At 38.0% G+C, this 71774-nt stretch overlaps 5 protein-coding genes and 1 long non-coding RNA gene across 9 annotated transcripts in view; 3 read left to right on the top strand and 3 right to left on the bottom strand.

The window, feature by feature from the left end:
• Positions 1-29840: 29840 nt before the first annotated feature.
• LOC134316268 (monocarboxylate transporter 1-like) lies at positions 29841-35253 on the top strand. Its single transcript, XM_062996602.1, has 4 exons — positions 29841-30057; positions 32248-32391; positions 32524-33312; positions 34994-35253. The coding sequence occupies exons 1-4, from the start codon at positions 29841-29843 to the stop codon at positions 35251-35253; spliced, it is 1410 nt and encodes a 469-aa protein (XP_062852672.1).
• LOC134316269 (uncharacterized) lies at positions 34363-43240 on the bottom strand. The gene is made up of 3 exons (XR_010013069.1): positions 43126-43240; positions 35035-35167; positions 34363-34894 (listed from the first exon to the last, which is right to left on the bottom strand). It is a non-coding gene; the product is annotated as an uncharacterized LOC134316269 (long non-coding RNA).
• Positions 43241-43418: 178 nt separating this feature from the next.
• On the top strand, positions 43419-53795 carry LOC134316890 (monocarboxylate transporter 1-like). Its single transcript, XM_062997419.1, has 5 exons — positions 43419-43591; positions 44953-45189; positions 49657-49800; positions 51892-52677; positions 52976-53795. Exons 2-5 carry the CDS (start codon positions 44973-44975, stop codon positions 53242-53244), a joined length of 1416 nt encoding a protein of 471 aa, XP_062853489.1. The 5' UTR covers positions 43419-43591; positions 44953-44972; the 3' UTR covers positions 53245-53795.
• Positions 53796-54208: 413 nt separating this feature from the next.
• sycp1 (synaptonemal complex protein 1) lies at positions 54209-67634 on the top strand. Of its 4 annotated transcripts, none has more exons than XM_062997417.1 (36): positions 54209-54446; positions 54525-54571; positions 55547-55673; positions 55777-55861; positions 55974-56017; positions 56105-56269; positions 56358-56425; positions 56499-56572; positions 57113-57171; positions 58525-58591; positions 58694-58767; positions 58931-59039; positions 59123-59217; positions 59307-59491; positions 59628-59695; positions 59773-59834; positions 59919-60035; positions 60190-60294; positions 60370-60473; positions 60864-60963; positions 61077-61147; positions 61277-61358; positions 61533-61595; positions 62085-62147; positions 62239-62301; positions 62380-62496; positions 62654-62764; positions 62931-63023; positions 63185-63259; positions 65095-65169; positions 65278-65349; positions 65438-65566; positions 65654-65728; positions 65810-65917; positions 66068-66145; positions 66235-67634. In XM_062997417.1, the coding sequence occupies exons 3-36, from the start codon at positions 55548-55550 to the stop codon at positions 66373-66375; spliced, it is 3123 nt and encodes a 1040-aa protein (XP_062853487.1). In that variant the 5' UTR covers positions 54209-54446; positions 54525-54571; position 55547; the 3' UTR covers positions 66376-67634. The 4 variants fall into 4 exon arrangements, with proteins under 4 accessions (XP_062853487.1, XP_062853484.1, XP_062853486.1 ...); XM_062997414.1 differs by having other exon boundaries at positions 58685-58767; XM_062997416.1 differs by lacking the exon at positions 54525-54571 and having other exon boundaries at positions 58685-58767.
• si:ch211-105j21.9 (sialomucin core protein 24-like) lies at positions 66171-68855 on the bottom strand. Its single transcript, XM_062997150.1, has 3 exons — positions 68720-68855; positions 67603-67764; positions 66171-67490 (listed from the first exon to the last, which is right to left on the bottom strand). Exons 1-3 carry the CDS (start codon positions 68853-68855, stop codon positions 67261-67263), a joined length of 528 nt encoding a protein of 175 aa, XP_062853220.1. The 3' UTR covers positions 66171-67260.
• Positions 68856-71753: 2898 nt separating this feature from the next.
• The window catches only part of slc5a8l (solute carrier family 5 member 8, like), a 13805-nt gene continuing 13784 nt past the window's right edge, over positions 71754-71774 (bottom strand). Inside the window, exon 15 of the mRNA XM_062996601.1 lies at positions 71754-71774. This exon is cut by the window's right edge and continues 286 nt beyond it. The gene's annotated coding sequence lies outside the window, so the exon portion shown is untranslated.

Raw genomic sequence — 71774 nt, 5'->3', positions numbered from 1 at the left:
TCCTTGGATTAATGCAGACACACACCAAAGCAGTGTCATTACAGCTGTTACTTTTATGCTAAGACATGTAACCCTACACGTAGGTGTGAATGTGGAACGAGTGATAATGGATGAATTCTCCTCACAAATCTTCTTTATGAATGCCACATAAAAATAATGACAGGATTATCAGTCAGTAAACAAGGGTTACCCTACAGGTCTTCTGTCTTTTGGTTCTGGGGACATTTACTGGAGTAGAAATCTCCTTAGGTGATCATTTAGAAGAAGCTACAGTTACCTTATACGTTACAGAAGATGTTCATAACTTGTTTAAGGTTTCCTTAAAATTGTTTTAAGAATTCTGATATTAAAACCTTACTTTTTAACTTATCATCCAGGTTAGAGTTTTTTTTTTTTTTTCATTTAATAACATACTGGGTGGCGCAGTGGTAAAAACACGCTAGCCAGGTTACTCACGTGGTGCAGCGGTAAAACACATGCTGAACACCAGAGCTAGGATCTCGAATATTGAAACTCGTATCGAATCTCAGCCCTGCCTGCCAGCTGGGCTGAGCGGTCACATGAACAACGATTGGCCTGTTGTTCAGATAGGGGTGGGATAATAAAGCCGGATAGGGACTCTCTCATAACTAATGCAATTACAACCTCTGCTGGCTGATTGATGGCGCCTGCACAGAGACGGGAAAAGAGTGCTGTCAGGGTGTGTCTCTCAGTGCTGATTCGCATGCACTTGTCAAAGTGTAGGTGACAAAATGCATACGGCTGCTGCCCACGTGTCGGAGGGGGCGTGGGTTAGCTTTGTTCTCCTCAATCAGAGCGGGGATCGGCATTGGTGGAGAGGAAGCATGACGAAAATGCATTAACAAATAAATATATATATACTGTACATGGGTTTGAATCTCAGCTCTGCTATGTGTTATGCTTTGCATGTTTACCAATATGCATTTCGTGGCATTTCTACCAAAGAGTGAAAAATATGCACTAGAGACAATGCAATGCATTTGGCTGCATTAGTGAGGCTTATCTTAAAATGAATTAAAATTAACCCTGGTAAGATTACTCTGTCATTTTCTATATATTGCCTGTACATGGACTTATAGTTTGTATATTTTTGTGTTTAATGTTTGATGTACACATTGCTTGTATACTGTATTTATACTACAGATATACCATCAGCTGGAACCAAATTTCTTGTGTGTATCCACATACTTGGCCAATAAATCTGATTCTGATTCTGATTCCTTTCGAACGCGCGGCGAGAGAACAGAGCTCATTAAAGCTATTTTTTACTTACTTTTATTTGAATGTTAATTTGTGAGGTTAAGCAAACCAGGGCTAAAATGTAACAGTATATAATAGTTCTGTTTGGTCAGGACCAAGGGAATTACCAAACTACAAATATAAACACACCCTAAGTCTATGTGATGTGGTATTTGTCCTTGTACTGTACACAAGCACAGACAGAATAAATGTCAGTCCCATTGTGCACTGGTTGGTTTTAAAAGAACAGGCTTAACATTTTCAGGAGTTCTTCACAGTTTTTATGGCTCTGCACTTGCTGTGTAACTACTTGCTCTTTTTTTTTCATTTGAACCTGCTAATTGATCTGATTAAGAGCAATTAGCCAGTGCTGTGTTCATTTTGACTAAGAGTATTTTACACTCCTGGGTAAAAAATGGGCTGAACCTAAAATAGCACTAAGCAAAAACAATGAAAGGCCAGATGTGTTAAAGTTTTATAAAATAATTAAAAAAGAAAGAAAAGACATGAAATGATGAGCTAAGGGTGGCAGAGGTCTCAGAAGTGCATTTTTTTTACCTCCTGCTCACTATCTGACCAATGATTTCTTCTTAGGACCATTTAAAGGAATATGGGGTTTGGCAAAGTACATTTGCACAGTACAAAGTACAGTATGTAAAGTACATTTACATTTTTGGCATTTAGCAGACGCTTTCATCCAAAGCGACTTACAGTACAGTGACAGTATCCTGTCTAAGCAATTGAGGGTTGAGGGCCTTGCTCAAGGGCCCAACAGTGGCAACCTGGCAGTGGTGGGGCTTGCACCAACGACCTTTTAATTACTAGTCCAGTTCTTTAACCACTAGGCTACAACTGCAACATAAGGCTAATGTAAGACTGTAAATGTCTCTGTCTGTCCACCTGGCTGTGATGCATTAAAATTTGAAACAGAATAAACAGCAAACATTGTGACAGACTGCCAACTGGACAGCATAGATGCACTTTCTCCAACTGACTGATTGAATGACTGACCTTCATTGTTAAAACTCATTAGACATCTTTTCACTAGATGACTGGTGCCACATTTTATGTAAACCTGCCATCCACTGATTAACCCAGAAGGAGAAAAGCAGACTATAATTTTACATAATTATATCACTTGTGTTAGGATTGACTTAAGTAGTAGTTCATACTGACAAGTAGTCTGGCAACTGAAGCTCTAAAGCCTTCCAAAAAGTTAGATCAGCAACTGGACATGTACACATGTAGACTAATACCAAAATAAAAGAGATTTGCTGGAATTTAGTTTAAAAATTCTTTGATGCTTTATGCATTTTACTATTTTCTCTAATGTCATATTAATGGATTATAGTCTGCAGTGTTTCACAAGAGTAGTTTAGGTTATGTGCTATGTTTGAATTATTATACACCGGCCAGCCATAACATTAAAACCACCTCCTTGTTTCTACACTCACTGTCCATTTTATCAGCTTCACTTACCATATAGAAGCACTTTGTAGTTCTACAATTAATGACTGTAGTCCATCTGTTTCTCTTCATGCTTTGTTAGCTCCCTTTCATGCTGTTCTTCAATGGTCAGGACCCCCACAGGACCACTACAGAGCAGGTACGTATTATTTAGATGGTGGATCATTCTCAGCACTGCAGTGACACTGACATGGTGGTGGTGTGTTAATGTGTGTTGTGCTGATATGAGTGGATCAGACACAGCAGCGCTTCTGGAGTTTTTAAATACCGTGTCCACTCTATTAGACACTCCTACCCAGTTGGTCCACCTTGTAGATCTTCTAGACCTTCATCAGTGATCACAGGACGCTGCCCATGGAGCGCTGTTGGCTGGATATTTTTGTTTGGTGGACTATTCTCAAGCCAGCAATGACAGTGAGGTGTTTAAAAACTCAATCAATGTTGCTGTGTCTTATCCACTCATATCAGCACAACACACACTAACACACCACCAGTGTGTCAGTGTCACTGCAGTGCTGAGAATGATCCACCACCTAAATAATACCTGCTCTGTGGTGGTCCTGGGGGGTCCTGACCATTGACGAACAGGGTGGAAGCAGGCCAAAAAAGTATGCAGAGAAATAGATGGACTACAGTCAGTAATTGTAGAACTACAAAGTGCTTTTATATGGTGGAGCTGATAAAATGGTTTTAATGTTATGGCTGATCAGTGTATAGTATACATTATTAATTTGACATTTATTCATTAATTAAATTTGGGTACTTTGTACAATAAAGATCAAGACCCTTTTGTGCTTTCGTTTAAAAAAAAACAAATCATGCTTTCAAACTTTTTAAATTTTCATACATTAAGCTTTTATTAAAAATCCATCTTCATGCCATTCAACTTAGGAAGCACTTTATCTGCATTATGTTGCTGGCAGATGCTGTCTCTTGATTCTAAATGTGCAGCAAATGCAATATTCTTCTCAGTGACTCTGTTTCCCCTAGCTTTATCATCGAATGCAAAAGAATTGGTTACCACAGACCCGAGGCCACTCCGAAATGCTCTGATTGGGATCTAATGAAGCCATCAATTAGTTTGACAAAATTTCTGGACATCTCCTACCCAAAGGCTAGAGCTGGCTTGTGTTTTATTTCACCTTTGCATGAATTGCCCTCTTAAATCAGAGAAAGGAATTACTGCAGAGGCAATAAAAGACCCGGTGACTGGAGAGCACTGATTTAGTTGCTTTGTATCTTAGCAGTGCATCCATAAAGATCTGTAGTTTTTTAATAAAGTAGAAGTTTTAAATCAACTATGTAAATTAACAATGCTGTACTACAGCCATTATAATAACAAGAAGAAGAACATTCATCATTCATTCACCTTAAGTAGGGATGTAACGATACACTCTACCCACGATGTGATACGATTCACGATACTGGGTTCACGATATGATTTTTTCCCAATTCTTTTAAACAAAATGAAATTGAAGACAAATTATGACAAAGTTTTATTTTATTATTTCTCTTTAAAAAATTAAATAAAATACTGTATTTGTGCTTATCTTTAATTCATCCAAATAATGAATGCCCTTTATTTCTGAGGTAGGTACAAACTATGCCAAATAATGCTTATTATTTAGAAAAACTGAAATAAAATTTTAAAACAAATCCAACATTAAATAAATAAATGAATAATAAATAAATAATACAAATAAAGAAAGTATCCTCACATAAATAAATTAGGCTGGAAAATCCCCTACCTGGCAACTTTGTGAAGTGCAGTCAACCAGGCGAGGTGAATAGCGCCAGTGCCCTCTGCTGTTTAAAGTGAATAACTGATTTGAATCGTGGCACATGTGCACCGATTTTTAACTATTTTGTGGTGCATCGTTACATCCCTAATCTTAAGTACACAATCTTGATCAGAGCCACAGTACAGTAGCGTCCCAGAATACACAACAGCATGCCAGTCCATCTCAGGAAAACATGCACTACCAGTTCAACTACTGGCTTTTGAAAGATAGGAATAAACTAAGTAACCAAAAGAGACCCACATAGACAGTGGGTACATGTGCAAACAGCACACCATGATTATCCAAAGGTAAGAATCAAACCCAGATCTCCAGTACCCTGCAGTTTACCAAGCTTGTGAAAAATCATAAGCCAGCAAAATAGGAAACTCCCTCACAGCAGCAAAACAGAAATCAAGTGCCTGTCAGCACAGCCCATAGACCTGTGAGTAGATTCAAGAGCTGAACTATAAGCCACTGCATGGAAAGTTGTACCAGATCCTTGTCAGACATTTTGTAGATAAAAGAAGCACTGGGTTTAAGGCAGAGACTGAAAGCCTAATTATAACAGAACAAGCCACTCAACACCAGGTTCCACCAGTAAAACATCTTGAAGCCTCAGGTCAACAGCCAGTGCAGTATGTGAAACAATGTTGAGGAGATGAACAGCCATGTCATCGATGATTGCTTGGTATTGGCTTCTACTGAGTATATGAACCAAAACATGAAGGTAGCCATCTATTTGCATTTACTGCATTTAGCAGACGTCTTTATTCAAAGTGACTTACAATTAAAGTCAATTATAGTGCAACTGAGAGTTAAGGCTCTTGCTCAGGGGCCCAACACTAATAACAGAGCAAGCCACTCAACACCAGGTTCCACCAGTAAAACATCTTGAAGCCTCAGGTCAACAGTGCAGAATGTGAAACAAGGTTGAGGAGATGAACAGCCATGTCATGGATGGTTGCTTGACATTGGCGACACATAAAGTAGCCAGCTATTTGCACTGGTCAATCCATAAGCCGTTAATCAGTAAATAAAAATTACATTTATGTTACATTTGCATTTACTGTATATATTCAAAGTGACTTACAATTAAAGTCAATTATAGTGCAATTGAGAGTTAAGGGTCTTGCTCAGGGGTCCCAACACTGATAATAGAACAAGCTACTTAACACCAGGTATCACCAGAAAAGCATCTTTAAGCCTCAGGTCAACAGCCAGTGCAGAATGTGAAACAAGGTTGAGGAGACAAACAGCCATGTCATGAATGGTTGCTCGACATTGGCTTCTACTAAGCTATTGGCACTGGTCAATCTTTGAGGCTTTAACTGCATTAAGCAGAAGTCTTTATCAAAACTGACTTACAGTTGTAGCAAATTAAAGTGTGAGCAATTGAGGGTTGGGGGTCTTGCTCAGGGGTCCAACACTGGTAACAGAACAAGTCACTCAACACCAGGTACCACCAGGAAAGCATCTTAAATCCTTCGGTCAACAGCTAGTGCAGAATGTGATTAAGGAGACAAACAGTTTTGTCATTGATTGTTGCTTGATGTTGGCTACACATAAAGTAGCCATCTATTTCCACTTGTCAATCTATAAGATGCTAATCACATAACATTTGCATTTACCAGATGTCTTTATCCAAAGCGACTCACAATTGTAGCCAATTAACAGGGAACGCAGTTGAGGATTAAATGCTTGACCCCTGGCAACTTGGACAAAAAGTAAAATAGTTGCCCGCTCAGGTGGCGCAGTGGTAAAAACACATGCTGGAGCACCAGAGCTGGAATCTCGAATACATCGTATCGAATGTGCTCTGCATGCAGGCTGGGCTGAGCAGCCACATGAACAACGATTGGCCTGTTGTTCAGATGGGGTGGGATAATAAATTTTAAAAAAGTCCGATAGGGACTCTCTCATAACACATCTGCACAGAGACAGGGAAAAGAGTGCTGTCAGGGTGTGTCTCTCCGTACACAGTGCTGATCTGCACTGTAATACAGTACAATAATTAAACAAAAAAAGTAAAAGCAATAAAAGTAAAGTTTTTAAATCAGCCCCAAGGAACTGAGGCACATTTTTGCACCTCACATTTGCACATTCACTGTTGCACCTTACAGCTGTGGCTGCTGTTATTGACTATGTTTTGCGTAGTCTGTGTTGTCGTGTGTTGCTTCTTGTTATCTGGGTCATGTTGAGAAGTACCATATAGAATTTTGTTGTACTATGTGCAATGAGAATAAAATATATCTGCTTTTCTATTCTATTTCATTTTACTCTATTCTGTTCTATTCTGTTATATTTTATTTTATTGTAAGTAATGAGATGTGTGCATGAATCAAAGGTTAAAGATTTTAAAGAGGGTAAAAACACTGATCTACTTCAGCTTACTTAATCTGCAACTGTTTAATTGTCAATAAAACCTGAAAACCACCTGAATTCATTCATTTTAGGAACTTTTTATTAGGAATCATATGACTGTTAAACAATATCTGTTAAACAATTCAAGTGGAAGTTACAGTCTAGAGTCTTTAGGCTCCAAACTCAAACTCCAAATTATTGTTTCCAAATTAAAGACCCTTGCAGCTCATTCAAAATGCAGCTGCTCGCCTGGTTTGTAACCAACCTAAACACTGCCACATCACCCCACTGCTGCGTTCTCTTCACTGGCTTCCTGTAGCTGCACGCATTCAGTTTAAAACACTGATGCTCACCTACAAAGCCAAAAATGGACCAGTCCCAAGCTACCTTTGAGGTCTAATCAAACCCCGCTCTGTACCACGCAACCTCTGATCCACTAGTCTCGCTCGACTTGATCCTCCACCCAGGACTCGAGGAAGACGAGCATCAAGGCTCTTCTCTGTACTTGCACCAAAGAACTTAAGCTGACTTGTACTTACTTACTAACGCTCTTATTCATCTGTTGAAGAAAAAAAACCCACTAACTTTGGTTCTAACAGAGTTTTAGCAGATTTGTGTTCTTGGACTGTTGTTTACTTAAACTAGAGTAAGGTAATGTTTATGGAAGCACTTCCATAAGTCGCTCTGGATAAGAGCGTCTGCTAAATGCCAAAAATGTAAATGTAAAGACCCCTTTATTTATGTTTGGGGGTTTTGTTTAACTTTAGGGGCAAATTATGATGACTAAGTAGTTTTAATTTCATGTGCAATATTTACACCCCAAAACACCACCCCCACCCGCTCCACCCCTTTAATATAACAACTCATGTCTCCAATGTTCCTTGGACTTGTTTCTCACTCTGACCTTTCCATCTGCCAGCTGAGATGTGGATCCTGTCAGTTGCTTCACAACCTAATCCAACACACTGACCCATGGGAAGCTTTGAACATCTGCAGCATCTGACTTTCCACTTGAGAACATTGCTGGACCATGACATTTAAACATAGAGAAAATGCTGGGTTTTACGCAAACAATACCAATCAGATGACATGCTAGCTTCATTGAAGTGGCATCCCAACAACACCGTGCACCCTGCAAATTGTAAGTTGTTAAGGAGTAAGATAGCAGCTGAATATGAATAGCTTATCTTACTGCAGTCCATCTAACTACACTGATCTAACTGTGTGGCACTGTTTTAAAATCTTGTGTTACTATAGTAGCAGAAGTCTGAGCAGGACAAGCTGAAATGATGTCAGTTGAAACTCCCTCCTGGCTTGTGGCACCTCTATCAGTTTGAAATGGTGACCACTGTTGGGTCTGCTCTTTGCTGAAAGAGAGTATTTTATGAATATTTCATTCTGGTGTCTTTTCCTGCCTTCCTATCCATCAAACCTGCATACAAATTTGTACCCTGTAAGGAAAATTGAGACATATTTCATTGTGGAATTGTGGAAAACTGAACCATTTTTAAATTGCTTGTGGTTTCAAAATAGCAATGTTACTATTACTACCTATAAATTGAATACATACAAATCATAATTGCTTGCCATATTTTAAGAACATTCCTAGTTTTTGGGTTGGGCAGTACTCTTTCACTTACTTTCTTTTTATATTGTGGTTAGAAACTGTGAGGACGGGAGGAGTAGTAATTGGTCACGCCTGAGAGACTGAGGGAGCTTATAGTCCGGATTTTGCGCCATCTGTTTTTCCACCTGGGCGTGCCTTTCTGGTGGCTCGGTGGGTAGCACTGTCGCCTCACAGCAAGAAGGTCCTGGGGTCAATCCCCAGGCGGGTCGAGCCGGGTCCTTTCTGTGCGGAGTTTGCATGTTCTCCCTGTGTCTGCGTGGGTTTCCTCCGGGAGCTCCGGTTTCCTCCCACAGTCCAAAAACATGCAGTCAGGTTAATTGGAGACACTGAATTGCCCTATAGATGAATGTGTGTGTATGGGTGTGTGTATCTGTCCTGCGATTGACTGGCGCCCCATCCAGGGTGTTACTGTGTGCCTTGCGCCCACTGAAAAGCTGGGATAGGTTGTTTTAAATGATATATACACACACACACACACACACACACACACACACACACATACAGTATATATACTGTATATATATATTATATATATATATATATATATATATATATATATATATATATATATATATATATACATATATATATATACAATCAGGCATGACATTACAACCACCTTCCGACTATGCAACCCCATACGCAACAACCTTTCTATCAGAACCAGCATAAACTTCGTCAGCAATTTGAGCTACAGTAGCTCGTCTGTTGGATCAGACTACACGGGCCAGCCTTCGCTCTTCCAGTGTTGCCAACTCCTCAGTAAGGAAAGTAGCTATTGGCTGTCCTAAAAGTCGCTAGAAATCGCTAAATGACGTCATCGCCTAATTTGCATAAGAGTTAGTGCATATTGATAGGTCTATCTCTTATTATAAGTAGTGGTAGCACATCTCCATAGATCTATATATTTTATAAACTATAGGTAGCACAACTAAATAGATCCATTGATCTGTATCTCAGACATATATCTCACATTTATTTATTAGGATTTAATTAAATTAAAATGTACTACAAAACATTTTGAGGACAGTAACTGCAGAACGATATGTGCTTTCACGTCCGAGTCTCCAAAAGTCTCCAATAACACCAGAAAAAGTCGCTAGATTTGTCACTAGTCGCTTTTTAGAAAAAAAGTTGCTCTATATGTATATATATATATATATATATATATATATATATATATATATATAAAAGGGCCTTTCCTAAACTGTTGCTGCAGGAACAGTTAAAGGAAGTTCTCCTTTAAATAACTGAGTTATTATTATTACACCTGTTAGCAATTAGCTATTGTGGCTAAAACATAAATTCAAAAATATGAAAGGTATCTTAATACTTTTGTCTATGTGTATGTAAGTATAGTGTATATACGTAAGGACAGTGGCCAGAAGGTTCCCAGCAGCCTGGAGATATGTGGCACCCAGACTACCTGCCTTTATTGTTCTTTCTCAGTCAAATACGTTTAAATCTTAGTTTCTCTGCAGGTATTTAACCTACCTGAAGAAAAAAAAACTGCCAAATTGATTTCTTGAAATAGTTACTTTTGATTTTTTTTCTCCAGTCTAAATCTTTATTGTCTTTGAGCTGTCCACATACGTCTTACATAATGAATTTTACATGGACTTCTCTGGCCGTTAAGTTAGTCTTCTTTTCTATTACAATCAAATAGTGTTGTTTTTGAGGTAGAGCACTACCCATAAAATCATAAATTAATAATGCAAGAAGAGTGTTCACAGCAAAGACTACATAAATATGGGATGTTACGATAAAGCCCTTGATAAGGGTCCTAAATTACCATTTGAAGACAGGCCTCCGGGCTGCAAAATAACAAATCACAGGTTTCTGTCACTGAAACAGATGTCGGAAATGCAAATGGAATGTTATGCTGTTTATATTTGTTATTTGCCTGCATGGTCTCCTGACCCCTACTGTTAATTCTTCTGTGAGTGGGAAAGAGAGGACACAGGTGTGATAAAACTTTGCAAGCTTCTTTTTTACTGCGGTCAAGTCAATGTCAAACAATATCATACATTTAATGTAGAAACCAAGGCTTTTATATTTCTTAGCACTACAGTATTGATATGCAAACATTTTGATTTGATATGATTTTGATACAACAGGAAAAACAGCTGCTTCATTTCCTTTATTTGAAACTCAAAAGCTTTGTTTCCAATAATGATTTTTTTATGCATTTTCTCCCCTTTAGAGCATCCAATTGCGTCCTGCTTCCTCTCCGCCTATGCCGAGGAGACCCTGCTCTGACCGAGGAGATCGAAGCTAACCCACGCCCCCTCCGACACATGGGCAGCGAGCCGTATGCATCTTATCACCCACACATTGATGAGTGTTGTGTCACCTAGCATTGTGTACGGAGAGACACACCCTAAGAGCACTCTTTCCTCATCTCTGTGTAGGCGCCTCTAATCAGCCAGCAGAGGTCGTAATTGCACCAGTCTGACAGAGACCCATATCCGGCTTAGTCCCACCCATCTGAACAACAGGCCAATCGTTGTTCATGTGACCGCTCAGCCTCAGCCGGCAAGGCAGAGCTGGGATTCGATACGATGTATTCGAGATCCCAGCTCTGGTTGAAACGTGTGTTTTTACCGCTGCACCACCTGAGCGGCCTTCCAATAGTGATTTTAAGTTTCTATTTGATTTTCTCATTTCTATAAATAAAATATTTGCTCATTCATTGTCTGTGTTACCACTGCTTTATCCTATTCAGGGTCATGAAGGGTGCAATTCACAAAAGGTACAAAACACCCTAAAGCAGTGGTCCACAACCACCGGGCCGCGGACCGGTACCGGTCCATGGGTCATTTATTGCCAGACTGCACAGAAAGAATAAATAATTAGAGATCGCTACAGGAGCAACTTAATTTCTCAAACTCTTTGGGTGTTACTGTCTTCTATCACCACTAGGTGGGAGCAGCGTCTCGTTGCAGCAAAAAAAGCTTAGGATTCACATAGAATTTTCATTCTTTTTTATATGCATTTTCTCCCCATTTTCCTCCCGATTTAGCACACTCAATTTTTTGTCTTCCGCTGCTGAGAGATACCCGATTGCATCTGAGGAGAGCACGTCGCTGTACACGCCTCAGCCCTCCTCTTCTCACCCCTGCATTTTGCACAGGGGTCTCTTCCGCCAATCAGGGTCCTTACACAGCGTATGAAGACCCACCCACCCACACATAGTCCGGCCCCCACCCTGCAGATACGGTCAATCTGCTGCAGGCACTGCAAATAATGCCCGCTAGATGGCACCCAGCCGACCGGCGGCAACACCGAGTTTCGAACCGAGGAGTTCAGAAACTCGGTGCTGGTGTGCTAGCGGAATACCCCACTGCGCCACCTGGGTGCCTGAATTTTTATTCTGTAGTTACTCTATTTTAAATTCTTCCTCCCCCGCCGGTCCATGAAATTATATCTTATATAAAACCGGTCCGTGGTGAAAAGAAGGTTGGGGACTGCTGCCCTATAGAGGTCGCCAGTCCATCACAGGGCAAACACACACTAATTAACTTGACTGCATGTGTTTGGACTTGTTGGATGAAACCGGAGCTCCTGGAGGAAACCCATGCAACCATGGGACCGGACCACTACACCTGGGAGTCCACGTGCCACCTTCGCTCGTAAAAGTTTTGTACACTAAATTAAATAGTCATCATTACAGCAACAATTTCACTATCTGCTTTACATTTTCAGCAGACTCCTTAATCCGAAGAGGTCAAGAGAGACTTTATTGGCTGATGTGGTGCTTGAACCAGTGACCTTTCAGTTACTAGTCCTGTACTTTATCCACTGAGCTACCACTGCCCTTGTCTCACCTGTAAGCACTGTGTCTAAACACACTCTGAACACGCATACACACACATTTACTTAGTTTCATTCTGGGGCACTTTAAACCACAACTTCTGTATGCTTTTAAGAGATGAGAGGAAAGAACATGCCTACCTAACTACCTAACCTGACCAGGAGTAAAGATCAAATTCAGGATTTTGAACACCATGCTGCTGTATTGCACTCCTTTCTACCTGCTGCATCACCATGCTGCCAGGGGAAAACATGTCTAGGTCAAAAACTTACATTTACATTTTTGGCATTTAGCAGACGCTCTTATCCACAGAAGTACTTCCACAGTGAACATTTCCCTAATACAACCCCTGGCAAAAATTATGGAATCACCACTCTTGGAAGATGTTCTTTCAATTGTTTAATTTTGTAGAAAAAAAAAAAATCACAGACATGCCACAAAACTATCATTTCTCAAACTGTCAACCCTCTGGCATTAAGAAACAATAAAAAAAGAAACAAATATAATAGTTGTGGTCAGTCACAATTGCTTTTTTTTAGATAAAGTAGAGGAAAAAAATATGGAATCACTCAAATCTGAGGAAAAAATTATGGAATCATTAGAAAACACTGCACCATTATTACTTTGTTGCACCACCTCTGGCTTTTATAATGGTTTAAACTCTCTGAGGCATGGAGTTAACTAATGACAAACAGTATTCTTCATCAATCTGCCTTCAACTGTCTCTTGCTGTTGCCAGATCAGCTTTGCAGGTTGGAACCTTGTCATTGACCATTTTCTTCAATTTCCACCAGAGATTTTCAAATGGATTGAGATCCGGACTATTTGCAGGCCATGCCATTGACATTATATGTTTTCTTGAAGGAAAGTTTTCACGTCCTTTGCCCTATGGCAAGATGCATTATCATCTTGAAAAATGAAGTCATCATCACCAAACATCCTTTCAACTGATGGAATAAGAAAAGCGTCCAAAATTTCAATGTGGACTTTGGCATTTATTGAAGACCATCTCCCCTGTGCCTTTACCCGACATGCAGGCCCATATCATCAACAACTGTGGAAATTAACATGTTTTCTTTAGGCAGTTATCTTCATAAATTTCATTGGACAGACACCAAACAAAAGTTCCAGCATTATCACCTTGCCCAATGCAGATTCGCGATTCATCACTGAAGATCACTTTTATCCAGTCACCCACAGTCCACGATTGCTTTTCTTTAGCCTACTTTAACCTTGTTCTTTTCTTTTTAGGTGTTAATGATGGCTTTTGTTTGGCTTTTCTGTATGTAAATCCCATTTCTTTTAGGTGATTTCTTACAGTTCAGTCACAGACATTGACTCCACTTTCCGGCCACTTGTTTCTCATTTGTTTTGTTGTGCATTTTCTGTTTTCAAGAAGTTTTCTATCTTGATGCTTTGATGTCTTACTTGGTCTACCAATATGCTTCCCTTTTACAACCTTCCCATTTTGTTTGTACTTGGTCCAGATTTTAAACACAGCTTACTGGGAACAACCAACATCTTTTGCGACATTCCACAATGATTTATCTTCTTGAAGGAGTTTTATAATCCTCTCATTTGTTTCAACTGACATATCTTGTGTTGGAACCATGATTCATGACAATCTGCTTTGTGCAACAGCTCTCCGAGGTGTAAGCACTCTTTTTAAACTGAAGAATAATTAGCAAATCTAATCTGCTGCAGATGTTTTGTTTTTAAACTGCAAATTACAGAGTGATTCCATAATTTTTTCCTCAGATTTGAGTGATTCCATATTTTTTTCCTCTACTTGATCTAAAAAAAGCAATTGTGACTGACCACAACTATTATATTTGTTTCTTTTTTTTATTGTTTCTTAATGCCAGAAGGTTGACATTTTGAAAAATGATAGTTTTGTGGCATGTCTGTGATTTATTTTTTTTCTACAAAATTAAACAATTGACAGAACATCTTCCAAGAGTGGTGATTCCATAATTTTTGCCAGGGGTTGTATACACTGATCAGCCATAACATTAAAACCACCTCCTTGTTTCTACACTCATTGTCCATTTTATCAGCTCCACTTACCATATCAAAGCACTTTGGAGTTCTACAATTACTGACTGTAGTCCATTTATTTCTCTACATACCTTTTTAACCTGCTTTCACCCTGTTCTTCAATGGTCAGGACCCCCACAAGACCACCACAGAGCAGGTATTATTTAGGTGGTGGATCATTCTCAGCACTGCAGTGACAATGACATGGCGCTGCTGGAGTTTTAAAATGCCGTGTCCACTCACTGTCCACTCTATTAGACACTCCTACCTAGTTTGTCCACCTTGTAGATGTAAAGTCAGGGCGCTGTTGGCTGGATATTTTTGGTTGGTGGACTATTCTCAGTCCAGCAGTGACAGTGAGGTGTGTAAAAACTCCATCAGCGCTGCTGTGTCTGATCCACTCATACCAGCACAACACACACTAACACACCACCACCATGTCAGTGTCACTGCAGTGCTGAGAATGATCCACCACCTAAATAATATCTACTCTGTGGTGGTCCTGTGGGGATCCTGACCATTGAAGAACAGGGTGAAAGCAGGCTAAAAAAGTATGTAGAGAAACAGATGAACTTCAGTCAGTAATTGTAGAACTACAAAGTGCTTCTATATGGTAAGCAGAGCTGATAAAATGGACAGTGAGTGTAGAAATAAGGAGGTGGTTTTAATGTAATGGCTCATCGGTGTAGTTTTAGTAAACAACAGTCAAAGGATTCAAATCCTTTTTTTTTTTTAAGATGCTATTGGAGTTTGGAAAGTGCATGTTAGTTTTCAGCTCAAGTGCTTAGTATGTTTGATTGACATGTTATCTCTTGTACTTTGCTAATAAGAGCTAAATATCTTACCTAGATTATCATATTCTAGTTAATATGCTTTGTTAATTACAATGCTGTTTTATTAAACTCATTTTTTGTCAAATGTTACATTGTTCTTTGCTTTTCCCAAAGAAGATAAATGAGGTGACATGCAGGAAAGCCGAGTCATTCATTTTTTTGTGCAAACTTGAGCAGAATCAATTTCAGCCTGTAAAATGAACTCCACATCCTTGGAATCAACTCAGTTTTCAACGTCTGAAACTTGAAAATTGATTCCCCACCTAATAGAAATGGAACAATTGTTCATTCATTTATTCATTGTCTGTTTTACCACTGCTTCGTTCTGGTCAGGGTCACGGTGGGTCTGATTCCCTGGGCAAAAGGCAGGAAACACCGCGAGTCCATCACAGGACAGACATTACTTACATATACACTGATCTGCCATAACATTAAAACCACCTCCTTGTTTCTACACTCACTGTTCAGTTTATCAGCTCCACTTAGGAGCACTTTGTAGTTCTACAATTACTGACCGTAGTCCATCTGTTTCTCTACATACCTTTTTAGCCTGCTTTCACCCTGTTCTTCAATGGTCAGTTTTTAAGTTCCACTCACTGTCCACTCTATTAGACACTCCTACCTAGTTTGTCCACCTCGTAGATGTAAAGTCAGAGATGATTGCTCATCTATTGCTGCTGTTTGAGTTGGTCATCTTCTAGACCTTCATCAGCGGTCACAGGATGCTGCCCACGGGACGCTGTCGGCTGGATGTTTTTGGTTGGTGGACTATTCTCAGTCCAGCAGTGACAGTGAGGTGTGTAAAAACTCCATCAGCATTACTGTGTCTGATCCACTCATACCAGCACAACATACACTAACACACCACCACCTTGTCAGTGTCACTGCAGTGCTGAGAATGATCCACCACCCAAATAGTACCTACTCTGTAGTGGTCCTGTGGGGGTCCTGACCATTGAAGAACAGCATGAAATGGGGCTAACAAAGCATGTAGAGAGACAGATGGACTACAGTCAGTAATTGTAGAACTACAAAGTGCTTCTATATGGTAAGTGGAGCTGATAAAATGGACAGTGAGTGTAGAAACAAGGAGGTGTTTTTAATGTTATGGCTAATCAGAGTACATCTCACACTAAGGGAAATTTTAAGTTGGTCCAACTGACCTGACTTGACCTAGAGGAAACCCATATGTCCAGACAGAAAGGACTTTGGTTGCCCGGCCAGAGAATCAAATCCATGCTGCCCAGATCCATGATTAATTGCTATATAAGACAATATCTGTCATTTATGCCCATTATGTTTCTGTCATTGACAATTCTGATATAAGATCCCTTAAAAGTGAGAAAGCAACAAAAGCTTGCTGCAAGCCTTTATCCTGCACAGTGTGTTTTTAAGAGAACCGGTGTGTGTTTATGTTTCTGTAAATCTACAACAGTGAAACTGAGATACACAGAGCAAGTGTACACTCACTTGAATCCCTCTAAGTGAAAGGCAGTTTGCATTTCATTTGCATCAGCGGTATTGCTGTCTCTTGCCTCGTGCGTTGACAAGTGGAGCAGTGTTGGCTCTTGCACCTGCACCTTGCTTTGCTGATCTGTATTCATGTAAAAGAAAAAGCAAAGCTATTTTGTGTGGTAACATCACCGAGTCAATTTTGTAAACCCCTTCATGCAGAAAATAAAAGAGGTGTAGATTGGAAACTGTATGTTCTGTCTACGTTATGATAATATGTTATTCTGTACAAGCATAATGCAGCCAAAACATGAATTAAATCATACTACCCTCCCCACATTATTCACACATAAGCCAAAACATTACAACTACCCACCAAATATGCTGTCAAAACTGCTTTGGCAGACATCTGAAGGAGTAATGTGGTATAAGGTATCAGCAGGTCCTTCAACTTCTGTACATTTTAGGTGGAATGTATCACCAGTAATAATGTCCTAAACCAGCAAGCCTCTGATTACTAGTCCAGTGCCTTAACCGCTGAGCTTTACTGTGACAACTTTTATTTCTTAGATCATAACATGTTCCTGTAGAAACTTTTAGGTAACTGTTTGGCTTTGATGGTAATATGTGTTTCTGTACAAGTATTATGTAGCCAAAACCTGAATTAAATCATATTACCCTCCCTACATTATTCATGCATAAGCCAAAACATTACAACTACCCACCAAATATGCTGTCAAAACAGCTTTGTTACATCCTCACTGCACAAAAGGCTTATTTCCCTATTTAAAACATAGACTTGTGAGAGTACTGGCCTGGTACTTGCTTGGGGTTCTTAGCAATATCAAATCTGGGATTTTTGGCTAACATTAAATATATAGTCTACTGTCTACATTAAAGGACTGTGTTATTGTATAAAATAGCTAAATCAGTTCACAATTTTTTTTTTAACTAAATTAAAATGTATTCTTATCTGAAATAATTTAATAACTTAATTATAATGTGTCTTATTTAGCAAGCAGTAATACATTTTAGGATGCCTTTCTGTTATTGGTTTTCTTGGCAAAAGAATTTAAAATGTCAAAGTTTAGAAGCTGTTAACTACTGTTTATACTGAAATAAACAGTAAACAACTCTGCTTTCAATAAAAACAAATCTGTTTGTTTCTGCTAAAGAGTGGCTCTTTCAGAACCCCCACGTTTACAGAGCACTGGCAACCTTACAGTAGAGGGGCCAAAACCAGCAAGCTTCTGATTACTAGTCCAGTATCTTAAACGCTGATCTTACACTGCCCTTAGTTTGATGGAGAACTTCAAAACTGATTTCCTTTGACAGCTTTTATTCTCAGTATGTCTGAAATTTCCTTAAATTATAACATGTTCCTATTGAATATTTAAGGCAGTGGTCCCCAACCACTGGGCTGGTCCGTGGGTCATTTATTACCGGGCCGCACAGAAAGAATAAATAATTAGAGATCACTACATCAGCAATGAAAACACTGCTTCCATTTCCAACACACAGGTGTTTATCATCTCATATCACCCCCAGGTGGAAGCAGCGTCTTGTTGCAGCGAAAAAAGCTCATCTGTGAGCAGTATAGTTATTCTATTTTAAATTCTCCTGCCCTTGCCAGTCCGTGAAATTTTATCTTATATGAAACTGCTGTAAGGTAACTTTGCTGGTAAGGTTGAAGATAACAAATAATAATATTCTACACAGCTAGATGAAATTAAGTCTGATTGTGTTTAAATAGCTAAATTGGCATACCAGTTTCATTTTATTATCTGGTTAATTAATATTTAAATGTAATTGAATAATTTTTAATAAATTAATAATGCTTTTAAGTTTTTTGTTTGTAGTATCATTTTTTTTTAATAATCTCAAATCAGTGGGACAAATATGCTGTTATGATGGCTTTAATGAAAGTGTAATTAACAGCGCATGTTTTAACAAATTCCTTAATATTAGGAACTATTTAATACTCATTCATGACAAATCCAGACTCTGCCTCTAGAATCTGGTTGAAAGACATGGCCATATTTCCAGACTGCATATTCATGAATAGTTAAATGTTTTTTGGCATTAAAAGTCACAAAAAATGTTATTTTAATTATTAATTCACTGTTCAGAATTATTTTATCTGTGATTTACTAAGCTAACTAATATAAACAGTTTATAAAAATATATTTAAATATTCAGATTCAGGAAAAGATGAATAAATAAATGAAAACTAGGTGTTTTTGAATGGATGATTCAAAATATATATTAGACAGTAAAGTAAAATGTTTTAAAGTGAATTTTAAGGGCAAAAACTAAAATGCCTCTCCTTCAAAAAACACCCAATATCTGGTGTTTATCTTATTCACTGAACTCTCCTCACTACACAAAAAGGCTTATTTCCCCATTTAAAACAGAGACTTATGAGAATACTAGACTGGTACTTAACTGCTTTGAGTCCTTAGCAATATTAAATCTGGGATTTTTGGCAAACATTAAATATACAGTCTACTGTCTACGTTAAAGGACTACGTTATTGAATGAAGTGTCAAAATCAGTTCACGGTTTTTACCATTAATGATTTTAAGTCTCAACTAAATTAAGAAGTATTTTTATAATCTGAAATAACTTATTAATGAAATTATAATGTTTCTGTTATTTAGCTAGCAGTGATACCTTTTTGTCTTGGGAGGCCTTGGTTACTATGTGGCAAAAATGTTTGAAATGTTATTACAAATTAGTGGGTTTAGAAGCTGTAAACTACTGTTTATACTAAAATAAACAATAAACAACTTTGTTTTCAATGAAAAACAAATCTGAAGCTTGACATTTCTATAAGAGAGTAGATCTTTAAGAACTACCAGTTTGACCAGGTCTACATTTATAGTACACTGGCAACCTTACAGTGGTGGGGCCTAAACCAGCAAGCTTCCGATTACTAGTCCAGTACCATAACCACTGATCTGGACACAGCCCTGGACAGCTTTTATTCTTAGCATTTCTGAAATTTTCTTTAGCTGTTCCTGTAGAAACTTTAAGGTAACTTTGAATTTAATGGTAAGGTTTAAGATAGCACAGCTACACAAAGTTAAGTCTGCTTGTGTTTAATCAGCTAAATTGGCAAACCAATTTCATTTAATAATCTGGTTGATTAATATTTAAATGTAATTGAATAATTTTTAATAAATAAATTATGCTTTTGAGTTTTTTGTTTGTAGTCGTATTTCTTTAATATTCTCAAATCAATGTGACAAATATGCTGTTATGATGGCTTTAATGAAATTAATATATCAGTGCACGTTTTAACAAATTGCTACTATTAGGGAACTATTTAATACACATGCATGACAAAACCAGACTCTGCCATTTAAATCTGGCTTAAAGACATGGCAATATTTCCAAACTGCATATTCATGAATAAGTAAAAATGTTTGGGCATTAAAAATCACAAAAAAATTAATTTTATTAATTTATCTCGATTTACTAAGCTTACTAATATAAACAGTTTATAAAGATATTTGAATATTCAGATTCAGGAAAAGATGAATAAATGAATTAAAACTGTTTTTGAGCTGTATACTACTATAAGCACCGTCACCATAAGTGCACAGTCCAAATTACATGGATGTGCTTTATGATTTAATAAAGTATGAATATTCCACTGATGTTTATCATAGACTTTATTCAAAAGCAGTTCCTTATCAGTGAGAGAGCTGTGCACTGTTGTGTTTAAACCTACCGTTTTGGATCACAGGCTGGGCTTAAATGCCAGCCGTGCATTAATTTTCTTTAAGAATTGGAATTTTCCAATATGTAGGAGGTTATCAGGGTTTTTGGCTAATTGTAGACCACCATGCAGAGTCCAAAGGAGAGCAGCAAGACAGTGCTTAAATGAGCTCTCAGGGGTATTATTAAATACCCTGACCCCAGGGTGAATACTTATCCCCCAAACCAGGGCACAATTTGAGACCAGCAGGGAAGAACCTAGAAGCTGAAACAGGCTGGTAATTGCAATGGTAAGGCAGGAGTCTATTAGAATACATGAATAAGTGAAGAACTGGATTACATGTAATATGTGCCATGCTGGTGGGTGAATGCTGACCACAGAAATTGATGATGTATATTGGAGATGTTTATTAATGAGCATGCCTCGGTAGCATTAATTAACATGAATTCACCTGATTAATTATGCATTTTAGGATTTACCAAAGCACTTTCTACCTTGTTAAACATTACTAAGGATTTTGGGGTTTGGATTTACATTTTAATATTTTCAGTGAATCAACAAATGTCCATTTGTTAGACACAGTGGATAAATGCCAGACATGTAAATGATCAGAATCAAACCAACCTAATTAAACACAACGTTTGAGCTAATATTAAAATAAATAACACAATAATTTTAATAAATTAAAATTGTTAGATTTAATTTACATATTATTCCATTAAAGTGTCCATTAAAGACGGTCATCTCATGATGGGAAACTAGAGGGCAACATTTCCCTTCTATTTACAGTCTGTACAACACTCCACACACTTCATTTAATTCAATGCGATCAAAATACTGAGTTTTTTAGGACCATATGTGACCACTTTTTTGGCTAGGTTGAGGGATCAGCAACCTTTTTATCTCACTGTTCACCTCTTTAGAATAAAACTCTGATATTTATATTTTTGTTTATGCATTTTCTTCCCTTTTTCTCCTGACTTTTAAGGACATCCAATTGCCCGAGTGCGTCACGCTTCATCTCCACTAATGCCGACCCCAGCTCTGATTTGAGGAGAACGAAGCTAACCCACGCCCCCTCCGACACGTGAGCAGCAGCCTTATGCATTTTGCCAGTCCATCTTATGTATGTTTTTGAAAAGTGGGAGGATTTAGAAAAGGTCTAGGACTGAACTTTGGTCCCAGGTTTGTGGTGCCACTGTGCTAAACCTTGATTTATTTACTCTTCATTAACTGCTGCATTGAGTCTCAGTGGTTCCTGCCACTTCAGTTGCAGGAAACTAGAATACCCAGAGAAAAGCCATGAGATATTGGGAGAACATAACAAGATTCATACAGTGTTTTGAGACAAGGTCTAAACCCAGGTCACCAGACTTAAGCTAGCCGCTTTGGCACTATTCTGTAAGTTTTATGAAAACCAAATGTAAAAAAAAATCAAGGAGGTAAAAAATATACAGTCAAGATATAGCTGGGTGCTGGAGTGCTTTTGATACAATAGAGGTTGTAACCAGTTACAAACAGCAGTCAACAGCAAAGGAGCTTCTTTTTCTTTATCTGGTCTATTTTTGAGCGGGACAGGAAGGTTTCAAAATGTTTCATGAGATAATGATGATTCACTGGCTACCCTTTTCAAAGCTACAGTGTTTCATTTTATATTTTTAGTCCACTTTGACAGACCATGCAAAAAGATGGGGCCCAGAAGATTTGAAATGAATGGTGCATTTTCTTTAAAGTCTCAATTGGAATTATAGTTCCATTAAATTATCCAAAAATAATGCAGAGATGGGAGACTGCACAATTATATCTCTTTTATATAGCATTATGCTGTTTTACGCAGCATGTGGTGCAGCAAATGAGGTCTGGATACTGTTATTAAAGGGTTTGGTGGAGCTATTTTGGTTGACAGATGAGGCACAGAGGTGCAGTAGCGTGTGATCTGCCAATCTCTTTTAATTGACAATCACCTTTGCATGGTCTGTTATGTCCCTCTGCACTGCCTAGTTCGGCCATCAAATAGGGCATGGAGACTCATTGCACATGATTTGTCAATTTTCTTTTTTTTGTGATTGACAATCACATGAGCCTCAGGAGTGTTGATATGCTCCAGGTGGAAGTTTTCCCTATATATCACGGCTTCTCCTTTCATTCTCACCAGCTCCTTTGTTTGCACACATGCTTTTCTCTAAGGCCCTGATGTCGGATTGCTCTGCCCTGTTAGGTTTTCCACTTACGTTTCCTTATTTGGTTAGTGGTTTTTAGTCACAGTATTGTTCTACCTTGATTAAATGTTTGTGATGGGTTCTGTTTTCATTCTTGCAGGTTTATGGAATTCTCCACATGCTTTCTGTAGCGAGCAGCGTCCAACATCCAAGCTGGTCAATCGACTATGATTGTCATCAAGATTGTATAACATGTCCATGATAGTCTTTAGATTAATTATGATCCAGACCAGAACAAAGCAGTTGTTAAATTTAGATGACTAAGTTTAGGCAAATTGAGGGATCCCGTTGAACTAACAATTAACCATTACATTATAACATAATAATAAAAAATCTCAACAGTTGTGAGGTCTACAGTAGCAGCTAATTTTGATGCTACTAACACAAACTGTTATCTGTTAATAACATATTAAAAAAATATTTCCTATTTATTAGAAAATTGTTTCCTATTTATTATTTAATACCCAAAACAGCAGGAAATCAGGTTCTTATTTCTCATGCATTTTCATTTTTGGATCTATGAATATTTCTAAGTTAACACATTGTAAATGGCCTTATGTTCTACTGCCATCTCATTAAAATTAAATAAATAAATTAAAAACATTTGGCCATGTCCAAACACACTGTCAAAGGCAGCATTTTAGCAACAGCATGAGCTTCTACTTTCTGAATGCAATTTTTTGTGGCTCAATTTACATTAATTGTTTGTTTATTAGGATTTTAATGTCATGTTTTACACTTTTGGTTACATTCATGACAGGAACGATAGTTACTCATTACACAAGATTAATCAGTTCACAAGTCGAACACAGTCCTGGACAATTTTGTATCTCCAGTTCACCTCACTTGCACGTCTTTGGACTGTGGGAGGAAATCGGAGCTCCAGGAGGAAACCCACGCAGACACGGGGAGAACATGCAAACTCCACACAGAAAGGACCCGGATCGCCCCACCTGGGGATCGAACCCAGGACCTTCTTGCTGTGAGGTGATGGTGCTACCCACCAAGTCACCATGCCCCCCTCAATTTACATGAACAAAAAAAGAAACCATTACTGAATGTTAATAATTGTGAAGAAAAAGTTAAATGTCATTTGATAGGTTATTGAAAATCAATACATTTGGAAGTAAACTGCACTGTGTATATTCTAAAATGATTCTCAACTGCACAGTTTTTAACAGTTTTCTAGTTGAGTTGCAAAATAAGTGGAATTGTTTACATTATTAAAGCTTTACACAGAATCTTACCAAAACCAAAATCAAACACAAAAGCTGTAAACATAGTTAATGAGGGCAAAGAATGGAAACTTTTAAGCTAGACGTTAGAGTCTTGTGAAAGTTTATTCCTGATTAACAATAAATTTAGCAGATTGAATGAGGGTTTATTTGGGTAATAACAAAAATGGTTGGCTGTATTTTAGAGGTAGTCAGGTAGTCTCAAAATAAAGTCAAGTTTATGATCTTAATATTTTAAAACTAGATTCAAATTTAGATTGATTTGAAGGCAGAATTTGCTATTACATATTGCCAGCTTTTAAAGTTTTAGATAATCACATCTTACTACACTGATTAGGCATAACATTATGACCACCTTCCTAATATTGTGTTGGTCCCCCTTTTGCTGCCCCATACACAACAAACTGTGATGCACTGTGTATTTTGACACCTGTCTATCAAAACCAGCATTAACTTCTTCAGCAATTTGAGCTACAGTAGCTCATCTGTTGGATTGGACCACACAGGCCAGCCTTCGCTCCCCACGTGCATCAGTGAGCCTTGGCCGCCCATGACCCTGTCGCCGGTTTCCTTCCTTGGACCACTTTTGATAGATACTGACCACTGCAGACCGGGAACACCCCACAAGAGCTGCAGTTTTGGAGATGCTCTGACCCAGTAATTTAGCCATCACAATTTGGCCCTCGTCAAACTCACTCAAATCCTTACGCTTGTTCATTTTTCCTGCTTCTAACACATCAACTTTGAGGATAAAATGTTCACTTGCTGCCTAATATATCCCACCCACTAACAGGTGCCGTGATGAAGAGATAATCAGTGCTGTTCACTTCACCTGTCAGTGGTCATAATGTTATGCCTAGTCGGTGTATATTACTGTACAGATAACCAGTCTTACTGATTTACAGAACAAAAATACTTTAAATGTTTGTAGAAATGTCTTACTGATGATGGAAGCCTAATTAAACAAAGTCACAGGCAGACATCTGATCACATGTAGCATTAATGTAGAATTAGTAGTTTATGTAAATACATTTTATTAGTTCTATCCTAATACCGTATATTTGTATAAAGCAGGAAAATCAGATTTTCATTAAATTTACATTTAAGCCTGTTCTAAATCCATCCTGTGAAGCAGTTCCTAAGGATCCCATGCAAAATAAAAATATATAATGAGCAGTGTGCTTAGCTTAATGTCTGTACCATGTACCAGTACCATGGTTTATATATTACCATGTGCAGAATTATGTGATTATTATTATAGGTATTACGTTTGCCAGCCCGTTTGTTGTCTATACAAAAGACTCACTTCTATGTACTGACCCCCATCTCTAGCATTATTATAAAACACACTGTGTGTACTGGCAGCAGCAGGTCACATGAAGTGATTAGTACTGCGACGTTTGTGACGACTAAAACTTTACTGAAAAGTGGAAATTTAGGCTTCATAAACAAACGACAGCAGCATATACAAAGCAAATGTTTGAGGAGAAAGCTGATACAAAAGAAGAGGAAAACTAAATATAGAGGTATGTCTCAACTTTATTAGAACAATAAATCTTACCAGATTTTCTTTATAGGTAAAAAACTAGAAAAACAAAACAACTTTACTGTGCTAAATTGAGCAATGCCATCTAAACAGCAGCCAAATAGCTAAATAAATGTTAGATTATCACATGCATGTAGCTGTATACTTTATTTTACTAAGAATTAAAATAAAGGGACAGTGGTAGCCTTGTGGTAGAGCTTCAACTGAAAGATTGAAAGTTCGAATCCAAGCTCTGCCATGCAGCCACTGTTGGGCCCTTAAACAAGGCCCTTAAACCTCTCTGCTCCAGGGGCGTCGTACAATGGCCGACCCTGCGCTCTGACCCCAGCTTCCAAACAAGCTGGGATACGTGCAGAAAGAATTTTGTTGTACTGTACATCTGTAATATGTATACACTGATCAGCCATAACATTATGGCCACCCCCTTGTTTCTACACTCACTGTCCATTTTATCAGCTCCACTTACCATATACGCATTTTGTAGTTCTACAATTACTGACTGTAGTCCATCTGTTTCTCTACATACTTTTTCCCTGTTCTTTAATGGTCAGGACCCTCACAGGACCACCACAGAGCAGGTATTATTTAGGTGGTGGATCATTCTCAGCACTGCAGTGACACTGACATGGTGGTGGTGTGTTAGTGTGTGTTGTGCTGGTATGAGTGGATCAGGCACAGCAGCGCTGCTGGAGTTTTTAAATACTGTTTCCACTCACTGTCCACTCTTATTAGACACTCCTACCTAGTTGGTTCACGTTGTAGATGTAAAGTCAGAGACGATCGCTCATCTATTGCTGCTGTTTGAGTTGGTCATCTTCTAGACCTTCATCCCATGGGGCGCTGTTGGCTGGATATATTTTTGGTTGGTAGAGTATTCTTAGTCCAGCAGTGACAGTGAGGTGATTAAAAACTCCATCAACACTGCTGTGTCTGATCCACTCATACCAGCACAACACACAATGTCAGTGTCACTGTAGTGCTGAGAATGATCCACTACCCAAATAATACCTACTCTGTAGTGGTCCTGGGAGAGTCCTGACCATTAAAGAACAGCATGAAAGGGGGCTAACAAAGCATGCAGAGAAACAGATGGCTACAGTCAGTAATTGTAGAACTACAACGTGCTCCTATATGGTAAGTGGAGCTGATCAAATGGACAGTGTGTGTAGAAACGAGGAGGTGGTTTTAATGTTATGGCTGATCGGTGTATATACAAATGAAGGCATTCTAAAATAACATTTAAAATCCAACTCACCAGGATGAGGTAGTTTTTTTGTTTATTTTTGTTAGCAATATATGTTGTATTATTTCATAATTGTTTACTTGTGGATTTACAGCTTGACTGTTGCTCAAACAATCTTAATTAATGCAGAGTGATTTGTGCTTACAGCCTAAGGGATCTGTAAATATTATTGGGCAATATCTGTTAATAAATAATATCTGGTTGTATACGTGCCTACATGGTCTAGAATGAAGAATAAGGTAATAACATTTTTTTTAAAAACAAAGGATTTGACTAATACAGTTTTGTTTATTATTTTAACCACTTTTTTCTGGTTGGTGGTGGTGGGTCTGGCACCAACCAGAAACACTAGGCACAATGCAGAAGCACACCATAAACAACTTAATTCATCGCAGGGCATCACACACCCACAGAAACACTGACCTACTTACACCTAGGGTCATTTTAAAGCATTATTGCATGTATTTGGGAGGTGGGTACTTGGTGAAAACCGGCAAGGTCACATGATAGACTCCTCACAGACTGTGACCAGAAGTAAGGATTGAACTTATGTCCTTTTGCCCCCTAGTTGTAGTCTATGTTTTGCTTTATTTAATAGGTGATTATACATGCATGTCTAAACCTAAATAAAAGCAGAACCTGGATTGTACAGAAAACTGCACTGTTCAATCATAACATTATGACCACCTTCCTAATATTGTGTTGGTCCCTCTTTTGCTGCCAAAACAGCCTTGCAGCTGTGATGCACTGTGTATTCTGACACCTTTCTATCAGAACCAGCATTAACTTCTTCAGCAATTTGAGCTACAGCAGCTCGTCTGTTGGATCAATCCACAGGGGCCAGCCTTCGCTCCCCACGGTTTACCACTGTTCCTTCCTTGGACCACTTTTGATAGATACTGACCACTGCAGACTGGGAACACCCCACAAGAGCTGCAGTTTTGGAGATGCTCTGACCCAGTCGTCTAGCCATCACAATTTGCTGGTGCTGGAGCCTATCACAGCTTTCAATGGGCACAAGGCACACAGTAACACCCTGGACGGGGTGCCAGTCCATCGCAGACACATCCACTCACACATTCACCTATAGGGCAATTCAGTGTCTCCAATTAACCTGACTGCATGTTTTTGGACTGTGGGAGGAAAACGGAGCTTCCGGAGGAAACCCAAGCAGACATGGGGAGAACATGCAAACTTCACACAGAAAGGACCCGCACCGCCCCACTTGGGGATCAAACCCAGGACCTTCTTGCTGTGAGGTGACAGTGCTACCCACCGAGCCACCGTGCCACCCGTAATTGGTAATCTGAAATTTCTATTCCAATACCATGCTTTTACTGCAGTTTGTCACCACCTGCACTAAAGGCAAAGAGAACCATATTATTACCATGCATGTTTTTATTATCATATGTACTTGATAAAATTATATAGAAATTAATTGAGAAGTAATGAGTTTTGTAAGTCGTGGGTACAGTACCCCAGTACATTTTAGATCACTAATTAGTAATTTATCGTAGATACATGTTTTCGTTATCATAATACTCTGTCTTTAAATGTATGTATATACAGTGTATCACAAAAGTGAGTACACTCCTCACATTTCTGCAAATATTTCATTATATCTTTTCATGGGACAACACTATAGACATGAAACTTGGATATAACTTAGAGTAGTCAGTGTACAACTTGTATAGCAGTGTAGATTTACTGTCTTCTGAAAATAACTCAACACACAGCCATTAATGTCTAAATAGCTGGCAACATAAGTGAGTACACCCCACAGTGAACATGTCCAAATTGTGCCCAAATGTGTCGTTGTCCCTCCCTGGTGTCATGTGTCAAGGTCCCAGGTGTAAATGGGGAGCAGGGCTGTTAAATTTGGTGTTTTGGGTACAATTCTCTCATACTGGCCACTGGATATTCAACATGGCACCTCATGGCAAAGAACTCTCTGAGGATGTGAGAAATAGAATCGTTGCTCTCCACAAAGATGGCCTGGGCTATAAGAAGATTGCTAACACCCTGAAACTGAGCTACAGCATGGTGGCCAAGGTCATACAGCGGTTTTCCAGGACAGGTTCCACTCGGAACAGGCTTCGCCAGGGTCGACCAAAGAAGTTGAGTCCACGTGTTCGGCGTCATATCCAGAGGTTGGCTTTAAAAAATAGACACATGAGTGCTGCCAGCATCGCTGCAGAGGTTGAAGACGTGGGAGGTCAGCCTGTCAGTGCTCAGACCATACGCCGCACACTGCATCAACTCGGTCTGCATGGTCGTCATCCCAGAAGGAAGCTGACGCACAAGAAAGCCCGCAAACAGTTTGCTGAAGACAAGCAGTCCAAGAACATGGATTACTGGAATGCCCTGTGGTCTGACGAGACCAAGATAAACTTGTTTGGCTCAGATGGTGTCCAGCATGTGTGGCGGCGCCCTGGTGAGAAGTACCAAGACAACTGTATCTTGCTTACAGTCGAGCATGGTGGTGGTAGCATCATGGTCTTGGGCTGCATGAGTGTTGCTGGCACTGGGGAGCTGCAGTTCACTGAGGGAAACATGAATTCCAACATGTACTGTGACATTCTGAAACAGAGCATGATCCCCTCCCTTCGAAAACTGGGCCTCATGGCAGTTTTCCAACAGGATAACAACCCCAAACACAACCTCCAAGATGACAACTGCCTTGCTGAGGAAGCTGAAGGTGAAGGTGATGGACTAAACCCAATTGAGCACCTGTGGCGCATCCTCAAGTGGAAGGTGGAGGAGTTCAAGGTGTCTAACATCCACCAGCTCCGTGATGTCATCATGGAGGAGTGGAAGAGGATTCCAGTAGCAACCTGTGCAGCTCTGGTGAATTCCATGCCCAGGAGGGTTAAGGCAGTGCTGGATAATAATGGTGGTCATACAAAATATTGACACTTTGGGCACAATTTGGACATGTTCACTGTGGGGTGTACTCACTTATGTTGCCAGCCATTTAGACATTAATGGCTGTGTGTTGAGTTATTTTCAGAAGACAGTAAATCTACACTGCTATACAAGTTGTACACTGACTACTCTAAGTTATATCCAAGTTTTAGTTCTATAGTGTTGTCCCATGAAAAGATATAATAAAATATTTGCAGAAATGTGAGGGGTGTACTCACTTTTGTGATACACTGTATTTGTACATTATCTAACTAATGAAACATTTTATTCATGCAGAAAACTACTTGCTTTACTGTGTAGGTAGCACTGAAGAGCCATGCCACCAGCTGTTGGAGGTCCTGTAGGCTACACCCCTCCAGAAGGGGGCTGGGGGTGGGCCATCGTAGCTGGGGCCTTCATCTCTATTGGTTTCTCCTACGCCTTTCCTAAGTGTATCACAGTGTTCTACAGAGATATAGAATTGATCTTTAATGCAAGTGCAAGCCAAGTGTCCTGGATTTCCTCTATCAATGCATGCTGCATATATGCAGGAGGTAACACAAGCTTTATTTAAGCATCTATACATACAGTATATGTTTTAAGTGTGCAAAATAAGGGATGAGCTATCAGCTTCAAACATGCATCATTTTACACTTCACACTTCATAGATAGGTGGTAGACAGACAGACGGAGGATAGATAGATAGATAGATAGATAGATAGATAGATAGATAGATAGATAGATAGATAGATAGATAGATAGATAGATAGATAGATAGATAGATAGACAGACAGACAGACAGACAGACAGACAGACAGACAGATAGATAGATAGATGCAATAAAATGCAATAAAAACGAAAATCCGTAATATGTTAATTCACTGGAACTTTAATTTATCAGAGAAAAGGACATAGAAAAGATTTTCAGTGTATTCAATGACACACTTGATTGTATTTGTAAAATATGAACAAATTGGGTCACATCACATATTCTTTTATTTAGACTTTTTTGGTCATTTTGGGAATTAAAGTTATTAATAATTATATGACCTTAGTCTTAAGGTCCCTATTTTGTTTGTGTGTTGCAGGCATTACATTCTATTTTGTATTTTTATTTTTACAAAATACAATTAAGTTTGTCAGTAAAGCAACTGAAAATACGATTTTTAATTTATAATGCATTTGGTTCTAAAGTGTCCTCTAACTTTTATAGTAAATGGGGTTTGTAGATGTGGATATACAGGGGTTGGACAAAATAACTGAAACACCTGGTTTTAGACCACAATAAGTTATTAGTATGGTGTAGGGCCTCCTTTTGCGGCCAATACAGCATCAATTCATCTTGGAAATGACATATACAAGTCCTGTGGTCAGAGGGATTTTAAGCCATTCTTCTTGCAGGATAGTGGCCAGGTCACTACGTGATGCTGGTGGAGGAAAACGTTTCCTGACTCGCTTCTCCAAAACACCCCAAAGTGGCTCAATAATATTTAGATCTGGTGACTTCACTTTCATGTTCATCAAACCAATCTTTCACCAGTCTTGCTGTGTGTATTGGTGCATTGTCATCCTGATACACGGCACCGCCATTGGATGCACATGGTCCTTCAGAATGGTTCGGGAGTCCTTGGCAGTGACGCGCCCATCTAGCACAAGTATTGGGCCAAGGGAATGCCATGATATGGCAGCCCAAACCATCACTGATCCACCCCCATGCTTCACTCTGGGCATGCAACAGTCTGGGTGGTACGCTTCTTTGGGGCTTCTCCACACCGTAACTCTCCCGGATGTGGGGAAAACAGTAAAGGTGGACTCATCAGAGAACAATACATGTTTCACATTGTCCACAGCCCAAGATTTGCGCTCCTTGCACCATTGAAACCGACGTTTGGCATTGGCACGAGTGACCAAAGGTTTGGCTATAGCAGCCCGGCCGTGTATATTGACCCTGTGGAGCTCCCGACGGACAGTTCTGGTGGAAACAGGAGAGTTGAGGTGCACATTTAATTCTGCCGTGATTTGGGCAGCCGTGGGTTTTATGTTTTTTGGATACCGGAGTCAAGCACGCTAGTCCATGAACTATGGAAGCCCCAAAGGGTCAAAACACACTCACTTCGTGTAGAAACGTCCATCAAACCATTGTCACGATACAAGCACAGAAAAGTCTGTTACAATAACTACGCCTTATCCCACCTAAAGCACCGCTGATCTACAATGTTTGCTGATGGAGAAATTCTAACCTACAATCTGACATTTATACGAAGTCAAGGGTCTCTGCTGGATAGTATTACTGCCTAGTATGTGAGTGAATAAAACAATCTTACAGTTTTCTCTTGTCCCAGCAGTTTTTAACATAAGTACATTTAGCATAAAATGTGTTCACCATTTTAATGGTAACATTTCACTTAAAAAACCTTGTTTTCTATAACATTTACACAGATTTTATTTAATGTGATTAATCGCGATTAACTACTATATGAAATTCTGAGATTAATCGCGATTAAATATTTTAATCGTTTGACAGCCCTAAAAAATATATCTTCTCCTGAAGGATAAATGGGCCAAACAGCCCTACCCTAAATGTTTAATAGACCAAAACAGTAGAATAAGTCTCAGAAGAATTCAGGTCTCCTCCTTAATCTGAACTATTCCCCGCTTTACTGATTGCACCATCCACTGTGTTACTGCACTCTTGAAATATTGTTTGATGTCTACACTTTGCTATCTTTCTTTTTTATGCACAGGTCCAATTAGCAGTATCCTGGTGAATAAGTTTGGCAGTCGTCCGATAATGATAGCTGGGGGCTGTCTCTCAGGAGCTGGACTCATTGCAGCATCTTTCTGCAACACAGTAGAGGGCCTGTATTTCTTCGTCGGTGTGATAGGAGGTGGGTTAAATAAGAAAACACATTTCACTCAATGGAGCAATAAAAGCTACCAATTACATTTTATTAGTGAGGATATTTTTAAAGAAAAAAAAACATTTTCATCTTGTCTGTACGCCCTTGGTGTCTTAACAGGTCTGGGACTTGCATTCAATCTCAATCCAGCCCTGATAATGATTAGTAAATACTTCTACAAAAGAAGACCTTTTGCTAATGGAATTGCCATGGCTGGTACCCCGGTGTTTTTGGCCACTCTAGCTCCTCTGAACAGCTGGTTTTATGAACAGTTTGGTCTAAGAGGCAGCTTCCTAATCCTGGGGGGACTTCTGCTTAACTGCTGTGTCGCTGGAGCCCTGATGAGGCCCATTGGACCAAAGCCTAGACCTGCTGTGACAGAGGTCAATACTGATGGTCAAACCAGAGAGAAGAATACAAAGATGATCAAGACTTTCATTGATCTGTCCCTCTTCAAACACCGTGGTTTTCTCATCTACCTAACAGGCAATGTTGTGCTATTCTGTGGCATCTTCACCCCTCTGGTGTTTCTTAGCAATTTTGCCAAGACTAGGGATATTTCAAACGAGAAGGCTGCATCTTTGCTTTCAGCGTTGGCCTTGGTAGACATGGTGGCCCGACCCACCATGGGAATAGTGGCCAACACCAAATGGGTGCGTCCTAAGATGCAGCACTTCTTTGCGGCCGCAGTTTTGTTTAACGGCGTGTGTCACCTGCTTGCCCCTTTTGCACAGGACTATTTAGGTTTTGTTATCTATTCAGCTTTCTTTGGGTTCGGGTTTGGGTGGCTAAGTTCTGTGCTTTTTGAGACTCTGATGGACCTAGTGGGAGCACAGCGGTTTCCCTCAGCTGTGGGACTGGTCACCATATTGGAGAGTGTGCCAGTGTTACTTGCCCCACCGTTGTTAGGTAAGGCTGAGAATTTAATCAATATAATAAAACAGTAATTGTGGCATGTGCAAAGATTTGGGCACACTTTCTGACTGGCTTATTGGAAGTTTTTAGGCAGATAGAAAACATTAAAAGGAATTGTCAGCTGATGACAGATTCAGCATTTGAAAAACTCTTTATTATTGTTTATTAAACTCCTTAAATACTGTGCTAACACTTAACAGTCATGGTCTCCTATAAGCAGCGGAGGATTTAATTAATGAAGTAAACTGATGCCATATAGTTTGTCAAAAATTACTATGCAGGGCGGCACGGTGGCTCGGAGGGTAGCACTGTCACCTCACAGTAAGAAGGTCCTGGGTTCGATCCCCAGTCTGGCTGGTCCGGGTCCTTTCTGTGCCGAGTTTGCATGTTTTCCCTGTGTCTGTGTGGGTTTCCTCCGGGAGCTCCGGTTTCCTCCCACAGTCCAAAAACAGGCAGTCAGGTTAATTGGAGACACTAAATTGCCCTTTTGGTTTGTGTATTTGTGTGTGTATGTGTGCCTGTCGATGGACTGGCGCCCCGTCCAGGGTGTTACTGTGTGCCTTGCGCCCATTGAAAAGCTGGGATAGGCTCCAGCGCCCCACCCCCAAAACCATGATTCTAATTGGATAAGCGGTAAAGAAAGTGAGTGAGTGAGAGAATTACTATGCGTTTGGATCACAATTTCCATAGTCTCCAACCTGCCAACAAATGCATACATAATTATTGACATGTCTAAAACAATGTTCCTCAAAAATAGAAGGATAGAAAGCATATTTCTCCTTCTACAGTGCATAATATTATTAAGTGATTTAAGGAATCTGGAGAATTAGTGCATTAAGGGCAACAAAAACATTTTAAACCTTACAGGCCTCTCACTTGACTATTTCAAAACTAAAAGCATTCTGCAGGAAAGAGTGGGTAAAATTCCCTAAAAGACTCCAAAAAGTACATGCCACAATTACAATTGTTTATTACTATTGCAAAGTCTATTGATTATAATATTAATTGTGCAGTAACGTTTGCAAAATGTGTTATTTATGTTTATTAATTTCTGCAGATTTTTATATCTTTAAATAATTTAATTAATTTATTTTATTTATTAGCATGATGTTTGATGACAATTTAAAATACCAAATGTTAGGCCGCTCAGGTGGTGCAGCTGTAAAAAACACACGCTAGCACACCGGAGCTGGGATCTCGAATACATCGTATCGAATCCCAGCTCTGCCATCCAGCTAGGCTGAGCGGCCACATGAACAAAGATTGGCCTGTTGTTCATATAGAAGTGGGGTAGTAGTAAACCGGATAGGGTCTCCTCGTAGCTGATGCGACTGCAACCTCTGCTGGCTGATTGATGCTGCCTGCACAGGGGTGGGGAAGGAGTGTGTTGATCAGGGTGTGTCTCTCCGTACACAGGGCTGATCCTCATTAGCACTCGCCTAGTGCAGGTGAAAAGATGCATACGGCTGCTGCCCACGTGTCAGAGGGGGCGTGGGTTAGCTTTGTTCTCCTTAAATCAGAGCAGGGATCGGCATTAGTGAAGAGGAAGCATGACACAATCTGGCAATTGGACGTGCTAAAAGTCGGGAGAAAAGGGGAAGAAAATGCATTAAAAAAAAATTAAAAATGTTTTGTCCCATTGTAACCCCATCTAATGTAGATTCTTTTTTGACAGGAACATTTAAAGACATCTACAATGACTACAAATACACTTACATAAGCAGTGGAATCTTCCTATTGGTTGCGAGCTTGTTCCTCTTTATTGGCATGGGTGTCAACTACAGACTGCTTGACATTGAAGCAAAGAAGGAAGCTGAACATTCACAACTGACGAGTAGGGATGAATTTACTACAAACAAAGAGACAAGTAATGAGACAGCTGCTGCATTGAGAGTCGCCAATGCTTCCAAATCTGCAGAATGGAGTGCACCCTAAATAATGTAGTCCATGAATGACTAGCATGTTTTGTATTAAACAGAATTAATTAAATGAAAGAATTTTCTTGTGTCTGTTTTATAATTAATGTCTTTATACTGTGTGTGTTCTTTAACTTATTTTCTATCTTTAGCCTTAAAGTGGGTGCAACAATGTGGGTAAATATAAAGTAGCCTGAAGTAAAGTAACCTTCTTTGATAAATAATGTACCAAGACCAGTCAATACAACAAATACACGTTTGCATCATGGCTTAAAGTATGCAGCATATTCTATTTTCTGTTTGCTGTTACATCATTTTAGAGCACATGAAAAAATATTTACCGTTCTTTTAGTGTTGTATAAAGCACACAGTATTTGTACTTGTGTAACTGATTAGTAGTTTTGGAATCACTAGGTCTCAGAGGAGAACTGTCAGGGCCCTCAGAAAGGGCTTAAGATATTCTAAAAATTATATAATGTACTGAACCCTATTATATATAATAATATATACTACATCTAATCCCCATGTTCTCCTCAACAGCTCACAAAATATTCTTAGCCCTTTTTCAATCAGCTTGATACTTAATTTTTCCTTATTTTATGGAAACAAGTGAACAATATTTTACACTGATATTGTGTTACAACACTTCCCCCCCAACTGACACATATACACCGAACAGCTATAACATTAAAACCACCTCCTTGTTTCTACACTCACTATCCATTTCATCAGCTCCACTTACCATATAGGAGCACGTTGTAGTTCTACAATTACTGACTGTAGCCCATCTGCTTCTCTGCATGCTTTGTTAGCCCCCTTTCATGCAGTTTTTCAATGGTCAGGACCTTCACAGGACCACCACAAAGCAGGTATTATTTAGGTGGTGGATCATTCTCAGCACTGCAGTGACAATGACATGGTGGTGGTGTGTTAGTGTGTATTGTGCTGGTATGAGTGGATCAGACACAGCAGCGCTGCTGGAGTTTTTAGTTGTGGAACTACAGCTGCTCCTATATGGTAAGTGGAACTGATAAAATGGACTGTAAGTTGCTCTGGATAAGAGTGTCTGCTAAATGCCGAAAATGTAAATGTAAGGATTGAAGGTAATAGATTTTCATATATTTCATAATTTCTGTCTGGTGTTAAGGGTACACACACACCTTTACGAAAGCCTTCCCCTCCCCCCATCACTCTCTCCATAACAATTTAGTTACTTTTCTTGGTTAATTTTAAACTCATTGTAAGTTTATGTTACCCACATAACACTAGGGTCTCTGAGACCGCAAAACAACAAGGCAGTCAAATCAAAGACAACAGAACACGAAGATTATTCATATAATATAATAAGTAATCAGTTCTTATTTTATCTACTCATAATTTGAAAGTAAACAAATATAAATTCTAGCAAGTAAATCATTCATACCTGCCTATTTAGTTTGTGTTTAAATGTGTAGGAATACATTAAAAAAGTTCCCTTGTCGCCCTCTGTTGTCCTTAGAAAGAACGTCAGAGCAGCTATTAAACACACGCCCCCCCCCCCCCCCTCCCCCCCCCCCGACAGGACACCATGCACCGTGTTACTTTTCAATGTGTTTGAAATAAAATAGTAACATACACCGATCAACCATAACATTAAAACCACCTCATTGTTTCTACACTCACTGTCCATTTTATCAGCTCAACTTACCATATAGGAGCACTTTGTAGTTCTACAATTACTGACTGTAGTCCATCTGTTTCTCTGCATGCTTTGTTAACCCCCTTTCATGCTGTTTTTCAAAGGTCAGGACTCTCCCAGGACCACTACAGAGTAGGTATTATTTGGGTGGCAGATCATTCTCAGCACTGCAGTGACTATGACATGGTGGTGGTGTGTTAGTGTGTGTTGTGCTGGTATGTGTGGATAAGACACAGCAGCGCTGCTGGAGTTTTTAGACACCTCACTGTCTCTGCTGGACTGAGAATAGTCCACCAACCAACAATATCCAGCCAACAGCGTCCTGTGACCACTGATGAAGGTCTAGAAGATGACCAACTCAAACAGGAGCAATAGATGAGCGATCATCTCTGACTTTACATCTACAAGGTGGACCAAGGTAGGAGTGTCTAATAGAGTGGACAGTGAGTGGGCACGGTATTTAAAAACTCCAGCAGCGCTGCTGTGTCTGATCCACTCATACCAGCACAACACACACTAACACACCACCACCATGTCAGTGTCACTGCAGTGCTGAGAATGATCCACCACCTAAATAGTACCTGCTCTGTGGGGGTTTTGTGGGGGTCCTGACCATTGAAGAACAGCATGAAAGCAGGCTAAAAAGGTATGTAGAGAAACAGATGGACTACAGTTAATAATTGTAGAACTACAAAGTGCTTCTATATGGTAAGTGAAGCTGATAAAATGGACAGCAAGTGTAGAAACAAGGAGGTGGTTTTAATGTTATGGCTGATCAGTGTATATGTTTTAGATATAAATAGATAGATGTTTTAGATATATATTAGATATATAAATATATTTAGATACATATTAGAAATGTATGGAAGTATGTTAAAGCAGCTGTTCAGTTAAAGGTTAAGGAAAACAATAAGCCTAGGAGAGACGTGCTAAAAGCCACAGGCACAGGAAACTGCACTTCCATTATTTGATCTTATTCATGCAGGGGTTTGGATGTAAACAGTACTGAAACATAATTGGCAGCGAGACACATTTGTGTTTACTGAGGTCAGTAAATGCAAGGTAGTCGGGTTGATGTCACAGCCTTTGGTATATTTGGACTGCATCCAGTATAAACACACACACACACAAATAATAGTAGCTGGTAAATTTATAGCTAAGATTTCAGTGTAAATTCAGGACTTGATTACTTAAATCATAAAATTATTAATTATGTAACATGCTTATAAAAATATTAGTATTTGTGTTACAATCTGGATTTGATGAGTGGCAAATATTACTATTATCTGATTACTCACTTCACTTTCTTAACCGCTTATCCAATTAGGGTTGCGGGAGGGGGGGGGTAGGAGTGCTGGAGTCTATCGTAGCTTTTCAATGGGCACAAGGCACACAGTAACACCCTGGACAGGGTGCCAGTCCATCGCAGAGCAGACACTTCTGTGTGGAGTTTGCATGTTCTCCCCGTGTCTGAGTGGGTTTCCTCCAGGAGCTCCGGTTTCCTCTCACAGTCCAAAGACATTCAAGTCAGGTGAATTAGGGATACAAAGTTGTCCATGACTGTGTTTGTTATTAAACTTGTGAACTGATGAATCTTGTGTAATGAGTAACTACCGTTTCTGTCATGAATGGAACCAGTGTGTAATACATGACGTTAAAATCCAAATAAATAAATAAAACATAAAAAAGTGAAACAGTATTTGAACAGTATTTCACAGTGGGGTTAATGTGTCTTTGCTGTCGTCATAAAATCGTGTCCATCCCCTTTGGCATATTTGGACCACTCCACTGTTTTTTAATTTCCTTTGGCATAGTTGGAGCTCATCCCTTTGACACTGGTAAGTCTTTAACTACTTAGATGCTAAACATTTAGCATGTAAGTAGTTAAAGAACTACCAGTGTCCAGTGGCTGAGTGTCTGTGTCCCTTTGTCTGTGCCCTTTGAACTACTATAGATGCACAGTAAACTTTAGACGATCCCAGCAAAAGCACCATGCGGTATTTCCTGTCACGTTAAAGCTTTATGTGGTTAACAATGCAGCGCTCAATGAGGGAGCACAGACTCCTTGGTTCCTCCCTTCTGATATGGTAGCAGGTGTTTATGTTCACTGGTGTTCCACACAGACATACGTTAGATCTCATGTTGTCACAGTGAGGAGGCCAAACAAACACAATGGCTAATGAGAATGTGTCTCCTCCTCTCTCAGTTAGTGTGGACAGCCCAGCTTCCTTAGATAAAGGAAAAGAGAAACTGACTGCGTGTGGTTCATAAAGTAAAATACTACATTAATCTTAAAAGAGTCTGTGATTATAGTTTATTTTTAGGCATAGCACGCAATCACTTCGAAATCAAAGAACTCCTTTGCTTTGAAAATGCATGGAAGGATGTTGGAAAGCTATGAGTTCCAAACCCAATTGTGTTTCAAAAGATGGGATGTCTAGATTAAGTGCTGCCTAAAGCACTGATTCTCGACCAGGGGGTCGAGTCACAGTAGGTGGCCTCGGTGAACCCAAAGGGGGGTCCTGTTGCATTTTATTAAGAAGAGTAAAAATAAACACACATGATGGGATGGGAAAATCAATAGACTGTTAGCACACAGCAGATCTTAGTGTAATATAAATCTATTTATTTTAAATGACCAATACCTATAGCTGAGAATATGTGATTATGTGAATATGTGATTGTTTTCAGCAATGACAGCCAACAAAAATCCAGGGCAGAGACTGAGCATGGACGATGACATGCAACTTGCTCTATCCAAGATCTCTCCTCAAATGAACAAAATAATCAGTCGTCTCCATAAGCAGTCCTCACACAGATAACTAAATCTATGCCAAATCTTTTAAAAAGCAACTGCAGGCCTGTGTAAAATATTTAGCAGAGGGATAACAATATTTGAAAACAATAAATTTCATCATCTTTGTTGAAAGTGTGAGAATAATAACATATATGTGTTAAGGGGGTTTAAGAAAAATTGTTTTCAACACCAGGGGGTCTAGGAGAAAATAAGGATGAGAACCACTGGCCTAAAGAACAATGTTAGTCAAGCTTCAATAGAAAGTTTTTGGTAATAAAATTTAAAACACAATATGTAAACACAAACGTCTACAAAGTCAATAGCTTTTCCTCAGCGCTCTGATTTTAAAAAGCATACTAAGTACACTCTACAATGTGTACTTAGTATGAAGTATGAAGACCCCACCCACACAGTCTGGCCATCCCGCCGTAGCAGAAACGTGTCTGCTGCAGGCACTGCCAATTATGCACGCTAGATGGTGCCCAGCCGACCAGTGGCAACGCCAAGTTTCGAACCAAGGAGTTCGGAATCTCGTGCTGGTGTGCTTGCGGAATATCCCGCTGCGCCACCTAGGTGCGACTATTGCATTTTCAATATAATTTTTTTCATCTATTTTTTGAGGGATCTTCAAAAAGTGTCTGCGCTTTTAGTAGTAATTGGTTGTGTCTGAGAGACTGAGAGAGCTTATTGTCCGGACCTGATTTCCACCTTCCACCATCTGATTTCCACCTTTTTGGACCACTTAAAGAAGCTTTAAGGGAAAGAAGATTTTCATGTGATGATGATGTGAAAGCAGCGGTGCAAAAAGTTGGTATGGGAAAAATGCATCGGAAGGTGAAAAGTGTAGAAAAGTGATGTACTTTGTTTTTGAAATTGTTAATAAATAGTTTTAAAAAGTGCCGAAACATTTTGAAGAACCCTTTTGTACTGTCCCAGTTTGGATATACTTAATGTTCCTGTGCACTATGACAACCTCTGCCAATAGTACCACATCTGCACTGGCTGGGAAAAGCCACAGACTAGCACGGACCTCATCTAATGCATGTAAAGCCAGAAAGGGTGCATTTTTACCCTGTTGCTACACCCCAGCAGCAGGGGGTGATATCCTATCCAACGTCTTATAGCACAATGTTTTTTCTTGTCTTGATAAAGCACAAAACATGCAATCATTTTAGTAAATTCTTTGGTTTACAGTAAACAAATTTGCCACTGGAACAATTAAGCTGTATGTAAAGCCTATTTTCTAAGATTACCAATGAACACAACTTGCAGCTATTCAAAAAGGTGCTAATTTACTTTTACTTGCATTATACGTCTTTAAATCTTAGTGTCTTTGTCAAATAAATATGTGAAATGTGTTAAATATGTCCACAACACAATTGGATACATTGCATTGTTCTTCTCTCTATTTCCCTTTCTGTCTCTATTTCTATTTTTGTATTCTTTGCACATGGTTGACACAGCAGGACTGTGCTGTGTCTTGTCTCATAAAAATGTTTTTTTTTGTCTGAGCACACCAGAATTAGCAAAATATTCTAGCTCAGCAGCTTGCTTGCTCCCTCCTATTCAAAAAATAATAAATGTTGTATTCCTCTGTTGGACAGCGTCTGTCAAAACATTCACTCAGATAACTTGTACATCGTCTCCTTCCTATATACACCGATCAGCCGTAACATTAAAACCACCTCCTTGTTTCTACACTCACTGTCCAGTTTATCAGCTCCACTTATCATATAAGAGCACTTTGTAGTTCTACAATTACTGACTGTAGTCCATCTGCTTCTCTGCATGCTTTGTTAGCCCCCTTTCATGCTGTTCTTCAATGATCAAGAGTAGGTATTATTTGGGTGGTGGGTCATTCTCAGCACTGCAGTGACACTGATATGGTGGTGGTGTGTTAGTGTGTGTTGTGCTGGTATGAGTAGATCAGACACCCTGTTTTTAATTGTAAAAAACAATTGGAATTTTAATCAATTAATACATAAAAATATATTTTTTTCTATTTTGTTTTTAGATACTAGATCTTGTAAACAAGTATGGCCACACCTATAAAAAGAGCTGGGCACCCACTTCACTGTCTGAGCAAATTACCACCTCCACACGGAGCAAATTAGCACTCGATAAGGTGCAGAGACTGACGTTCAAAAGAACCTACACTCCATGCAATCCTGCAGCCATTATTGTCATGGCAGGTGAGCATGATTCTGTAATCCATGCCCCTTGTGACTCAAGGAGAGCATGCCAAACATCAGACCAAAGGTGTGAGTTTGACACTGGTCCCTGTAGTTGTGTGGTACCAAAACTACCTGCTGTGCCACATGTTATATTTTCATATTAACGGTGGAAAGTAGAAGTTGTTATTGTATGACATACAGTGGATTCAGATGCCTCGAAATTTTGCACATTGTTGTGTTGTGGATTTGCTTTTAAATAATAAAACTGACATTTTGCCCATCAGTCTAAACTTAATTCCCCATAATAAATCAACTAAAAAATCAAAAATATATATACATATAGTGGTCAGGTGCATCTTGTTTGCTTTAATTATTCCTAAGATGTGCCCAAAACTAAAATGGTTTTTACCTGGACATAGTTTGGACAGACACATACCTGGATCTATAAGGGCCTACAAATTACACTGTAGTGTCAGGAGAAAACACAAGCCATGAAGTCCAAGGAACTGTCTGTGGACATTTACAATCAAATTATAGCAAGGTATAGATCAGGGCAAGGATATAAAACAATATTAAAGACTTTGAGTGTTCCCCGGACCATTGTGGTCTCAATGATCTTAAAATAGAAGGTTGGCATAATGGTTGGAAGTGGTTAGAATTAGACCCTATTTACTTTTTTGGGGGTTAGCTCACTGGCACATTATTTATATGTGTCTATTAGTTTGTTTATTAGGATTTAGGATAACATCATGTTTTACACTTTTTGGTTACATTCATGACAGAAACAATAGTTACTCATTACACACAAGGTTCATCACTTCTCAAGGTTATATTGAACACAGTCATGGACAATTTAGTGTCTCCAATTCACCTCACTTGCATGTTTTTGGATTGTTGGAGGAAACCGGAGCAACCGGAGTAAACCCATGCAGACACGGGGAGAACATGCAAACTCCACACAGAAAGGACCCGGACCACCCCACCTGGGGATCAAACCCAGGACCTTCTTGCTGTGAGGCAACAGTGCTACTCACTTAGCCATTGTGCCGCCCACACATTATTTAGAAGAGTTTGGATACAAGACATTGTTTTGTTCATGACAGCTTTTCTTTTTGAAAACATAATTCACAAATGTAATTAGAATTTTATGTGATGGGCCACTCTAAATACATACACTGACTAATGGCAAATGTAATGAATTTTATACTTTTTAATGTGCTAATGCTAGCTGTGTACACTTACCTGACCAGTAAAAACCTGCTCACTGCCTTTTAATCACTGGTTTTGTCCTTTGGACATGACGTGTGCTGGGCATACAATGTGTTCCATAAAATAAACAATACTGCCTAAAATGTATTGCCTAATATTCAGGAAATACTTAATACACTGCTGAACCTTTTCTAAATCTTAAATAGGACACTGAGGCGGAGAGAGGGGACAAAAGTGGGCAGCCCTAGTAGAATTGGGTTAGCCAATAGGACTTGACCTTTTTGTTGACCTCAGGAACCAATAAAAGCAGGACTGGAAACCGGGCCTGGTTTGTTTCATTAATAAAACAACACTGTGTTTGACATCTTTTAAATCAAATCTGCACTGTTCCTTCAGTGTACTGGTTATCGTTTAATACCAAAAAGTTGCTGACCTGGATCAAAGGGTACACAGTGTGCTTTGGACTGTTTTCTACTGGGCATTAGTTGCTGTTCTTAAGGTAGGAGCACTGCATGACAAATCTGTGGCTTGTGACAGTAAATGATTTTACTAATCCAGCTTTCCTGTGTGGAATAAAACTACTTAGTCTGTAAATCCATTTTATCCTCATTTCTATTTTGTGAAGTATGCAGTTTTTAGCAAACTTTCAAAATGTAACTAGAATTATGCAAGTAAAGTACATGCAATCAGATACCAAAGTGTTAAACTATATACATACCAGAACCCTGTTTAAATAAAGAACATAAATATAGAATGGGTTCCTGCCATTCTAAAACATTCTTGGCATCTAAACAGCTGATGCAAACAGATCCTAACATTACACAAAGCTAGTGAGTAAAATATTTTATTTATAATTTTTATTTATAATTTTACATTTACATAGTTTATTGGGGGACAATTTGAGAATATCAGAATATTGTGATTGCGGCCTTGATACAGTTAACCGTTTACATTTACTTGTAAGAGACGTCTTGAGCTTTTAACCATTTACGCAACTCTTGTTCTTTTTTCGTTAAACACATACAGCTTGTTCCAAACTTTTTAATGTTATTTCTTTTTTTTATTTTGGATCAAAAAAGTCAATTCCAAATCATTAAATGTATCAAACATATACAAAACATACATAAAAATTTTATTTTAAAGCTGTATAATAGCTGTATATAGTATAAAGCTGTATAATGTTATAAGCACATATCCAGCAAGCAGAAGTTGACAATTCAGTAGTCGGAAATTATACTTGAAGCAAATTATGACCTGAAGCTATATTTGGCAACATTAACTTTGCATTAAAAATATAACTAATGTAATGAATTTGTAATGTGTAAGTACTTTTTTCCTTTTTAATTAAAGCATGGTTCAGCAATAATCAGAAATATGTGGCTAAGCTAAGTAACTAATCTCTCCTAATTATTATGACTGTGCCTACAACATGAGAATATACAACAAAAAAGTATTTTTATATACCTATGATAGTATAATAAAACCCCTTGCTTAAAATAATATAACTTTTGGAGGGCCTACAACTTAAACTTATATATAACGTGTTCTCTGTTGCTTAATGGATATTTGCTGAGGCCAGTTCAGAATATGAGTCTATAAAGGTTCTGAGGTCTTTTTTGACTGGTGTGTCGCTTATGGTAAAGGCCTTTGGGCCACCTGATGAGCCTGCTATATGTTGTCACAGATCTTTTCAAATGTATCAGCTAGAACAATAGCTTCACAGCAATCGAATTGAAGTAAATCTGAAAATTTAAATTAAGACAAACATTTATGATGCTATGCTGTGATTACAATAGAAACTAATTTACATGTTGCTGTTCTTAAACTGTCTTTTTAACAAACCTCACTTTCTTCTCATAGACAACCAACTGTCCTTCACCATGGCCCCTGTTGTTGGAGGTCCTGTAGGTTACACCCCACCAGAGGGGGGCTGGGGTTGGGCTGTGGTTGCTGGGGCCTTCATCTCTATTGGTTTCTCCTATGCCTTCCCCAAGTCCATCACTGTATTCTTCAAGGAGATTGAAGTGATCTTCCAATGCACCAGTAGCCAAGTCTCCTGGATCTCTTCTATCATGTTAGCTGTCATGTATGGAGGAGGTGAGAGATTTCCTTTCATAGCCATAGGACATCAAGCACTGTGCTCAACACATAATTTACTTTTTAGTCAATTATTTACACCTTTGATTACATCTGATATAGGATTTTATTTGGGCTATAATATATAGTAAATGTTTAGATTTGGTAAGAAAATAATGTAGATACACAAAGTATGTTACATCTGGGGCAAAATATACACACACACACACAGTGTCACAGCAGTGCTGAAAATGATATATATTGTGTATATATACTGTGTATATACTGTATATATGACCAGTAAAGCCATGCCATCTGCCCTAGATTTTTCTAATTCTAATCCTTTGTGCTGTTTTCAATTAAAATACCAAATTAAAATGGCATTTTACCTACTGTACCAGCCTTTTTTGGAACTGGGCTCGTACAGGATTTATCTTGTTGGTTTCAAAAGGTACAAGTCTGTTCCCATGTCCTTTAGTCACTGTTGCATCCACACTTTTCGCCATCTATTGGCAGCATCAGTGACACCAAGGGGCAGATAATGAAGATCTCAGTACACTCCATTAACTAAAATGGACTAAATATAAAGGTTGTCAACAAATAAAAGGAGCTAGTTAAGCACAAGATGAATGTTACACTTGTGAGACAGGGCTCTGAATGGGCAACTCAATCTGCCTCTAGAGTATGTCTTCTCTGTCAACCTTTTTTTTCGTGTGAGCAAGGGGTGTCAGATGTTTTCCTTTGAGAGAGATCAGGAGATGAGATGCTTTAGTCTGGAGTCCCACAGAGCTGAGATGACTACTGTCAGTAGAGGAAATAAGTGGAGCACTGCTGAATGATGTCAGAGCAGCTGTGTCGACTACCAGACTGTAAATGTTTCTGTATTCACAGAGCAGGAATGAAGATCATTGTACTAAAGAGCACCACAGAAATAAATTTTGAATTACACCAGAAAATTTGCTGTATAAATAAACCTTTATTGCACAGAGGAAATTTTGTGTTCTAAGGACTTTTGTGATATTATATTCAAGACACTAGCTTGAATTCGTGTTGTTCAAAATGAAACAGTGAAACACAGTATATTGCTTTCTTTCTTAACTTAATAACCTCACAATAACTACATCATGATATTTGTCTATGTGTTTGTTTTAAGTGTATTAAGCTAGAATCCAGCACAGAAACAAGAAATACTGTGTGTAGCCACATAATGCACATAGTAACAGGCTACAGCATATTTTACCTCTTTAAAGGTGCATGGGGTAGAAGTTTTGCCCCCAGAGGCTCTAGCAGTGACAAAATGAACTAAAGTAGCAGATCAGGGTTTGTTTTTTATAATGCAATCATATTGGAATCACATTACAGGCAGTGTGCTGTCTCTACTCCAGGGGTGTCAAACTCATTTTCACCGAAGGCCACATCTGCATTATGGTGGCCCTCAAAGGGCCGATTGTAACGTATCCAGCTGTGATTGCAGTCTGTCTTTTAAGTCTTGGACAATTTGTTGGTTTTTTTTGGAGGCTAAATTCTGTGTTTGGTGTCAAAATGCCAAATTTATACTGTATATTTATAATGTATATCTACATTTATATTGTACCCCTTTACCACAGACACGGCCTCATAACACAAGAGACATTTTTTCTTAAAGCACAAACTTGTATTCACTTTCCCATCTTTCATTAAATTACCTAAATTTCCTTCTGCTTCAATTTTCCCTTCTTGTACATTTTGGGATTATTTGTAAATATTTTTCAGCATCACTTGTTGGAAAAATGCCTAAGTTAAAAGCTGATGTGGAAACACTGCCATCTAGTGGCGGGATGCAGTCACTTTGCAGGTCACAAAATAGGCATGCATTGTGGGAGATGCAGTTTATGTACGATTTTACAGTGTATTTATGTCTTTTAAGTTCTAGCAGGCCACATAAAATGACGTGGCGGTCCAGATTTGGCCCGCAGGCCTTGAGTTTGACACATGTGCACTACTCAGACATTTGACAGTTTACATCAGTGAAATCAATGCGACATAGATAACAGTCAGGCCAGTGCTGCTGTAATCCTCGCTTCTAAACTAGCTAATACTAGCACGTCATACACTAGACATTTTTGAAGATATTAAACACTCATAAAAGAACAATAACTTCAATAAGGTCACAATATGTCCTCTAACACTGAGGTTAACCACATGCATTTGCCATGTCTTGATTGATGCTTAATTATCAAACATATTTGATACATACATAGCAAAAATATTGTTCCTATAATAATCTATATTTTATATATTAGAAAAGGATGTTTGCAATGTAATGATCCACTTTTTTAAATTATTACCAAAAGCCATTTAAAACTAGACTGATGAAGTCTGTATCAACCAGGAAAACAGTAACTTACTGGATATTTTCTTTTCACAAACACATTAAAGGGTCAATTTTTTACACTCACTCACTCACTCACTCACTGTTTTAACCGCTTATCCAATTAGGGTTGCGGGGGGTGCTGGAGCCTATCCCAGCTTCTCAATGGGCGCAAGGCACACAGTAACACCCTGGCCAGTCCATCACAGGGCAGACACACATACACACACACACACACATTCTCCTACAGGGCAATTCAGTGTCTTCAATTAACCTGACTGCATGTCTTTGGACTGTGGGAGGAAACTGGAGCTCCCGGAGGAAACTCCCGCAGACACGGGGAGAACATGCAAACTCCACTCAGAAAGGACCCAGACCGCCCAGCCTGGGGATCGACCCCGGGACCCTCTTGCTGTGAGGCGACAGTGCTACCCACCGAGCCACCGTGTTGCCCAGATTTTTTACAGTTCATTGAAAATATTTGTTGTTTTACCACCTATTAAACTAAATCCATTTAAGCTCTCAAGTTTGAGTTAGATATACTACTGGTCTGGCCAGGAGCCTAACTGAAATAATTGGCTGTGTCTGAGGGAGTAAATAAATACACGCACACACACACACACACTCATACATACATACATACATACATACATACATACAGTGGGTGCCAAAATTGCTGAAATACTTTTCACCTCAATGTGTACATCTTTTCAAAACCTTCGAAGGCGACTTTCAACCAATTAGCTCAATTAGAGGCAAGGATTGTTAGCAAGAATATTAGTGTTTGTGAGCTACTTTACTTTAGAACTGCAGTGTTCTGGTATGAATAGAAGTGGGCCCAAAGTTTGTTCTGGTAAAACTGACATGCTTTTGGGTGGTAACGAAAACACTAGCGGGACTTCCACATGGTCACGATCAGATTGTACTAAGGCATGGATCAAACCCAGGTTTTACAGCTACCATAGCAGTCCTTCACCAATCTAATTAGTATAAATTGCAGCCTCAGCCAATAAAAAAATTTCTATTCAGCTCACAAGCCACCAGCAAACTAATTTCTCATTAAAACAGTATATGTTAGGTATTGTGAATCTGTTTACAGTAATTAATCATCTTATTTATTGATATTTCTCTGTAAAACCGTAAGTTTAAAAAAGAGGAAGTTGCAGATTAGCAAGAGCAGGTGCTGTCTAATTCGATTGCCATGCTATGTGTAAATCTCAAGCCAACAGTGCCATCTATTGTCCAAAATACTACCGACAAAAGGGAAGATGTAATATACTGTACAGGTGGTATATACAGTACATGTATTGCAGGGCATAACAAACACACATTTAATCACTTGGGATGTTCTGCCTGTGTCCATGGGGTTTTCTTTGAGCAACATTTCTATTTTTCTCCACACTTCAAAAACATGCCAGTTTGTATTTAGATACTCCTGATACTTTAAATTGATCATGTGTTTGGTTGTTTAGCCTACCGGGTAAGGTACTGGACTAGTAACTAAGAGGTTTCTGGTTCATTTACATTTATAAATGTACTGTAATGTACTTATATACTGTAAGCACTTACAGTACTGTGACAGTATACAGTCTAAGCAATTGAGGGCTAAGGGCCTTGCTCAAGGGCCCAACAGTGGCAACCTGGCAGTGGTGGGATTTAAACCGGCAACCTTTTAATTACTGGACCAGTATCTTAACCACTAGGCTACAACTGCTAAGCCCTACAACACTGCTAGGCTACAACACTAAGCCCCACCACTGCCAGGTTGTCACTGTTGGGCCCTTGAGCAAGGTCCTTAACCCTCAATTGCTTAGACAACATACTGTCACAGTACTGTAAGTCGCTTTGGATAAAAGCATCTGCTAAATTCTGAAAATGTAAATGTATCTGAATGTGTGAGTGTAAAAATGTGTGTTATACGCCGAGATTGGCTGCCACTTAGTGTACATGACCCACTGTGATACTTATCAGGATAAATTGATTAGGAAATATAAATGAATGAAATGAAATAACAATCTAACTGTTTTGTAACCACCTTTTGTAACACTATTTGCAAGCTTGTGACCTTGATGAATATAAGTTTAATAGTTTTTATATCAACTAAGTTTGAACTTTGCTGTCTTTATTATTGTCCACAGGTCCCATCAGCAGTATCCTGGTAAATAAGTATGGCAGTCGCCCGGTTATGATAGTTGGGGGATGCCTCTCAGGAGCTGGACTCATTGCAGCATCTTTCTGCAACACAGTGGAGGGCTTGTATTTCTTTGTGGGCGTTGTGGGAGGTGGGTTGAATAGAGTTTTATCATTACTATGGCAAAAACATTACTATTGCATTACTATTGCACAAATATTGGGAATTTATGTCTGAACTCTGAATATACTGTCTGAGGATACATACAATACATACAAAGAATAACATTAAAAATATACTTGAACTAAGCTTATTAGACAAGCTGCATTACATTACACAGACATTCTAAATGATAATCGTTATAGAAAAATTGTTACCTTGTATCAAACACTTAGAGAATAAATACACTGATTTACTGATGCACAACAGTAAATTCAAAATTTTTTGAATGAAAACCAGAAGAGTAAGTGAGAGGACACCAACCATCATTACATGCATGTGCAAGTTTAACTAGATATATGTACTTAAACTAATGTATGTAATACAGTACCCCTATACCAGAGCCGTAGATAGAGAGAGTTGCGACACTCCTTGATCTCGCCGCTACGCGGTCACGTGGTTCATGTAACCCTCCAATAGTTCCAAACAAACCCGGCGCTGTCATGTTCTCATATGGGACAGGCAGCAGTGAGTGAAATATTAAACGCTAAATAATAAACATTTGTACAATTTCTGGGTATTTTCAACTGCGTTTACATTTACTGCATCTGCTTTAATATCAATTTGGTATATGAAGTGGAAGATTGATGTTTATAATGACTTAATAGGTCGTTCTTGTTAACACACAGTACATTATATTAGCATACATTACATAATGCGATATCATTAAGTAGTAGAGACAATATACAGTACAGAGATTAGACAGTTTTTTATGTTTTGTTTTTTACATAAACTAATCTCCCTTCACTTTCCTGAGGATTCATAATAATAATCATTTTGGTTAAACACTAAGCCATGTGGCTGGATTCATAAGGTTTACCTGCACTGAATGAACAGATTCATAAACACACTACCGTACCAATACCTTTAACATTATAGTGCAGGTACATGAAATAGCATTAATTCATGTCTTATTTCATGAGTAAGTAATAATTTATTCCTACATGTAATACATGAATTAATTCATAATTAATATGCACTAGTTCATTTTGTCTAATGTAAGTGGTGGACAAGGTACACAAACCATGTAGTTGAGTTGAAGTAGAGATATCCAAGGTAACATATTACTCCAGTAAAAGTAGTAGTAAAAGTAAAAATACTCTTTACCTCCACTAAAGTACTAAACTAAATTTACCTTCAAATGTACTTAAGAATGAAAGTAAAAGTATAATGATTTATTATGGCTCTGATGTTTTATTATCATTTCTGTAACAAGACTCTTGATTAATCAACTTTTAATTAATCAATTTTAGGTGAAAAGACTCTAGTGTCAATAATTTAGCTTAGCTGACTAAGCTAAATTCAGTTATACCTATTAATTAAGATAAACATGTAACATTTAGTGCTGAGCAAATGCTAAATAATAACAGTATTACGTATATTAATGACATCAAATTCATTATTTTTTTTAAAACAAAGCAACAAACAGCTAAAAATGCTTGATAAGTAGTGGAAATGAATGGGGCTCTATGGGATGTTTGGAACTATACAGAGCTCCACAACCCGGAAGCTGCACAGAAAATATGTCCCGCCCCCTTTCCAACGGTTCCCTATGGGAGTGTCGCCACTCTGTTCTCTCTACCGCTCTGCCCTATACTAGTTGGAATTATGCAAATTGCACACATATATGAAAAGTTACTATACAGAGGAGACATTTGTGTAATTAAAAGATACCAGATTTAGTTTCTGAAAATATGATATACTGTAAACAGTTTTTAATATAGAAGTAAATGTACTCTGTAAGGGCAGTGGTAGCTCAGCAGTTAAGGTACTGGACAAGTGATCAAAGGTTGCTGGTTCAAGCCCCACCACTGCCACATTGCCACTGTTGAGCCTGTGAGCAAGGCCCTTACCCTCTTAAATTGTTCAAATTGTATTCAGTCTCAATTGTAATTCACTTTGCATAAAAGCATCTACAGAATGTAGTAAACAAATACTTCTTTTAATTTACTGTTCAACCATAAGTATCATGCATTGTTTAATAATGTGGATTTAACACTGTGATTCGGTTTTTAAATTACAGGTCTGGGACTTGCCTTTAATCTGAATCCAGCCCTTACAATGATTGGTAAATACTTCTACAAAAAAAGACCTATTGCTAATGGACTTGCCATGGCTGGTAGCCCAGTGTTTCTATCCACTTTAGCCCCTCTAAACACTTGGTTTTTTGACCAGTTTGGCTGGAGGGGCAGCTTTCTAATTCTAGGTGGATTATTGCTCAACTGCTGTGTAGCTGGAGCTCTCATGAGGCCTATTGGTCCAAAGCCCAAACCTGCTGAGAAAAATGTCAAGACTTCTGGTGAGAAGAGGACAGTAATAAGCATTATCAACAGTTTTATTGATCTGTCTCTTTTCAAACACCGAGGGTTTGTCCTGTACCTCATAGGCAATATTGTCATGTTTTTTGGCCTTTTTACTCCCCTGGTATTTCTAAGTAATTATGCCAAAAGTAAACATATTCCAAAGGAGAAAGCTGCTTTTTTGCTTTCAGTGCTAGCTTTGGTTGATATGGTGGTGCGGCCGACCATGGGAACAGTGGCCAACACCAAGTGGGTGCGCCCCAGAATACAATATTTCTTTGCAGCTTCTGTTCTTTTCAATGGTGTCTGCCATTTGCTTGCACCTATTTCAGAGGATTATATCGGGTTTGTTGTATATTCAATCTTCTTTGGGTTTGGGTTTGGGTGGCTCAGTTGTGTGCTGTTTGAGACTCTGATGGATCTGGTGGGAACCCAGCGCTTCTCCAGTGCTGTAGGATTGGTAACCATTGTAGAGTGCGGACCAGTGTTAATCAGCCCTCCTTTGCTAGGTAAGTGTAAATGAGTTTAAAATGGGTATGTATCAGTGGTTCTCAGGCTTTTTGCAGTTAGGATGTAGGCAAAAACCAAGGGCTAAATCTTTTTTTAAAAAGATTGCACAAATGCATTAATGTCTAGTAAGAACAGGCCAATAATAGCCCTGTGTGTGGCAAACCCCTTACACTCCACTGGATGAAGGCTGAGAACCCCTAGGATATACAGAATACTATCCTGCTGTTTACTAATAAAAATGACATTATTCATATTATTCTAGCTTTTATATAAGTAAAAATCTATTTGTATTTACAGGAAAATTTAAAGACGTATACCATGATTACAAATACACTTACATAACGTGTGGAATAATCCTGGTAGTCGCAAGCATGTTCCTCTTCATCTGCATGGGCATCAACTACAGACTGCTGGATAAGGAAGCAAAACAGGATGCTAAAAAAGCTCAGCTGAAAGAAAAGGAAGATGAATCCACTATAGACATTGCAGACAAAGAGACTGGAAATGAGGAAGCTGCAGCACTGCAAAAATCAACTGACTCCAAAACAGCAGAAGACACAGTCTAATAGTGAATTATCTATGAATAATTGGACAGTTTTAATGCATTATATCTATGCAATGCTTTAGTATTGTCAGACTTGGGGGCAACACTTCTCATAGTTATTTAGATTTTGAGGTAGCTGTGCAAACTAAACAGTCCAATTTTGGGAGTGAAATAGAATTTACTAAGCGGATATGAAATTCAGGGCCTCAAGATCTTTTAACCTAGAATATTTATTTGAAATAACTAACAATATTCAAAGTGTTTATATGTATTTTTCATAAATATGTTAAAATAGACAAGACATCATGTATATCTATGTATTTTTCTCAGATAGGCTTAGTTTAAGACCACATGTGCATGTTTATACCTTAATCCAAATGTATGGCATTTTCTTTAAGCACCATACATTTAATTTGTGGATTTTAAATGAAAGTTGTTTTGTAGTCTGTGCTAGTTATTGGTGAATTAACAGTGGTAAAAACCTCTGACATATCACAGATATTAATAATAGTATTAAACACATAATAAAGGTAATAATTATTACAGTATTTTTATATTAAATATTTTAAAGCATATTTTTTATAAAGCATTTTTCTTTTTCTTTTTTGTCTATATTGTGTTAAACTGTGCCATCTGTGCATTGTGTACAATTTCCAGCAACTTTTTAAAAAGGTAAAAATAGAAATAGTGCTGTAATATGTTCAAGTTAATATAATGTTATAAAACGGAGCATCTCAGTTTTAAAAAGAAGATAGAATAAACTTCAGATAGAATAAATTAAGATTTATTATATGAATTAACATTTTGATGGTTCTGTAAAATGTTACTTAGACGTAGTTTTTTTTTTTTTTTTTTAATAAAGCTGTATATTTAATATTCATTTACTAACCTTATTTAATGCAAAACAAGTGTCTACAAGGTGTCTATTTTCTACACATAAAAGAGTCAAAGTTAGTAACAGTTCGGAAACTCTGGTACTAAAATTGCTTCCAAAAATCCCACTTGCAAATTTAACAGAATTCAGCTCATTTCAAGCTCATAGATCGGGAACTCGTATTTACCATCATTTGGACAGCATTTGAATGCTCCATTTAATCGGCTCGCGAGGAATTGTAACCTGCGCGCGCTTATTAAACTGTATAAATTGGGGCAGAAAACCGTTGAGACCGTTACAGAACGTATCGCAGACCGTTTCCGTTGCTCGACTACTATAAACAAATAAAGGTAATTTTAACTTAATTTAACTCTTTTTAAGACGTACTTCGGTTACTCACTTATTTTTATGCACCTTTTTGTCAATAGGGAGAAGAGGTTAATTTATTAGGTCATTTCTCTTCGTTTTCTGACAGGTTTGTAATTTGTTTGCTAATATAAAGTTTGGCATAATGCTAAGTGCCTTTGAAATGTCTGCATAGAAAAGTAAAATTGACCATTTCTAATAACGTCTGCACTAAATCGACAGTTGGGTGGTGTACCTGTGCAGCAGTGCCAATTTGTTTGTTTGTTTGTTTATTAGGATTTTAACATCATGTTGTACATTTTGGTTACATTCATGACAGGAACGGTAGTTACTCATTACACAAGGTTCATCAGTTCACAAGGTTATATCGAACACAGTCCTGGACAATTTTTGTATCTCCAATTTACCTCACTTGCTTGTCTTTGGACTGTGGGAGGAAACCGGAGCTCCCGGAGAAAACCCATGCAGACACGGGGAGAACATGCAAACTCCACACAGAAAGGACCCGGACCGCCCCGCCTGGGGATCGAACACAGGACCTTTTTGCTGTGAGGCGACAGTGCTACCCACCAAGCCACCGTGCTGCCCCAGGGACAATTTACTGACATTATAGTTTGTATGTTGTGCTTTATAAGAGTGTATCAGACACAGTTGTTTTTCTTCTTTTTATTTTATTATTTATTTATTTACCTTAATGTTAGTATGTTACAATAGCACATGAGCCATCTTGGGTTTTGTTGCTGGGATACTGAGCTATAGATTTAAATACTACCATGGTTCAATGTTGAGATAATTGATATAACAGAGGGTCATAATTAATGAATGAATTGTATGTAAGAAACAGATGGGCTGCATACAACATTACATGTACAGTTGACCATAAACGGTTGGCCGGTGTACCTTGGGTGCAAGCTAAATTTGTTTATCCTAATTTTTACTTCAAGTTAGATCAAATGTAAACCTATAATCTACAAATGTTATGATCATTTGGGTGGGGGACTAGCATTTATTTTTGCTTACTTAAGCATTCAACTATTAACTAGCTAGCTATTAACAATTTAAACCTATATTGTTTGTTTTGTAGTATGGAAAGAGCGTTTAACTTTAAGCTGTTAGTGCCTCCAAGAACCAACATAAGTCAGGTGTCAGCCGTAAAGCCTCAAGAGTCCGGGATGTTTGAGGACACCAGTAGCTATGTGCCACCAGTACAGGTTGGTGTCTGTTAGCTGTCAACAATTGTCTTGTTTATTTTTTATCTTCGCAGTTGTAGGGTAGGCTAAGATCTGACCGAGCATGTTTATGGTTTTTGTTTAGGGCTTTAATAAATGTTTTGATAAAGAGACAAGCATGCAATTTTCAAATACCAACATGGTGTTGCCTACAAAACCACCAAGAGCAGGTAACAAAGAAATTGCAGTCCTTTCCATATAGAGACAAAACCTAAACATTTTAATGTCTTAGCAGTGGCAGAATTGTTATTTGGATATAACTGTATAGTTGTGTTTTGTAAGAGGTTACAAGGAAGATTGCAGTCATGCCGATGGAAAAGGAAGATGTGAGTGTGTGATTTTCTTTTTTGTTTTACAGTAGTATGAAATCAAGTATTGATTTTATTTCTAATTGCTGTGCATGATTCCAACAGTCACCATTGAGATCCAGTCAGCTTTATTCCAAGCTGCTTGAAGAGGCTGAGAAAATCAAAGTTTGGAAATTAAAAATGGACTCAGAAATTTTACATAAAGAAAGAATGCTTCAGGATAATAAAAGAACAATTGAGACTCAGCGCAAAGCCATTCAAGAACTTCAGGTAAGATTGTCAATTACAGATTAATACATAGAAAATGATGACGTACAGTGGCAATGTTAATTAGAAATTATCATTACATGTGTTACAGTTTGAAAATGAGAGCCTTAGCATGAAATTAGAGGAACAACTTTATGAAAATGAAGATCTGCAGAATAAGTATGTATCTCTGTGCATATGTGTGTGTGTTTGTGTTCGTATTAAGCTCTATGTACACTTTCTATATTTGCAGAAATAATGCAACACGAAATTTGTGCAACATTCTAAAGGACACTTTTGAAAGGTCTGCTGAGAAAATGAGTCTGTGTAAGTTACACTAAAAGCATAACAACAAAGATAAACTATATTTGAAAAAAATATTTGAACATCTGACCATAAACTTGTTGTACATCACATTTTAAAAACAAATGGTATTAAAAAAGAGTGATGTCTATGTGATCTTCTCAGTTATAACAACAGCCACTCTTCTGAAAAGGCTTTGACGTATGTCTGTGGGAATATGTGCCCATTTTATCAAAAGAGCATTTGTGTGGCAGGGCTCTGTACAGGTTACTTTAAACCAAGCTTTTCTTCATGTTTTTATAGAGCTTGCTTTGTGCACAGTGGCACAGTTATGCTCGGATAGGAAAATAAGATTAACTTTTGCTGCAAATTTGGAAGCATCAGTCTTTATATAATTGATTATTACACGTTACCAGTTATTGTGGCTGAAACACTTGAATTCAATAATTAGAAGTAGTGTCCCAATACTTTTGTCCATATGGTTTAGGTTTTGCTTTTATTATTGTTGTTTTATTATAATTGGTAACTTTATGGTTAAGACAAATGTGATTTCTTTCTTTCTAGTTGAGGCTGAAAAAGAAGAAACACATGATCTTTTCATGCAAAATCATAAAAACATTCAGGTGAGAATTAAACAGCATAAAACAATTAGGGTGTTTGTGTGTACTTGATTTAATGACGTGACTCATGAACAGTATATAAGAAACAGTATATGAGAATTCAAATTCGTGGCATGATTTTCTTGTGTGATTAGCTGATAAAAGTCTTTATTCTATGGTGTACTCGGAACATATTCAGACCCCTTTATTTTTTGCACATTTATTGTGTTGTTGATTTGCTATTTTTACCCATCAGTCTACAATGAATCAGTCTACAATAAAAGTAAAAACATGTTTTTTGGAGTTTGGAGTAAAAATCCAATTTTGGTAATATTAGGGCTGGCGTGATTGGTCGACCTAGTTGATGACGTCAACGTCAATATTTAAAGTCGATGCATCGTTTTTAAATCTGCTGCGTGCATGACCTAAGTCTTATTTGGTCCAGTCACTGGTTGCTGGCATTAAGTCTTAAAAAATGCCATCTGCAGCACTCAGAGGCCGATTGTAGAGAGCTTTCAAAGAAAAGCTAAAAGTTCTCCAAGACCCAAATCATCAAAAGTTTGGGAATACTTAAAACTGACACAAAACAAAAATATGGTTTGTACACTGCTTTAATGGTACCACAGCAGCACTAGCGCAATGTTGCACATCTTGTTTAATTAAACTTCTTAATCACGGAGATCCTAGAATACCGTATTCCTTAGCGAGTTCAGTTAGAGCGCATTTTTACTTCTATATTGTTTCATTTCGCTTCTTAATCGCAAGGATTTCAGTTAGGGCACTTGCTGCATTGGGCTCACGATTTTTGCGGTTGCCACGGTGATCAAAGTGCAAAAAGCTTCTCATATGAATGCGCCTTAACGTTTACCACTTTGTTTACATCACTTACAATTTGAAGTAAGTTTTCAGTGAATGTGTAGGTTAGAATCTGGGCTCATTCTGTCTTTACTGTACGTTGGACTTATAGAGACATGCCTACCTCTATTTTGTTTCTACTATAAGTTTAAGCACTTTGCTATGTGTATGGAATGCCATAAACACATGTTGCACTTTGTTTAATATGGAGCACTTGAGAATTTGATAATATGGACATAAACCCTGTTTACATTTAGTTTTGTGCCATATTATTATGCCATACAGTTTGTTGTTAAAATAAAAGAAGCTTAAATGAGATTCTGAATTCAAATATTTGAAGGAAAAGTAATCATTCAGATTAATCGACTAATCGATCAAATAATCTATAGATTAATCAATAGAAAAATAGTCATTAGTGGCAGCCCTAGGTAATTTACAGCTGCTAGTCTTGTTGGATGTGTCTCTACAAGCACACCTGTATTTGATTAGTTTATACTTAACAGTGTGGTTGCCTTGTTGCAGAGGATGGTGGCTGCATTTGAAAATCTTCGCATACAAGCAGAGGCTGACCAGCAAGAACTGTTGAAAGGTAAAATGAACAAAAGGTTTTGTTTAGTCATAGTGTAATAGCATAGTCTAACCTTTTTTAAAAACTTTATTTAATATTTGTTTATTTATACATATCACACAGTTAAAGAGGGTCTTAAACAGTTTGAGGATCTTAAATTAAGATTTGAGAAAGATTACTGCATAAAAGAGGAAGAGGTAAGTGGTATCGCTTTCTACCTAAGCACTTTAGAGTGCAGCACTGTCACCACAAACCTTTTACTGGCAAAATCACATATTGACCAACAGTCTAGTATCTATTCATTTTTTGTTCATCTAACATGTTTTGTTAGTGCATTTTAAGTTATTTTGTTATTTTAAGGTTGTTATGCTGAATGAAAAATTTAAAGAAAAGGAAAGTGATCTTAAAGATCTACAACAAAATTTCCAAGAGACTCAGCAAAACTTTACTGCACTCCAAGAATCCGCAAGTATGTTCATGCATTAAAACAATGTCTCAATATACACTGTAGTTGTAACAATATAATATTCAAATCAATATATATTTGTTTAGAGCAACAGCTGGAATTATTTCAGACCTGTGAACAAGAACAGAAAGCACTCCAGGAAAAACTAAAGAAGGAGGAACAACTCAGACAAGAGTTTGAGGTTGGTTTAATGCACTTCTAACTTTTAGATTGGAGCCATAGTTATGTATGTATGTGTTTTACCTAACAAAATATGTCATGTTTCCAAAGGAAAACCGGAAATCTTTAGTAAACACACTTGAGAAAACCAAAGAGAAGTATGTAAATAACCTTCAGGAGAGAGACATTAAATTTGAAGACATGAATAAAATCAAAGAGCAACTTGCACTTCAACTTGAAGAGGTGCACTTGGCAAAAGACTCATTGCAGTCCTCTTTAACAGTTGAGAAAAAGAGGTAGGCAGACAGAAAACACATTACTCACAGTAATGCTTAAAACAAGTAATGCTAAGAACAAAGTAAGTCATTTAAAGTAATGCATGAGTGATGGACAGACTTAACAGGCTAGTCTGTTCATTCATTGTTTTTACAGGGTTGAAGAACTTGAGTCTGAACGTAGCTCACTATCTGAAGAACTCAGTATAAAGAACACAGAACTAGGTTTGTAAATATCATGTAAATAACAATCTATATGTACGTATGCCATCTATCTATTGCTAAATCAAGTATCACCACAGGGAATATGAAAGAGGCAAATAAGCAGCATGACATTCAAATACAAACTTTAAAAAATGAAATGGTACGTATATTTTTTAACAATCAATTTGTGGTTTCGTAGTAACTTGTAAAATTTCTAATATAAATGATTACTTTTACTTTTAAGGAGACAAGGCTAAAAAGACTTAAATATTTAGAGGAGAAGATACAGGCAGATGATGAAAAGATGATTCAGCTTATTTCAGAGCATGCTGAAAAACAGACAGAAATGAATGAATTAAAGGTAAACACCAGTAGTCATTTTGAATGTAAAATTCAGATTATGTGTGTGTTGTTTTTGTATTATTTTTGCAACTTTACACAAATGTTTATCTAGTCATGTGACTCTAGAAATTATTTGGAAAGTAGATTGCATGTGGCTGTATTTCAACTTATAGGAAAGGTTGAAGTTTGCTACTGCTGAAAATAAAAACATGGTGGCTACACTTAAAGATGCTGTAGAAGAGAAAAACTTGTTAAAGGAGGATGTGCTTTTGAAAGAGGTAAAACCAGTTTTATCTTGTCTAAAATAAATGAGCTTGGCAGTGAGCAACATTACATACTCTGATCTTATTCAGAAAAAACTGCAAGAGATTGAAGGTCAGTTGTCAGAAGCACTGAAGAATGAACAGGAATCATCCAGTAATACAGAACGGCTGAAAAACGACCTCAGGCAATTCAAGTAAGACCAAAGAAATTGTAAAGATGACAAAAACAAAAAGTAGATTATTAATAAAAACATGATTAGTATGTAAATGTGATATGTTGACCACAGTGGAGTAACTTGGGTTGGCTGTATAGCTGTTCTCCATCACGACATCCATAGCCCTCTTCTTTGGCCTCCTCTTACCTGATGGCTCCATATCCTCAGCACTTTTCTCTTAATAGAAATCTCATTATTACCTTCCATAGTTATTAAATAAGATATCCAACAAGCTCATAGTCGGGTGTCCTTATACTTATTAAATATATCGTAGGTTGAAAGTACAGTATCTGGCCCTGTTGAATTGTTTGTGAATAATTCCTTGTTCTATCTTTTTTCTTATAACATTTCAACAATAATAATTCACAGGGAGCGATATGATGATCTGCTAGAGAAGTTTCATCAGCTTAATCTTAAAAAGAACACTGAGGAAAAAGAAAGCAGTGATTCAGAGAGTAAGGTCCTTGAGGTGGGTGGATTAACATGACAAATGTACACATTACTATCCATGTGGGAAAGTGTAATTTATGTTTTTTTATTTTATTTTAGTATTACATTTATTCAGTCTATGACTTTATCCAGGAAAATAAAGAAAGTGAGGAAAAGCTGAAAATGAAAGTACAGAGACTTGAAGAGGATAAACAACAACTACAGTAAGAATATGTTGCTTTTTATCTGTTCCCTGTGTATGATAGTTCTTATGCTCTTATGTCAGGCTAGATCTTCACATCTCGTATTATATATTATTATTTCTCATTTGGATTTTTTTTTATGTTATATAGAAAACAAGTGGAGCTGCTTAGTGCAGAAATCAAAGAGCACTATCAGGAGAATGAAAATATTCAGGGACAGTTAAAGGAGTCTGTAAGATGCATTTACCTGTACCATCATTTACCTGTTTTTTAGTTGTGCAACTATATTATTAGCAACCGATAAGCTCACAGTTGTTTATGTGGTTTGTTACATTAAAGTATTATAGTAATAAAATAATGTATTTGCCTGTAATGTTACAATAAGTGCATTGTTGTTAAATCTTAGAACAAAAGCTTCCAGAATAAGCAAATGAAAAAACAAAAACAGATCAAAGCACTGGAACTAAAGGTAAATAACAGACCAAATGTATTATGTTTCTGGCACAAATAATGTTTAGTAAAAATTTAGTTTAAATAAAAAAAAAAGTACAACGGACTGCAGAACACGACTAATTCAATCAAGCACCTGCAGAAGTTTCACATTAAAGAGTACCAGGAGTTCAGGATAGCGGGACAAAAGATAATGTTTTTTTGGGTTTTTTTTTTTGGTTTTTTAATATGATGTTCTGTGTGGTTTCAGCCTCATAATCTAACCCTTAACACAATAACAATCTTAATAATATTAAAGTGTCAGTATCGGTATTGGCAGTTGTGTATCGGATCGGAACTGAAAAACTGTGGATCGGCCCATCACAAAAACCTATAGATCACACAGCATGTCATAAGCAATTAAATTAAAAGAAGAAATAAGAGGATAAACAATGCATTAGTTTGTGTGTGTGTGTGTATTTCATGTTTAAGATTATGACATTTAAATGTTTTTTTAATCTGTTTGCAGCTTACAAATCTTAAAACCAAACTAGAAACTAAAGATAAGGCTCATGAGGAATGCCTAAAGGAAGTAGGTTTAGTACACCGTGTAAACTATCTATAAAAATGAGTTTGTAGTATATTACTTTTCTGTTAGATTTATGTGTACCTGTTCATTTTAGAATAAAGCCCTGAAGGAGCAGATGGCAGCACAGAATAAAAAATGTTCTCACCATAAAACTGAGGTATGATTTTAGTATTGTCTAGTTTGCCTAGGAAAATTAATGTATGACTTGTAACAATATGAACATTTCTAATCAAAGATAACTGAATTGAAAGAAGAACACCAAAAGCTGAAAGACCATAATGAAAAAGAATACAAGAAAATATGTTCAGAGCTGGAGGACAAATCAGCATCTGAAGCACAACTTAAATTAGAGGTGATTTTTTCCCTTTTCTGTAGCTATGAGGTTAGAATATATATTTTAGCACTCAGTATAAGTAGCAAATCTAACTTAAAATGAGAAATATAGATAGTGTTCTGTATGCTAAATGTAATGCCACGTTTTTGAACCGTAAAACTTTGGTTTCTTGTAGGTAGAGAAACTAAAGCAAAAAGCAGTGGAATCAATAAAGATAAAGGAAGACTCTGAAGTCAGATGCCAACAGAAGATCTCTGACATGGTTGCTTTAATGGAACGGCATAAAGTAAAGTTCATTTTACTGTGACTTTTGTCATTATTCAGCAGTTAGTTAAACAGAGATAACTGTTTTTTTTGTTTTTTTTATTGTTATTTATTTACTTATTTATTGATGTCTTGTTTATGATTTATATGGTTTATATGAATATCTTTAACGTTTGCTTGCTTGAAAGCATGAGTACGACAAAATGGTGGAAGAGAAGGATGCAGAGCTGAGCGAGAAAAGAATGCAAGAAGCCGAAGTTAATGCCAATAAAACTTCACTGGTAATGATTTTTATTATTTTGTTATTATTTTAGTATAAAGTCTTTCCAGCCTTTTATTATTAAGTTTGTAAACAAGTGGAAAGATGGCAATAGATTTATGTAGGAGGCACACTGACACAACATCTACTTTATTCACTTCCCATTACATAAACATTTTACAGGAGCTGGAGCTATCCCACCTCCAAGTTGAAAATGGACAATTAAACCAACAACTTGAAGAACTCAAAATAATAAAGGTATGGGTTTAAGGTATTTTCTTGCTCCCTTAGGGCTGACCGCAGACATACAGGGGTTGGACAAAATAACTGAAACACCTGTCATTTTAGTGTGGGAGGTTTCATGGCTAAATTGGACCAGTCTGGTGGCCAATCTTCATTAATTGCACATTGCACCAGTAAGAGCAGAGTTTGAAGGTTCAATTAGCAGGGTAAGAGCACAGTTTTGCTCAAAATATTGCAATGCACACAACATTATGGGTGACATACCAGAGTTCAAAAGAGGACAAATTGTTGGTGCATGTCTTGCTGGCGCATCTGTGACCAAGACAGCAAGTCTTTGTGATGTATCAAGAGCCACGGTATCCAGGGTAATGTCAGCATACCACCAAGAAGGACAAACCACATCCAACAGGATTAACTGTGGACGCAAGAGGAAGCTGTCTGAAAGGGATGTTCGGGTGCTAACCCGGATTGTATCCAAAAAACATAAAACCACGGCTGCCCAAATCACGGCAGAATTAAATGTGCACCTCAAATCTCCTGTTTCCACCAGAACTGTCCGTCGGGAGCTCCACAGGGTCAATATACACGGCCGGGCTGCTATAGCCAAACCTTTGGTCACTCGTGCCAATGCCAAACGTCGGTTTCAATGGTGCAAGGAGCGCAAATCTTGGGCTGTGGACAATGTGAAACATGTATTGTTCTCTGATGAGTCCACCTTTACTGTTTTCCCCACATCCGGGAGAGTTACGGTGTGGAGAAGCCCCAAAGAAGCGTACCACCCAGACTGTTGCATGCCCAGAGTGAAGCATGGGGGTGGATCAGTGATGGTTTGGGCTGCCATATCATGGCATTCCCTTGGCCCAATACTTGTGCTAGATGGGCGCGTCACTGCCAAGGACTACCGAACCATTCTGGAGGACCATGTGCATCCAATGGCAGTGCCGTGTATCAGGATGACAATGCACCAATACACACAGCAAGACTGGTGAAAGATTGGTTTGATGAACATGAAAGTGAAGTTGAACATCTCCCATGGCCTGCACAGTCACCAGATCTAAATATTATTGAGCCACTTTGGGGTGTTTTGGAGAAGCGAGTCAGGAAACGTTTTCCTCCACCAGCATCACGTAGTGACCTGGCCACTATCCTGCAAGAAGAATGGCTTAAAATCCCTCTGACCACTGTGCAGGACTTGTATATGTCATTTCCAAGACGAATTGACGCTGTATTGGCCGCAAAATGAGGCCCTACACCATACTAATAAATTATTGTGGTCTAAAACCAGGTGTTTCAGTTATTTTGTCCAACCCCTGTATGTTAATGTATAAGAATAATAGCACTATAGTATACTAAATCAGGAAGCTAAGGAGCTGTAACAGAAGCTGAAAGAGGAAATCCTTTTGTTGTTCTTCTTGACAAAGAAGAAGAAGACCTTAAACATTCCTAGACACCATTGGTGGTATTGTTTGGAAGTTCCAAACTTAAGGCACAGCAGCAAACCTGTCTGGCCATGAAAGAAAGCCCAAAATTTAATCCAGAGGCTTTAGCAATTTTATTATGACAACAAAGAAAAATCTGCATGTTACTGCAAAAGACAGGATGACTAAAGGCTGGGAGAAATGTGTCAGTGTCAACCACAAGATCACTTAACAACCAAGGCCTTTTTTTCAGATGCTACAGTTACTATATTGTTTTCTTTATTTAGTTAAATCACTACCTAAACTGTCTATTACCATTTGCAGAAAAATAAATAGTTTGCTGCAGAGGTTCTGTTTACTTTTAAATTATAAATAAAATATGTAATTTGGCCATGGGTGCCCAAATTATATGACTGCTGTGTGTCTATACAGAAAAGTCTTCAACAGAAAGTGCAGGAGCTGACCAAGACACAAACATCTCAGAAGTACACTTACACAAAGAAAGAGGTTTGTCTTGTTTTTAATGCAGTAAAATAATGTATGCTATTTGTTTAAATATACAGTACATTATTAGCCATAAAACAAATACACTTGTTTCTGTTTTTTTTTGTTTAGCAACATCTGGAACAAAAAATTGTGGCCTTAAAGAAACAAATTACATCTCTTAAAAGCAACAACATTCAAAAGGTGTTATTTTGGTTGTTAATATAGAGGTTTTTTTTACTGCCTTAAATGTTTGATGAGGTTGTGCTCATTAAAATGTGTTTATTTGCAGTTATCAGAGACCACTACCAAAAATAAGAAATTGTTTGAAACACCAGAAACTGCTTCCACCAAGATGTCAACACGCTTGAGGAAGACAGAAATTGATACTCCATTGAGAAAAGGCCTAGCAACACCTTTTGTAAGTCATGCTAGTTGTTGACATTTGAAAATTATATAGTACAACTGAGGTGGTTTTCTGTACACAGCTGTCATTTGTTTTAAACAGAGTTTAGATAACAGCCTACCTACATCCTCATCTTGGACTTTGGAAACAAAAACAGGATCAACACCACGAATAAGGGTGCATATTTCTACTTAAGTTAAAAAGAAAGTTAACAGGAGATATTCATATATAAGTGAACATATTTTTTTTTTGTTTTAGTCTTTTAGAATACGCACACCACCGTCTACTGAGAAAGCAGCACCATGGAGAAAAAACATATTGGAACTGGACCCGAAATCTGACAGCTCAGAGCAACATGACGTCCTGGTAAATTCCACTGTATACTGCATTATGTGACTTTACTGTTTAAAAAATTAACAAACATGATTAAATGTTTAATAACATAATAGGTATCTTGTCTATTTCACTACTTACTACTTAAGTATAATAAAATGTATTTTTATGCTTGTATTAAAGGGTTTTTCTGCAGTTCCTTTAAAAGCAAAAAAGCAAGAAAAAGACTCTGAACCACTGTCCCTGGGCTTATTTAAGAAGGTATTAAATGAAGCATAATAGATCGTTGATTTAACATCCAGACATTTTATGTTTTATTAACTTGAATTTGTCACATTTGTACACTACAGGTGCAGAGTTCTGCTGGTTATAAGTCTCCAGGAGCAGCACTAAAACTGGCAACTATGAAAAGAATGCGGGATGCAGGCTGGACTACCGTTACCAGCTCAGACAAGAAAAAGAAAAAAGGAACAGAGAAAATATTTGCTTAAAAACAACTTGGTATTAATCAGACACCAAGGTTAAAGATGGTTTCCATTGTTTATTGTAATTTAAGAGCATACACTATATTGACAAAACTATAGGGACACCCATTCTAAATATTACATTTATGTGTTTTAGCCACAGCAGTTGCTAACAGGTGTAATTAATCAGTTATATAAGGGAAATTAAATGCTTCCACAGCAGCAGCAGGTAGGGCCCCTTTGTGTTCCACCATGACTGTGCCCCAGTGCACAAAGCAAGCAAGCCAATAAGCAAGCAAGGCCAATAAAGACATGGAAAAAAAGCTTGGTTTAAAGAAACTCCGATGGCCTCCAGTGCAAAGAGCCCTGCACAGAGTTTGGAATGAACTGGAACATCAGTTGAGGCTTTCTTTACCAACATCAATGCCCAACCATACACCTGCTCTTTTGACTGAATATCCATAAATTTCCACAGACATAGTTTAAAGTTTTGTAAGAAGACTTCTCAGAAGAGTGGATGTTGTTATAGCTAAAAAGATCCCATAGAGGTCATTCTTATTGTAACGTCAATTGTTTTTGAAATGGGATGACCCAACAAATTAATGGTCAGGTGTCCAATACTTTTGGTCTTATAGTTTATTAGATACTATAGAGAAGAGTAATATATATTGAAAAATATGAATTGTTAGATATTGAGTGTGTCAGTCAGTTATTTCAGTGGTGTGTTAAACTATAATATTACTGTTAATATTACTGTTCTATGTTTGCATTGTTTCAGTCACTGTCCTTTGCATGAAATAAAAATGTTTAAACCTTTTAGATAAACCATTAACATTTTTTAAAAACTTATTCTTTTTAGGTGTAACAGCCTAATATTGCTGATGTAGCTTTGAGGTAAAATACAAAATTGATTTACTGAGGCTCTTGTTCAATGTTGTTAAAGGTTTTAAAGGTAAAAGCTTTACAAGTTTGCTCTGTTCCCGGGTCCTCATTCAACAACTCCAAGCGAAACTGTGTAGGTGTGTAAACAAATGTTTGCTGGTCATCATTTATCGCAGTTACAGTGGAGTTGTAGATCTGAGGGCCATTGTAGAGTCCTCCTGAAATCACAAGTGTGTCATCTTGTACCATAAACTGCTCACCTGTAAGAGCATAAATACAAATAATTATTTGCATGTTTACAATATAAATAAGACGAATACAAATATTCATTCTGGAACCTGTACACTTTACAATACAGAAAGTTGCTCTTACCTGTATTTTCATTAAAGAGAGGATGGTGTGAATACTGGACTCTTCTTTGTTTGCTTCTGGTCACTCTGTACACAATCTGCCCAAAAACTAGCAGTACTATTACTCCTAATACCACACTAAACATGATTGTCAAAGATTTTTCTGAATGAGTTAGTCCAGCACCTGTGTGAGGAAATGTAACACATCATTTGCAGAGAAATAGACATCATTTACTGTAAATATATATATATATACACTGATCAGCCATTACATTAAACCACCTCCTTGTTTCTGCACACACTGTCCATTTTATCAGCTCCACTTACCATATAGAATCATTTTGTAGTTCTACAATTACTGACTAGTCCATCTATTTCTCTACATACTGTTTTAGCCTGCTTTCACCCTGTTCTTCAATGGTCAGGACCACCACAGAGCAGACATCATATATAGGTGGAGGATCATTCTCAGCACTGCAGTGACAATGACATGGTGGTGGTGTGTTAGTGTGTGTTGTGCTGGTATGAGTGGATCAGACACAGCAGTGCTGCTGGAGTTTTTAAATACCGTGTCCACTCACTGTCTACTCTATTAGACACTCCTACCTGGTTGGTCCACCTTGTAGATGTAAAGTCAGAGACGATCACTCATCTACTGCTGCTGTTTGAGTTGGTCATCTTCTACACCTTCATCAGTGGTCATAGGACGCTGCCCACGGGGCGCTATTGGCTGTATATATTTGGTTGGTGGACTATTCTCAGTCCAGCAGTGAAGGTGAGGTGTTTAAAAACTCCAGCAGCGCTGCTGTGTCTTATCCACTCATACCAGCACAACACACACTAACACACCACCACCATGTCAGTGTCACTGCAGTGCTGAGAATGATCCACCACCCAAATAATATCTACTCTGTAGTGGTCCTGTGGGGGTCCTGACCATTGTAGACCATAGATGGACTACAGTCAGTAATTGTGCTTCTATATGGTAAGTGCTTCTATATGGTAAGTGGAGCTGATAAAATGGACAGTGAGTGTAAAAACAAGGAGGTGGTTTTAATGTTATATATATACTGTATATATATATATATATATAATGAATGAAATAATTTCTATTTATATTAGTGAAAACGCATGTTTACCTGCTGTTTCATTGCCCGTTTTGTTGTCAAGAGTTGTTCCTGTAGTGAAGTACACAGATGTGGAGTTGGATGTACTCTCATTTCCGTTATGCCCTGTGGTTTCTGTTAAGCTAGGTGTTCTAGCTGTAACGTCCATTTCTGTTAGTCCTGGAGAATTTGTTGGAAGACTTGTCTTTGTGGCAGATGTCGTTTTTTTAATCGTTGTACTCTGTGCTGTTGGACTTGGCACTGTTAAGTTCTGCTCAGTGACAGAATTTGTGTCGTTTGTACTGTTTAGGATTGTTGAGTTTTTTGAAGGAGCTGTGTTGGAAGTAGAAGCTGCATGATCAGATAAGATTTCCTGTTTTGTTTTGTTTGTCATGTTGTTTCCAGTTGTGCTCTGCTGGGTCGGTCTCATTTTAATGGGTGTTTTTGTTGTACTGTTAATACTGGGTGAAGCCAAGACACGTAGAATCAGAAATGAATAGAACAAAAGCAGATTTTTGTACATACCCATGGCCGTCAAGATGTTCCTTTTGCCCTTTGAAAAGTAAAACAAAACTGTACGTTTTGATTAAGGGTTGTAAGCATGTTTGACAGTTTTTTGTTGTTATTTTTGTTACTTCATTGTAAACTAGGTAGATTTTTACATAGCATAATATTTAAAAACTATTCTGGATTTCTACGAATAAGGCTCATTAGATATTAGTTGGTTTCCATCATTGTAATACTGTATAGTTAAGCAATAGAACACGAGAGGGAGTGTGTTATCGCGAATGACATCACGGCTGTGATTTGGTCGCAGGCACGAACCGAAGGTGAGATCATCACAGCCGTGATGTTATTCGCGATAACACATGACCTCGAGTGTTCTATTGCTTTTATACAACAGTTTTTACAAAATAAAGAAAGAAAATAAATCAAAGAAGCCCTGAATTTCATATTAAATATGCTTTAATATTGACAATACCTTCCGCCAAAAAGTAGTTCCACAACGAATATAAAGTTTAACACTACAAAGCAGACATCCCAAGTTGCAAAAACTCATTTCAGGGAGGTAAGAACAACAACAAGAAGAAGGCAAGAACCTCCGAAGGGAAAAAAAGAAATAAAAAAACCTCTCACACACACCAAAGGCTATGAATGAAAACAGAACTACTAGGAGCTGCTAACTGTTCTTGTTACAAACACATTAATGTTCCCTACATAGTGCACTAGATTGTGCATCAGATCATGGATATATGTTCCCTACATAGTGCACTAGATAGTGAATTAGACAATTGGTTATGTTCCCTACATAGTGCACTAGATAGTGAATTAGACAATTGGTTATGTTCCCTACACAGTGCGCTAGATTGTGTATCAGATAACGGATTTAAAACGCAACCGGGAAAAAAAGTCTGTGTCGCCTGCGTGCATGAAGCTTGTTGTTAATGGCAACGCAGTTGTGGTGTGAAAAGACCGTGCTGTTATCACGAATATCAGATTGTAAGGTCGGAACTACCTGTAGTATAATTTTATTTGATACACATTTTTGCAGTACCACACATGCTGTTGACTTCACTAATTAATTCTACCTGCTGGCTTGTCCTCATTGGCTGGCAGAACAAATCCTCAACTTTTTAACCTAATCTTTACACATCTAGGTTAATTAATATAACATTGTATGGAAACTATTTAGCTTGTTTTAGTGGAAATGTTTTGGCCAACTTCATAGTTTATACTGTTATGTACTGTTATGCTTGTTTATAAAAAATAAAAATAAAAGCTTTAGATGATGCCGCAGTTGTAAGGGCTATGCTAAGAGCCAGTGTAACAGTGGTAAGAGTATAATGTTTTAATAATACAGGTAATTGGGACATTACCAGTTTAAGTATTTTAAGAGGTTTTTATTGCTTGTTTAAACCAGTAATTGTATAAATATTGTGGTATAATGTTTATTAAACAGTACTATTTATTATCACAGCGTAAACTTGGCAAGCTTGTGTGGTGTTATTGTAATTGCCCTCTGCTGGTAACAGTTCCAGAGCTCAATTCCCAGGCTGGGCCTACAAATACAGAATGTATATGATGATACATGAACTTTGAGTCATTGTGTGGACACACATCAATGCACCCTTAGTGCTGGTCCCAAGCCTGGATAAACAGAAGGGTTGGGTCAGGAAGTGCATCCGGCATAAAATCATGCCAAATCAAACATGTGGTCAAACAATCTGTTGTGGTGACCTTTAACGGGAGCAGCCAAGAGGTATCATTTATTCATGAAAGCAAAAAGTAACGATTATTTTGCAAGCCATACATACAGAAATGCAGATGTGAGAGTTTAAAACTCCTGGCAGTTATATTTTATTAGAGGTGTGTCTGCAAACTGTACCTACAACGTCACCGGGATAAAAATCTGATTTTGCATATTTCTTTGGCTAAACAGTGTCTTTATATAATCATTCTACATTTCATTTCCTTACATACCAACACCGGTTTAAACATGTTCAGTGGTTAACGCTGGCAGTATGGGTGGATCCTTTCTCTCTCTCTCTCTAAACTAAATATTTACAGTTGCTTTTGTTCTTTTCTTTTTATCACTAAGCAAAAATAAAGTTTTACTTACCTATTTTTTAGAAAGAAACCCCAAACTGTAAAACAGAAATGTGAGAAATGTGTTGCTGCAATTGTTTTCCACGTTCAGTGAGCTGTATTCATTTTCCACTCCCTGAGGAATGAAGTATTACGTCACATCTGCAGGTAAGAGGGTGTAGCTTGCTTTTTGTAGGCCCAGGTTGTCAGGGAGACGGGTGCTGTCAGCGCTGGTGTTAAAGCTCTGCATGTTTGTACTGCACATGTGAGCACATTCATTCATTGTCTGTCTTACCGCTGCTTTATCCTATTCAGGGTTCACCTGGAAATCAAAGCCAGGATCTTCTTGCTTTGGGGTAAGAGTGCTACCCACTGAACCATCATGCCATCCTAAGTGTACTTAAAGAACTTTTATTCATTTATATATTTAAACAAAATCATCGACAATCAATTACATAATGACAAAAATAAATAGGCTACACTGATTTGCCAACATGTCATT

The sequence above is a fragment of the Trichomycterus rosablanca genome, chromosome 6 (genome assembly GCF_030014385.1).
Source record: "Trichomycterus rosablanca isolate fTriRos1 chromosome 6, fTriRos1.hap1, whole genome shotgun sequence".
In the NCBI taxonomy this organism is placed as follows: domain Eukaryota; kingdom Metazoa; phylum Chordata; class Actinopteri; order Siluriformes; family Trichomycteridae; genus Trichomycterus; species Trichomycterus rosablanca.
This window is presented reverse-complemented; position numbering and strand designations above follow the sequence as displayed.

Excerpts from the sequence above, each read along its gene's own strand:
- LOC134316268 (XM_062996602.1), top strand. The coding sequence starts at position 29,841 with ATGCCACCAGCTGTTGGAGGTCCTGTAGGCTACACCCCTCCAGAAGGG. Across the intron at positions 30,058-32,247 it reads ATGCTGCATATATGCAGGAG|GTCCAATTAGCAGTATCCTG; the intron begins GTAACACAAGCT and ends TTTTATGCACAG. Across the intron at positions 33,313-34,993 it reads ACTTGCCCCACCGTTGTTAG|GAACATTTAAAGACATCTAC; the intron begins GTAAGGCTGAGA and ends CTTTTTTGACAG.
- LOC134316890 (XM_062997419.1), top strand. The coding sequence starts at position 44,973 with ATGGCCCCTGTTGTTGGAGGTCCTGTAGGTTACACCCCACCAGAGGGG. Across the intron at positions 45,190-49,656 it reads AGCTGTCATGTATGGAGGAG|GTCCCATCAGCAGTATCCTG; the intron begins GTGAGAGATTTC and ends TATTGTCCACAG. Across the intron at positions 49,801-51,891 it reads CTTTGTGGGCGTTGTGGGAG|GTCTGGGACTTGCCTTTAAT; the intron begins GTGGGTTGAATA and ends TTTAAATTACAG.
- sycp1 (XM_062997416.1), top strand. The coding sequence starts at position 55,548 with ATGGAAAGAGCGTTTAACTTTAAGCTGTTAGTGCCTCCAAGAACCAAC. Across the intron at positions 63,024-63,184 it reads ATGCCAATAAAACTTCACTG|GAGCTGGAGCTATCCCACCT; the intron begins GTAATGATTTTT and ends AACATTTTACAG. Across the intron at positions 65,918-66,067 it reads CAGAGCAACATGACGTCCTG|GGTTTTTCTGCAGTTCCTTT; the intron begins GTAAATTCCACT and ends CTTGTATTAAAG.
- si:ch211-105j21.9 (XM_062997150.1), bottom strand. The coding sequence starts at position 68,855 with ATGGACGTTACAGCTAGAACACCTAGCTTAACAGAAACCACAGGGCAT. Across the intron at positions 67,765-68,719 it reads AACGGGCAATGAAACAGCAG|GTGCTGGACTAACTCATTCA; the intron begins GTAAACATGCGT and ends TTCCTCACACAG. Across the intron at positions 67,491-67,602 it reads TCTCTTTAATGAAAATACAG|GTGAGCAGTTTATGGTACAA; the intron begins GTAAGAGCAACT and ends ATGCTCTTACAG.